Here is a 72,089-nt window from a genome sequence, read left to right as displayed (position 1 = left end):
CCTAATTATCTCATAGGGGATGAGGATTTCATAAAGCTAATGCAGGGTTGGTGGATGGAATTTGCCGAGGATAACAAGAAGCATATACAGTACAGACCAAACGTTTGGACACACCTTCTCATTCAAAGAGTTTTTTTTATTTTCATGACTATGAAGGCATCAAAACTATGAATTAACACATGTGGAATTATATACATAACAAACAAGTGTAAAACAACTGAAAATATGTCATATTCTAGGTTCTTCAAAGTAGCCACCTTTTGCTTTGATTACTGCTTTGCACACTCTTGGCATTCTCTTGATGAGCTTCAAGAGGTAGTCCCCTGAAATGGTCAGGTTTAATAAGTGGGATTTCCCGCCTTATAAATGGGGTTGGGACCATCAGTGGCGTTGAGGAGAAGTCAGGTGGATACACAGCTGATAGTCCTACTGAATAGACTGTTAGAATTTGTATTATAGCAAGAAAAAAGCAGCTAAGTAAAGAAAAACGAGTGGCCATCATTACTTTAAGAAATGAAGGTCAGTCATCCAGCCGAAAAATTGGGAAAACTTTGAAAGTAAGGGCTATTTGACCATGAAGGAGAGTGATGGGGTGCTGCGCCAGATGACCGGGCCTCCACAGTCACCGGACCTGAACCCAATCGAGATGGTTTGGGGGGAGCTGGACCGCAGAGTGAAGTCAAAAGGGCCAACAAGTGCTAAGCATCTCTGGGAACTCCTTCAAGACTGTTGGAAGACCATTTCAGGGGACTACCTCTTGAAGCTCATCAAGAGAATGCCAAGAGTGTGCAAAGCAGTAATCAAAGCAAAAGGTGGCTACTTTGAAGAACCTAGAATATGACATATTTTCAGTTGTTTCACACTTGTTTGTTATGTATATAATTCCACATGTGTTAATTCATAGTTTTGATGCCTTCATAGTCATGAAAATAAAGAAAACTCTTTGAATGAAAAAGGTGTGTCCATACTTTTGGTCTGTACTGTACAGTCACCAATACTATTCTGGGAAACGGCCAAATCTGTCATTAGAGGGCGCTTAATGGCCTATGTCTCATCTATAAAAAAAAATAACACACGTACAATATGAGAAAGTGGGTGGAGAACTAAGGACGGCCTATAGGGACTTTCTCTCGACCCCGACCCAGATAAATAGAGAGAGATGGATCTTGGCCCAGAGAGACTTTGACTCGTGGGCGGAGAAAAAAGAAAAATTGAAAAGATCTCGCTTAGAAATAGAACTACACAAATACGGTCATAAATCGGGGAAATTGCTAGCTACAATGGCCAAAGGGAGAAGACGGGTGATTCATATTGACGGGATAAAGAGGGGGGATGGGATCAGGGAGCACAGACCCAAGCTAATTAATGAGGTACTGGGTAATTACATGGCCAGGTTCTATCAAGATAGGGGAGGTAATGTCGAGGAGGGCTTTCCTAGAGAAGTTATAGATGCCAACCATTACTGAGGAGCAACTGATTTATTTAAATGCTCCCATAACGGCAACGGAGATACAAAGTATAATAAAATCCCTTCCGGCGGGTAAGGCTCTAGGACCAGATCATTATATGCGCCAGATTTTTATAAAGCAATTGACCTCCCAGGTAGGCCCCAGTACTTACGACACTTTTTTCTTCCGTTGTAAAAGGACATAAAATACCTGATCATATGAATACAGCTTTCATTACTTTAATCCACAAAGAGGGGAAAGACCCGGAAGACCCAACCTCTTATAGACCGATCTCACTAATAAACCAGGATTTAAAAATTTTCTCCAAATTACTAGCTAATAGATTGGCAGATATTCTCCCCACGTTAATATCGCCTAGACAGGTAGGATTCGCTAACCGCCTCCGGACCGCCTAACGCAGGATCGCGTTCCGGAGGCGGCAGCCCTGCGCACAGTCACGCATATATGCGTCATCTCGCGAGACGCGAGATTTCCTGTGAATGCGCGCACACAGGCGCGCGCGTTCACAGGATCGGAAGGTAAGCGAGTGGATCTCCAGCCTGCCAGCGGCGATCGTTCGCCGGCAGGCTGGAGATGCGATTTTTTTAACCCCTAACAGGTATATTAGACGCTGTTTTGATAACAGCGTCTAATATACCTGCTACCTGGTCCTCTGGTGGTCCCTTTTGTTTGGATCGACCACCAGAGGACACAGGTAGCTCAGCAATATGTAGCACCAAACACCACTACACTACACCCCCCCCTGTCACTTATTAACCCCTTATTAACCCCTGATCACCCCATATAGACTCCCTGATCACCCCCGTCATTGATCACCCCCCTGTCATTGATCACCCGCTTGTAAGGCTCCATTCAGACGTCCGTATGATTTTTACGGATCCACTGATACATGGATCGGATCCGCAAAACACATACGGACGTCTGAATGGAGCCTTACAGGGGGGTGATCAATGACGGGGGTGATCACACCATATAGACTCCCTGATCACCCCCCTGTCATTGAACACCCCCCTGTAAGGCTCCATTCAGATGTCCGTATGTTTATTACGGATCCACGGATACATGGATCGGATCCGCAAAACACATACGGACATCTGAATGGAGCCTTATAGGGGGTGATCAATGACAGGGGGGTGATCACCCCATATAGACTCCCTGATCACCCCCCTGTCATTTATCACCCCCCTGTAAGGCTGCATTCAGATGTCCGTATGTTTTTTACGAATCCACGGATACATGGATCGGATCCGCAAAACACATACAGACGTCTGAATGGAGCCTTACAGGGGGGTGATCACCCCATATAGACTCCCGGATCACCCCCCTGTCATTGATAACCCCCCATTTAAGTCTCCATTCAGATTTCCGTATGTTTTTTACGGATCCACGGATACATGGATCGGATCCGCAAAACACATACGGACATCTGAATGGAGCCTTATAGGGGGGTGATCAATGACAGGGGGGTGATCACCCCATATAGACTCCCTGATTACCCCCCTGTCATTGATCACCACCCTGTCATTGATCACCCCCCTGTAAGGCTCCATTCAGATGTCCGTATGTTTTTTACGGATCCACGGATACATGGATCGGATCCGCAAAACACATACGGACATCTGAATGAAGCCTTATAGGGGGGTGATCAATGACAGGGGGGTGATCACCCCATATAGACTCCCTGATCACCCCCCTGTCATTGATCACCCCCCTGTCATTTATCACCCCCCTGTAAGGCTGCATTCAGATGTCCGTATGTTTTTTTAAGGATCCACAGATACATGGATCGGATCCGCAAAACACATACGGACATCTGAATGGAGCCTTATAGGGGGGTGATCAATGACAGGGGGGTGATCACCCCATATAGACTCCCTGATCACCCCCCTGTCATTGATCACCCCCCTGTCATTGATCACCCCCCTGTAAGGCTGAAATCAGATGTCCGTATGTTTTTTACGGATCCACGGATACATGGATCGGATACGCAAAACACATACGGACATCTGAATGGAGCCTTATAGGGGGGTGATCAATGACACAATACCTTGGGGTGTCTTCTTTCCAAAATGAAGAAGTCTGGGATCCAAATGTCTAAAAATGCCCTCATAAAAGGAATGTGGGCCCCTTTGCGCATCTAGGCTGCAAAAAAGTGTCACACATCTGGTATCGCCGTACTCAGGAGAAGTTGGACAATGTGTTTTGGGGTGTCATTTTACATATACCCATGCTGGGTGAGATAAATATCTTGCTCAAATGCCTACTTTGTATAAAAAATGGGAAAAGTTGTCTTTTGCCGAGATATTTCTCTCACCCAGCATGAGTATATGTAAAAAGACACCCCAAAACACATTGCCCAACTTCTCCTGAATACGGCGATACCACATGTGTGACACTTTTTTGCAGCCTAGGTGGGCAAAGGGGCCCACATTCCAAAGAGCACCTTTAGGATTTCACAGGCCATTTACCTACTTACCACACATTAGGGCCCCTAGAATGCCAGGGCAGTATAACTACCCCACAAGTGACCCCATTTTGGAAAGAAGACACCCCAAGGTATTCCGTGAGGGGCATGGCGAGTTCCTCGAATTTTTTATTTTTTGTCACAACTCACAAGTTAGCGGAAAATGATGATTTTTTTTTTCTCACAAAGTCTCCCTTTCCGCTAACTTGGGACAAAAATTTCAATCTTTCATGGACTCAATATGCCCCTCACGGAATACCTTGGGGTGTCTTCTTTCCGAAATGGGGTCACATGTGGGGTATTTATACTGCCCTGGCATTCTAGGGGCCCTAAAGCGTGAGAAGAAGTCTGGAATATAAATGTCAAAAATTTTTTACGCATTTGGATTCCGTGAGGGGTATGGTGAGTTCATGTGAGATTTTATTTTTTGACACAAGTTAGTGGAATATGAGACTTTGTAAGAAAAAAAAAATAAAAAATCATAATTTTCCGCTAACTTGTGACAAAAAATAAAAAGTTCTATGAACTCACTATGCCCATCAGCGAATACCTTAGGGTATCTACTTTCCGAAATGGGGTCATTTGTGGGGTGTTTTTACTGTCTGGCCATTGTAGAACCTCAGGAAACATGACAGGTGCTCAGAAAGTCAGAGCTGCTTCAAAAAGCGGAAATTCACATTTTTGTACCATAGTTTGTAAACGCTATAACTTTTACCCAAACCATTTTTTTTTACCCAAACATTTTTTTTTTATCAAAGACATGTAGAACAATAAATTTTGAGAAAAATTTATATATGGATGTTGGTTTTTTTGCAAAATTTTACAACTGAAAGTGAAAAATGTCATTTGTTTGCAAAAAAAAATCGTTAAATTTCGATTAATAACAAAAAATTTAAAAATGTCAGCAGCAATGAAATACCACCAAATGAAAGCTCTATTAGTGAGAAGAAAAGGAGGTAAAATTCATTTGGGTGGTAAGTTGCATGACCGAGCAATAAACGGTTAAAGTAGTGTAGGTCAGAAGTGTAAAAAGTGGCCTGGTCATTAAGGGTGTTTAAGCTAGGGGGGCTGAGGTGGTTAAGGGCCGCTCCGCTGTCATCAATATACGTAAGGTGTTGTTAGCGCTGCCAATTGCACGTTCACCAGCATCCAAAAGGAAAAATCCGGCTATTGTCACTCTAGATGCCGAAAAGGCTTTTGACAGGATTAACTGGCAGTGGTTAAATCTTACCTTGGATGTCATGGGATTTAAAGGTTTGTTTCAAACCTTCCTCAGGGAACTCGAGGCACTAGACAGGGATGCCCCTTGTCCCTTCTATTGTTCAACTTAGTTATAGAACCCCAGGCTAGATTTATAGACTCGCCTGAGATATTTGAGGGTCTGGAAGTGGGACAACAGATGATGAGACTTGCCCAATTTGCGTACGATATTGTCACGGAAGGTAGGTAAGCAGGGAAATAACCAAACACAGGGAAAACAAACAGAACAATAGACTAGGCCCACAAGATAGGAAGAAAAGGATCACCTCCTAGCGATCCCTAAGGCTTTCCCTATAATGCTGTGCACATGTGAATACCCTTATGGTGGATATGCACATGCCCTCGTGCCTAAGTCTATATACCCTGGGAAAACCTTGAGCAGTAGGGAAAGGGGAAGAGGCGACCTGCTTCTTCAAACAGGAGGAAGCAAGTGTCTCCAGAACACATCCAAAGCCCACAAGAATGAACTATAACCCGCACAGGCCACTGGAACAAGGAGGAATAAATAGCCTCGCTAACAATCAACCCAGTACACCTGAGGGAAGGTGGATCCAGCTCAAACCCAAATCAAAACAAAGAGAAGAATCAGACATGTGCAGCCAGCTTGGCAGATCTCCACACATTCACAGGGCAGGGCTTGACAGATATAATCTTGTCTATGGCAGATCCGAGTAGAGACCTTACTAAAGTGAAGGTTTTTGGATCATTTTCAGGCCTCCAGATTAACCACACAAAAAGCGAAATACTATTCTTGCAGGGGGGGGGGGGGGGGGACCAAGATTAAAATAGGAGACGAATGGGGGAAATACCTGTAGCTGGCTCACATATAACTTACCTGGGCGTTAAAATAGGGAATACTCTAGAGTCAATATACAGATTAAATTATGGTCCACTGATAGCGAAGATAATGAGGGAATTACGAAGATGGCATGAACTTCCACTGTCACTGATGGGGTGTAATCATCTTCTTAAAATGATGGCTGTTTCCAAACTATTATATCCAATGCAGGTAATTCCCATACTTTTAAAACATGAAGACATATAAACAAGTTAACAAGGGCCATTTTCAAGGTTTTTGTGGCAAGGAAAGAGCCCTAGAATTCAGTTACGCTACCTAATGGGTGTAAAAGAACAGTGTGGCATAGCCTTCCCAGATATTAGAGGATATAACTTGGCGTGTTTGGCTAGATATATAAATGATTGGATAAACGGGACAAGTTATTTTTCAGCTTTGTCATTGGAACAAGATTTTTGTGCTCCCTGGTCCCTAGTGGCACAACTACATGCCAGGTTACAAAACATCCCTATATGGATTAAACAGTCTGTACTTATCAAAGATACTATAGCAACATCTAGGATATTGAGGAAAAAATACTGGTTGTCCTACAGGATATCCAAACATCTTCCACTATGGAATAATCCGGAATTCACACAGGGTAGAACTAACAGTCTTTTTGAGGAATGGAGAAATAAAGGGATCACACAGGCTAGACATCTCCTACATGATGTAGAGCCAAGATGGACGAAAAGGGAGGACCTGATAGCAAACTTCTCTTTGAACCCCTTTCAAACTATTCAATTTGCCCAGATCAAAGCTGCTATTACTTCACACTTAGTGTTGGTCCATAAAGAAATACACTTAAACATACTGGATAAAATCCTAGAATCGGGGGGTGGACGGGTATCAGTGTCATCTATTATAACATGAGATGCAAAAGGATAAGGTGAACATTTTTGAGAAATAGGCAGAACAGATAGGAGACGAAACTATAGAGCAGATCATACCAAAAGGATAAATGAAAGTAAGAAGGCATATAGTAAGCGAAATATGGAGGGATACTCAGCTAAGGATAATACATAGAGCCATTTATGGCTTCAACATACCCCCTCATACAGAGAGGCCCGACCGGATAATTAATTGTCTTAAGTGTGGTCAAGGATATACCGATCTGTATCACGGGCTAAGGACTTGCCCAATTAGTAAAACGTTTTGGGAAGAAGTGGCAGAGATGATTAGGAAGTTATGGGGACAGAGAGTGGACCTCACTCCTCAGCTCTTTCTATTTCATTATGAGGAAGAGAGGGAGGGGAGGCGGCGGACGCGTCTCTTGTTCCACACAATAAGTATGGTGGTAAAGAGGAGTATATTACAAAGATGGCTACAATCGGATGAACCAACAATACAGCATGTACTGGAGCAGTTGAAAAAAGTGTTCCACATGGAAAGATTAGACATAATGAGTTCCAAGGATAGACACACGCGAGGATTTTTTCAGAAATGGAAAGCCTTTATTGCTACGTACATGTCAGATGGGGAAATAGAATATATTACGCAACCATTTTCCTTGAAGGAGTGGTATTGCAGCCAGCCAGTACCGCAGGGGCAACACGTGAGGTACACGGTGGACCGATGAGGGGCCAAATAACAACACAGTTCATCAGTTTACTCACGGGTAGCAGAAAGCCTCCCTGGGCTGGCAGCACAGTGTTGAGGAAGACAGCACGAAATCCTCCGGCGCACGCTCTGTGGTAGGGAAGCATCAGCCAAGATGGAGGTTGAGGTGCCTTTGATGTTAGGGGTGCTTAGGGTGCTTGTTGCGGCTGAGTTCCTTGATGGTATTTTTCGTGACGCCAGTACCGTTAATGGTGGTACAACCAATTGTAAGAATGAAGTAGACAGTCGTATGATACAACTCACAGCTTTTACTGATGTTGGTTCCAGTTGCAGCATGTACATCAAACAGAATACAGTCTTTTGCAATTTAAAGGAATCCTGTTGATCCACTGTTAATAGGTTTGGCTGGGTTTAGTTTAGCTTGAAGGTTCTGGATCAATGTAATTTGATGAGGTTGCCTGTGGCTTATCTGGTATGCTTAGTTCTTTTTGTTTTTGCAACTTCCAAGCCCTTAAACAGGTAGCTGCCTGTAGCTAGATTGTCCTCCACCATGTGCAAAGGTGCCCATTAAGCCTTGAATAATGGCTGTTATCACCGATGTCTCTCTTTAGGTTGGTTAACTTCTTCCAGGGACGAAAACGCTATCCTCTGGTTTCAGGATCCAGGATCTAAGAAGGTCACAGGAGGAAAACGCTCTCCTGCGCCTCATACCTTGGTTCTACCTCATCTCTGCCTTTGGCTTCACCCACTAATGTGTGGTGTGTAGCCTCAGAGTACACTGACTCTGCTACTCCTTCTCTCACTTTCCTTCTACTACCACTGATCTAACTTCTTCTAATCTATCTCGCTAGGCCTGACCTAGGTATTTATATGACCTAAGTGCTATCCCCATCTAGTGGTGGGATGTATAAATTACACCAGACCAGCCTATGAACAGGGACACAACAGGTGTTGCAATGCAAAATAACATGCAATATAATGATGCAGTTTTAAAGCTATTTTGCAGTTCCCACGTGTTCCTGAGTGGGACGCTGCAGTATTTGGTGGAACAGATGAAGGGGCGCTTGGGTAGACTGCTACTGCAACCCTCTAGCATGTGATAATAATAACAATGTAAAAGATATGTAAGAAATACATTACTGAAATGTAACTATTACCTTTTTTTGAATTGTTGAGATGTACCCTATTTGTATCAAACTTGTTGTAGGGATCTGCATACACCAATGTTATAATATTTAAGGGTCAAAGAACCCTATTTTTGTTATACATAATTGAAAATAAAAGAAAGTTTTATATAAAAATAAAATAAAAAGAAATAAACGAAATTTTTGAGCGAATCGACTTTGGATCGATGATCCTAAGCTCGATTCGCTCAACCCTAATTATCAACATATAATGTTAAATAATACTGCCATTTAACGCCTGTATAATACCACCATGGAGCGCTAAGACTAGACCGTCATATACAGCCTCCAAAATAATACCATATAGTGCTAAAATAGACAGACAGTGATCTATAATGGGGGGTAGGGGGGGAGCACAGGAAAATAACCTGAAAAAAAGCAGATAACTTACCAACAGGGTCGTACGCCAATCGCCGATCATCAGCCATAAAAGAACCACTGCCGTCTGGAACATCAGCATCCATAATCATAATGATCAGTGACTGCAGCTTAGCTGCATTGTGTATAGGAGGTCCTGTCTCCATATAAACTTGGTCTGCTGTTCTGTATCTTCCTCATGCTTTACACTGAAGCACTGCCGGTTCAATTTTGCTGCTGTGTGTAAGTGGAAGATCAGTATGTGGAGAGATGATTAGGTTACAGTAAGGACAGAAGATTATAAACTACAGGGACCCAAACCCTCAGAGAGAAGAGGACTATCTGCATGTAGATGGCGGGGCAGTAATAAGGGGGAGGTGCTTTCATCAGCCATTGATTAGTAAACTCTTGACTCCTCCTCCTGAACTGTGCAGGACTCAATGCAGGAGGAGAGGTTTGGGGGAAGTTGCTTGGGGTGTTTCCAAATTTTGCGCCTACTTACGCCCTTGGGTACAGTAAGGCCCCATAGACTTCTTTGGGGGCCGTATTATGGCGGCGTACCACTTGCATATTACTCTGGTGTCAATCGGTGGCACAACACAAAAATACACATCTCACATACTACAGACCTTCTGATGAGAAGGACGAGGCCTTATCCAAGCAATCAACGGTGGACGGGATCTCTTCCTTACTTTTCAGAAAAGAGGTTCTGCAGCATCTGCGCCTCAAATTCTGTAATTTTATTTAAAGGATTAGAGTGTTTCATATAATATAAAGATCTATATAAAGTTTTGGAAATATACAGATTAGAAAAAAAATCAGCCACCAAATCAAACAAAAAATGTGACGCAGAAAATTTACTGTTAAGGTAAAAATCAATGTATTGAAAACTGAAAATCTGCATCCATTAAACAAACACTATCCATATATCTTAGTTCATTAACATATTAAAATAATCTGGCCTTCAACCTGCCAGAGTATTGTGATGTCACCACATTTGCATAGAATGTTCTAGAACTGGGCCTACAGCCGTGATGTCACTGGATGACATCACAATGATGGATTTGTGAAGGTGTGACTCCATGTTGGGTGCACACAACTTCAGAAAGATTGGACGCCATCATGAGGATTCATAGGCGTCTGCGGTATGTTGATCGGCGGCTGCTGGTCAACTCTCTCTCATCCTGCATGTCGATTGGCTCATTCCTTCTGACCCGATTCAGGAAACTGAATCAAAAATGGAGGACTCTGATGAGAAACTCCAGCTTCCTGGCCAAGAAATCAACCATCATGACACAGGTCAGGAGCTTCTTCAGGTCAGTTGCCTTAAGACGTAAAAACCACATCATCCGCCAAGATATAGCTGAGAAGACACCAACTATTTTTATTGCTGATCCAAAAGTTGCACATGAGGGGGCCCTAATGCCACAAGGCATGTCCCTGGGAGAAAAAACAGAAAGTGGGGAACCCCCACAAAAAAAAACTCGGGACGCTGATGCTGTGGATCCATTCCTTGTCCACAAAGCACCACCCTCTAAAAAAACACCAAAGAGCTGTAAGCGACGATGTAATAGAAAGACTCGTCAAAAACAACACACAGCAATGAAGGATGATGTCTCTTTAAATTTTGAGACCCTTAAAACATCGGACAAGAAAATGGCTGAGTCTGCTGAAGACCTTTTAAAGGCATCTCGTGAAGCTTCCAAAGCCAGTCTTAAACGGAAAGCACCAACCTCCAATGACAGTCAGTCCGGGACATTTCCACCAGCCAAAAGAGCTGCGTCAGAAAACATGTCCGCTCCATCTACCAAAGATGTAGGAAGCCCGGAGCTGGGAACATCACAAGTGGAGATGGCCTATACCCGGAAAGCACAGAACAACTTGTCTCCAAAGCACTTATCCATCCTGAAGAGCAGCGGCCAGGAAGGCATGCTGGACGATGACATCATTAATCAGGCCCAGGATCTCCTGCAGAATCAATTTGGGGACTTTGATGGCCTGCAGCCCGCCGCTGCTATTCTCTTTCCAGGGTACAGTGTGCTAAAGAAGGCCGTACAAATCCACTACGATGAGGACAGGGTGCACTGGCTGACCACCTGCTTCAAAAATGGCGGCATCCTAGTGGCCGACAGCATCAAGACCAGCAAATTGCCTCTATCTGTTTGCCAGCAGATTAATAACATCTACAGTGTAGTGGTCAATGAGCCCCTGAAAAATCTAAAATGTCTCAACGTGGATCAGCAGAGAAACACCTATGACTGTGGGGTGTTCGCCATAGCATTTGCCTTTGAGTTTCTGGCAGATGACGGTGAACCCACGGCGATCTTCCAGCAAGACTTGATGAGAGACCATCTAATATCCTGCCTACAGAATGGCAGGATCACAAGCTTTCCCAAAAAAGGTCAATTAGCGACTCCATGTCTTTCATGACATGTCGAGTCTATGATGGGCCAAGAGATCGCCCTGACCAGAAGCCTGATATTACCTAAACAGACCTGGATCCTATACTTCACCAAAGCTGCAGTCTGTACCCAATCCCAGATTACAACCGCTGGCGCATGGCACAGGTCTACAACCCACAGACTTGTTGGCATCGGTAAGTAACCAGGGACTATTCTAAGTTTCATCATGTCTTCTCATGTGATAATATATATATGTGTAGAAAGTACTTAGACAACACCAAATTCTCGGGGTAATCACACCCCACAAACATTGGCCTTTGAGCCTATGGGCCCCATAACTTTGCTGTGTCTATAGTTATACCTATTTATAAGGGGGGAAGCCTAGTTTATTATGTTAACTCGGTCCTAGAGACCCGATTATCAGGCAGTTGTGTCCCAGGAACATTTGTCAGACTATCAGATGATAGGGACCACATCCATGAGGAGACCTTGTATCTTCATTGTGTATATTGATGATTTGTGACTTTTCTGCTTCTTGATATTAATGGTGTTTTCTGTATAATCTGGACACAGCGGTATCCACTGGTCACCACTGGAAATGAAAACAGCCTGGGGTTAAGAAGGCAATTGCAGCAGATCGGATCACCAGAGGTCTGAGACAAAATGAGGTGCAGAAGAAACCATCTCCTGATCTTCCCCAGTGACCCCTGCTAGAAGGTATTGGCCTTAAGTACCAAAAAGAGCCCTAAATAAGGTAAGATCCTTGTTACAGGAGTCATAAAATGTTATGTGATTTATAACAGGAGCTCATAATAATAATAGACATGATGCCAAATTCTGGAGACACCAGAGTGATGACACAGAATAATTTAGGGTTTAGATTCTCCACTAAGATGAGCAGAGCAGTAGACATTAGTGAAAAATCATCCAAATCACCTGATACATGGCATATAAGAATGATACAATTCTAACTGCCTACAGTCACCACTAGGGGGAGCTCCCATTGACCTTGATATGTAGATTACATTGAGCAATGGCTCCCAGAATTTTAACTATGGAAGTGTGTAAGAAAGCAGGGGTTTTGGCGATTTGTATTAGGAAAACTGAGCTCCAAACCTTCCTAAGCTCCAAAAATATATGAAAATAAATCATCCCATGCTTATAAGGTGTATTCTGTTTATGTTGGATACAGCAGTGGGTGCCAGAACAAGAATAACACCTATAACAGTCAATGACATTGATAAGCGTTGGTATCGCTGTTAGAAACATGGGCCCAAGTTTAATGCAGTTAAAGGGATTATAATGACTCACAGTGACCGGGAGTAAATTGTGTGCCACTTACATGTCATTTTTCGTTGTTCCATGTTCAGTCATAATTAGTTATATTTTCTGCATCTGCAGATCACTGTACCAGAGCGGGGGTCTCACTGTGTCCCTGCAATGAATATGTGTTGACTCTACCACAAGTCAGCGACATGGTGGCCACCGTGTCAGGATCAGATGACCTGCACTTCAGCAAGAGGCAGATTCCGGGCTCGGTCTCTGCACTCACCGACTGGACTTTCCGCAGACAGACGTATTCACTAAAGAAGTGAGTTTCCTGCTGCATCAAAGGCAGATTCCAGGCTTGGTCTCTGCAATAACCACTGGACTTGACATTCACCGGACTTTCCGCAGACAGATGTATTCACCAAAGAAGTGAGTTTCCTGCTGCATCAAAAGGCAGATTCCAGGCTTGGTCTCTGCAATAACCACTGGACTTGACATTCACCGGACTTTCCGCAGACAGATGTATTCACCAAAGAAGTGAGTTTCCTGCTACATCAAAAGGCAGATTCCAGGCTTGGTCTCTGCAGAAGTCAACGTACTTGACATTCATCAGTTTTTCACCGCCTAGGGGAAGGGCAGTCCTTCAGCCAGGGCTCCCTAGAGGTTTCCTCCACTGGGGGTTTTTCCTCTCCTGAGTGCTGAAGGCCCGACTCATCATGAGTCAAAGGCCCATCATTAACAGGGCCACATTTAAGACCAGTGCCCTGACTTCTAATGAGAACATCTCCTGTACATTTGATACCTTGCAGTTAATAAAGAAGTCAGTGTATATTAAGTAGTGGTGTGAGCCTCTTTATAAATCTTCATAGTCAACTGGATGGGGGTGCAGGGTGTCCGACCCTTGCTGCTCAGATAGTGATGGCCTTTCTTGGTTTTACAGCTAGGCTTATTCTTTTTGTCCCCTTCCTACAGTGGTGGACTGATTGGTGGGGACTGCTGGGTCCCCCAGGATCATGAGAATGGGGATCCTGTGTCCCCGAAGAAATGGAATGGTAGGTCAATCATGTTTCCTTCTGCTTCATTCAGTGTCTATGAGACTTCTGGAATTAGCTGAGCTTTGTACTCGACTATCCCCAGCAGACCCATGGAGAGTAGCTATGTGCACGCTCGACCTGCCACTTCATTCATAAGTGGACACAGGATCCAGTTCTCGTGATCAGTGGTGGTCCCAAATATTTTGTGGATAGGGCAACGTTTTGTATCGACAGAAACTATCTCCGGACCACATACCCCTTGAAGTCAATAGGTGCGCAGAAATGTGGATGTAACATGGACCACATCCAGATTTTTGTTTTTGCGAATCCTCAATTTGTAGACCGCAAAACAGATATGGCTGTGTGCATGGAGGGTTATACAGATTCTACTAAAAAAATAATATTATTAGGAGGTAGAGTCAGCGGTGTACCTCCAACGGAGGCAGACCACGCAGTTGCTATGGGACCCCCTGGAGTAAGGGGCCCAGTCTTGGACAAAAGGCCCGCCTCCTAATTACACTTAATTCTCGCTCCTGTCTTGAGTCCCTTGTCTGGGGATCAGGATCTGCTTTTCAGTTCCCTGCTTCCTCTGTCCTGTCCTCGGGGCCCCCCTTTACTCAGTACATCATCAGTGGCTAGCTCTGCACCCGCTGGAGTCCCGACTAGCGCTCTACCTTGTCTCTTGTTCTGTGCCACGGGAGTTGGGATTTCATTGTAGAGCGTAGAGGATGATGAGAGTGACTTCTGCGAAAACGATGACTTTAGGTGAGAAGTGAGTGTGCTGTCAGTAATATGTGTTTTGGTGTGAAGTGAACCCCTCATTTCCAGTGCTGAACCCCCAGTTCTGCTCTGCAGACCGACATAGTGTAATGCCGCCATGTCCTGCTCTGTGCACTCAGGTACAGTAAGTGTATCTGTGTCAGCTTCATGCACTGATGTAGAGACACATTGTTTGTCCTGTTTTACACTGCAGCTTAGCTCCATAAGGGCATTACTATGACCACAGGAAGCATGCTGTCACATTGCAGACGTGGGGCTGCACGCAGCTACCTGAGACACCATAAGGGGGCACTCCAAAATAAAATACTGGAACATGTATGAAAGAAATTAACTTGGTGGTATGGAAATCTATCCAGATGTGTAGATGAAACCATAAGGGTAATGTAGAAGAGACAGCGCCACAAGGAAGTATATGACGGTAGAATATAAGAGAAATACATGATCGGCATGCATATAAAGTTATAACGGTGTCTTCTCCTATGGGCTGAGTTTCCACAAGGAACAATACATTGAGCAGGTTGAAACCCAGTATGCCCTGTCCCTTCCCATTCACAATACATTTTGAGCCTCATGCCCGTACAGAAATGCCCACTTTGGGCACATTGGTACAAGTGCTGCCCCTTTATGGTCCGTTTTGCAGGATGATCAGGAGCCAGGATCTCAGAGCAGATGGGGTATAATACTGCATCCCTATCTGGACTCCCAGGAAGAAATGAGGAAAGTTACACATTCATACCCTAGAAATCTAGTTGTGCTTTTATTCCATTCACATTATATATAGAATCGCCATCATCATATAAAGCATCAGCGCGTCAGCTCCTCACTGCTGATATCACTGTAATCTACAGGGCAAATATACAGAAGGAAAGGCACACACCGCCTCCCGTAGAAATTACACAGGTTGTTACCTTTAAAAACCATATTAAAGTCTAGAGATGGCTATAATATACTAAAAAGATCAGCAACTGTGAACATACATTACATCACTTATCCAGAATTATAGACTGTATTATACCCCAGAGCTGCACTCACTATTCTGCTGGTGCAGTCACTGTGTACATACATTACTTATCCTGTACTGATCCAGAATTATAAAATGTATTATACCCCAGAGCTGCACTCACTATTCTGCTGGCGCAGTCACTGTGTACATACATTACATTACTTATCCTGTACTGATCCTGAGATACATCCTGTATTATACTCCAGAGCTGCACTTACTATTCTGCTGGTGCAATCACTGTGTACATACATTACATTAATTATCCTGTACCGATTCAGAATTATATCCTGTATTATACTCCAGAGCTGCACTTACTATTCTGCTAGTGCAGTCACTGTGTACATACATTACATTACTTATCCTGTACTGATCCTGAGATACATCCTGTATTATACTCCAGAGCTGCACTTACTATTCTGCTGGTGCAGTCACTCTGTACATACATTACTTATACTGCACTGATCCTGAGTTACATCCTGTATTATACTCCAGAGCTGCACTCACTATTCTGCTGGTGGAATCACTGTGTACATACATTACTTATCCTGTACTGATCCAGAATTATAAAATGTATTATACCCCAGAGCTGCACTCACTATTCTGCTGGTGCAGTCACTGTGTATATACATTACTTATCCTGTACTGATTCTGAGTTACATCTTGTGTTATACTCCATAGCTGCACTTACTATTCTGCTGGTGCAGTCACTGTATACATACATTACTTATCCTGTACTGATCCTGAGTTACATCCTGAATTATACTCTAGAGCTGCACTCACTATTCTGCTGGTGCAGTCACTGTGTACAAATATTACATTAATTATCCTGTACTGATCCTGAGATACATCCTGTATTATACTCCAGAGCTGCGCTCACTATTCTGCTGGTGGAGTCACAGTGAACATACATTTGTTATGCAAGTGGGTGTGGACCCACTGCGCCACTGACTGGCTATACTCTGGAGGGGCGTGACTAAGCAACTAGCCTCTGATGGTGAGGATATACTTGAACCGTTAGGGTAGTTGCTAGGTGCCACTCCAGAGCAGTCCCCAAGTTAGTGGCATCTGACCAGGGGGTGAGAGATAACAGTGCAAGCACCGATGGGAAGTATGTGGTCAGGGAGTCCGGGGTCAGGGCAGGCAGCGATCAAGCAAGATCTGTAAACGAAGTCCGAGGTCAGAGGCAGGCGGCAAACAGGCGAAATCCGATAATTCTAAAAGCAGGGTCCGGTACACAGGAAAGCAGAACTTGAAAAATACCTTTACACTTGGAACTAGACAAGCTAGTGACCATGAGTTGCTCAGGCATCTTCCTGTGGTAGGAAGCACCTTTAAATACCTCCTGCAATCCAGCCATAGGCTGATGAGACAGAGGGCGTGTACGTGCTGCCTCACAAGTGAGGAGAGACACACCCATACAAGTCCTAACTGTCACGAGGGTATCAAGAGCCACGTCTGACTCCGTTATACCCGGGGTCAGGAGGTCGCAGCGGGTGGCTGCGCGCTCTATATCTAAAGATCACGTTGTTTCTTAGTGATTGTTTTCTGTGTTTGCCTTGCTATCCTTTTTGTCTCAATCAGGGATCCGTAGCTTCTCCTCCTCAGCTGTTTCTTGTCTGCCACTCCCAACCTCCTTATATTCTCCCCTCACACTCCTCTAGTTGCCAGTTATAGAGCTTCCTGCCTGGACATCTATACTGACCCACTGGAGTTGTGAATCCTGGTTGTCGTTCCAGAGTGCTACCCTCCGGATCCCTGTTGGGCTTCTTGTTGTCTCCTGTTGTCGCCCACCTGGGATTATATGTTGAGTTTGTATTGTCTGTCCTTCCCTTGGTGTTTTCCTTTAGAGCTAGTGGTGCGGACTAGTGTTCCCACCGCCCTGTTCACTATCTAGGGCTCAGCTTAGGGAAAGCCAGGGCTTTAGGCACGTGATCGGCGTACCGGTGAGGAACCCGTCTAGGGACGTCAGGGCAGCCAGGTGCCAGCCGCTAGGTGAGTCAGGGGTCACCACCTTCCCTCTCACTTGGTCAGGGCCTTCCTTGTTCCCTCCCTCTGTGTCACGTATGTGATAGTCACGCCGACCGTGATACTAACAAACAGTACAGGTCTCCAGCAGGAAGTAAACTCTGGCATGGAGCACAGATGCAACAGTTAAGCTACCTGCTGCCCGCGCTTGTCAGCACGGCGCATTGCAGCAGGAGGGAAAGAGGGAGCCCAGCGCCCGTGGGTAGGGGCAGCAGTGCCGGCACGGACTGCTGGGCAAACACATTACATCACTTATCCCATACTGATCCAAAATTGTAGACTGTATTATACCCCAGAGCTGCACTCACTATTCTGCTGGTGAAAACGCGGTAAAGTTTTATCGTTTTGCAAGTTAAGAGGGTTTGGATTTATTAGAGACCTTGACACAGGTCACGATTATTACGTCGAGCTATGAAATGCCGCGACCTGCCCAGCCACCTCCACAGCCTCTATGTGGATTAGGTTGTCGAGTTTACCCCAGAAGAGAGCACTCGCGGACCATACGCCCAGAGTCCTGGGAGCCCGAGGAGATGTGCCTTGACTGACCCATAGTCAGAACCAATATGCCACTGGCAATATCCTGTGGCAGCCCACAATCGCCACTAGGGATCCAGAGGTGCGCTCAAAGAAACATAGATCATCCAAGTTTAGGTCAATGTCCCTATCTGCACCTGACCCAGTGCAGGAATGTACCCAGCTATTGCGGCAACTGGTGGTTCTCCACAGCCAGACCATCCCAGTCCAACCTCAGGAAATGAGGACTTCTACATCCCTTGCTACAGAGGTTGTCTCTGTTGCTATTACTAAACATACTGCCACAGTTGTGCCATCTATGATGGAAGAGGAGCCTATTGATAAGAAACCCATAGTTGGGCCGGAGCCCATCTCTATTAAAGATCTAGAAAAACCCTCTATCTTTGATGAAGTCAGGAGACAACTAAAACTGCCTATTGTGCCCCTGAAATGTGTTGCTGGAGGAACCCCAGAATGTTCATCTCCTGATTCTTGGGATTCTGGAAGCCGCTAATCTACAGATGTTCCGTCTAGCCCGATCCTTTACAATAAACCTGTCCCGGACACATGAATTACTGGTACGGCAAGATGTCCCGGTACTTAAGGACAAATGACGTACCGGTACGTCATGTGTAGTTCTGATCACCACCGCGCGGCGGGTGGTGATCGGAACTGGGTGCCTGTTCAAATCATTGAGCAGGCCCTCTGGGACAATGCGCCGGGGGGTCGTGTCGGCGATCGCAGCAAAGCGCAGGTCAATTCAGACCTGCGGTTTGCTGCATTTCCGGGTTTTTCGGGTCTTTGGGGACCCGATAACCCGGAATAGGATGGTGAACGGTGGTGTGATAATACACCACCAATCACCATCCTGCGATCCTGAGAGGTGATGGTGACATCACCTCTCAGGATCGGCTCTGATTGGTTGCAGGGGCGGGCGGGCCATTCAAATTACTGCAGCGCTCCTCTCCTCCTCCTTTTGTGTCCGGGAGCCGAGGAGAGAGGAGCGCTGCACAGATCATCAGAGCCAGCACCCAGCACCCACATCTGTGCCCAGCACCCCCTTAACCTTCACCAAGGTATTTAGGGAAAGGTTAGGGACAGGTTAGGTTAGGGCAGGGATATTCAGGGAAAGTTAGTGGGAAAAAAAATAAGTTTTTGATTGCATCACCCTAAATCGGGTGTCTGGGGTCCACAGCACAGCTGTGTGACCCTAGACCCCCCCAGGGGTGCTGCAGCTTGCCCCCCCACCACAATTTTTTTTGGGGTGCAAGCAGTTTATTTAATTTTTTTCCTGCGTACGCTGACTGTGGCCGACACTCTTAGCGTCCGGTCGTTGTTAGCGCATCGCACACCCCACTGCTGATCAACTTCGGACGGTTGATCAGTAAGTTTGAAATTGTAATTTTATTTTTTTTCACATTTTTTGGCCTTTTTTTAAAAATTTTTATTTTTTATTGTCTGTTAGGTTTAGGGTAAGTCCGCGAACACCCGTGCCCCTACACACAAATAAAGTTCAACACGCACGCACACACACACGCACACACACACTCCCCTATGGCCCGCCGGATGTTCTCGGCTGAGGAGGCATACGCCCTGCTTGCCTCCGAATCCGAGAGCCCCAGTGAGGACGAGGATGACCCCACTTTCCTTTTGTCATCCGCGTCCTCCTCATCATCTAGCGATGAGGATGAGCCCCCAAGGCGGCGGAGACGCCGCCAGGCGGAGCAAGGGGAACGTCATGCTAGGGACCCTGTGGCCCACACTAGTACGAGCAGCTCTGGGGCTCGTACTAGTTTTCCGGCCCACCAGTTAAGTCCACTGGAGCCCCCTGCCGGTGAACTTGCATGGTGTACCCCAGAGCATTTTGAGCCTTTGATTCCATCCTAATTTCTTAGGCCAACTAGGAATCCAGATTTCCACAGTGGGCTTCACTGAATACGACTACTTTAGTATTTTCTTCAGTGACCACTTTGTAAATCTGATGGGGGAGCAAACAAACCTGTACGCCCTGCAGTTCGTTGCTCAACACCCGGGCACCTTTTTGGCTAGGGCCGGTGGCTGGACTCCAGTCAGTGCAGCCGAGATGAGGACGTTTTGGGGCCTCGTGCTGCACATGGGCCTAGTCAAGAAACCTAGTGTCAGGCATTACTGGAGTGGGGACGTCCTCTACCAGACCCCACTTTACAGTATAGCCATGACACTCTCCCGGTTTGAGGCCATCTGGAAATGCCTGCATGTTCAGGCCTATGTACTTGGAAGGGAGGTCGCGGTTGATGAGTCTCTTATTGCTTTCAAGGGGAGACTCCTTTTCCACCAGTATGTTCCCTCTAAGCGGGCGAGGTATGGCGTGAAGCTGTACAAACTTTGTGAGAGTACCTCAGGGTACACGAACAAGTTTCGTGTGTACGTGGGGCGAGATTCCCGTATTCAACCCCCAGAATGTCCCCCCACTCTGGGTGTTAGCAGGAAACTTGTGTGGGACCTTATGCACCCACTGCTAGATAAGGCTTACCACCTGTACGTGGATAACTTTATACTAGTATCCCCTTGTTCCAGTCCCTCGCCGCCAGATCTACGTCCGCTTGTGGGACCGTGCGGAAAAATCAATGCGGCCTCCCTACCCACCCCCTCCAGGTACCTATCCCCAGGGGTGAGACCCGTGCCCTTACCAGTGGAAACCTGTTGCTGGTCAGATATAAGGACAAAAGGGATGTCCTTGTACTGTCCACAATTCACGGTAACGGCATCACCCCTGTCCCTGTGCGAGGTACCGCGGCAACGGTCCTCAAGCCCGATTGTATCGTCGACTACAATTGGTATATGGGAGGAGTTGATCTCTCTGATCAAGTCCTCAAGCCATATAATGCCACGTGCAAAACCCGGGCATGGTACAAAAAAGTTGCGGTCTACTTGGTGCAGGTTGCCTTGTACAACTCTTTTGTGCTGTCCCAGAGCGCTGGCAACACAGGGACATTCCTTCAGTTCTATGAGGCAGTCCTCAAGGACCTGATCTTTTCTGACCGGGAAAGAGCAGGCTGGAGTACCTCGGGAACTGGAGGCGCCCGGATCGTCCCTGGTCAACACTTTCCAGGTGTGGTCCCCCATACTGGAAAGAAGAGACGGACCCAAAAAAAAGTGCAGAGTGTGTCACAGGAGGGGGATACAGAAGGACACTACTACTCAGTGTGACACGTGACCCGATCATCCGGGCCTCTGCATTATTGGTTGCTTCAGGGAGTACCCATGGAGTACTAAATTTATATTCCCCTTCCCCAATTAAGCCACTGACAATCGGAAAAAAAAAAAATATGGTTCTCAGACTTGAGACACTAAAACCAAAAATTTTATTTTTTCAAAAATATTATTTTGTAAAACTAAAATAAATAAAAAAACTTAGACATATTTTTTTTAAAGGATAATATAGTGTAAAACATAAATATTTTTTTTTTAAAAGTAGACATTGGGGAGTAACAGTGTTTATTCATAAAGCAATTGAATTTCTTTGCGAGGCGTCCTCTGTTGATAACCAGGGAAGATTTGTCTTTCTATACTGCAAGTTGGCCCAAAGGATGTGCATTCTGGCATTTGTTTATATTCCACCTCCATTCTCGTTTTCAGTGCTGAATTATCTGTTAACATTTATTGACAAATGGCCAGAATGCCCTACATTGATTATTGGGAATTTCAATTGTGTTATGAATCCGGTAGTAGACAGGGTCGCTCTGGGCGTGGGGGGAGATGCCCCGGTTCAGAGATCCCCCCTGGCTCGCTTCTGTTCTGAGGCCGGGTTTGAGGATGTTTGGGGCGGTCTGGGCCAAGGGAGAAGAGTCTTTTCATGTATTAGTAAATCAGGGAGATCTATGTCTAGAATAGACCATGCACTGATTAATAAAAAATATGTACGACACGTAACACGAATGAAGTACGAGACTAGGTCACTCTCGGATCATCTACCGATACTCCTTGAATTCTGCCTGGCCCAGGATAAACAAATAGGGAGGTCTCTCTTTAGACTAAATCCCTATTGGCTTTCACTAATAAAGGACCATGAAATAATACAAAAGGAAATAAACCAATTTTGGTTATCTAATTACGGGTCAGCTAGAATCCAGGTGGTATGGGACACTTTTAAGGCCTATATAAGGGGAATAATGGTCAGTCATTTTGCAAATTTAAGAAAGGAGTACTGGAAAAACGAGAAAAATTTCAAAGAACAAGCGTCCTCAGCTACACAATTTTTTTATATAAATAGGACAGAGGAAAATAGGGAAAATATGCAGAAGAGTGTACAAGCATACTCCGACCTCTTGTTGGATAAGGCACAACAGAGCCTATTCTTTAAAGGGCAAAAATACTTTACTGAATCAGGCCGCCCAGGGAAACTTTTATCTAGGGTGATCTCCAGTCAGGAATCCAAAAAAAATATAGATAATATACGACTGCCCCATGGGAGGATGGTTAGGGGACACGACTCCATAGAGAGGGCCTTCCTTGATTACTTCTCAGACCTCTATAGAGCCGATTGTAAGATCACGGATGAATTGATGTACTCCTATCTTGATGGTATAGCTTTTCCCACTATTACTTTGGCGCAAAGGAAGGTACTTGAGGCCGATCTCTCTATCCAGGAGCTGGAGGGCGCAATTAAACTATGTGCGGGTAACTCCACCCCCGGCTCGGACGGACTTCCATACGAATTCTATGTTAGATATAAACAGGATGTTTTTCCTAGATTGTTGGAGGTCCTTGCTGAGTCAGTGGAGGAGGGGAACCTGCCGGGTTCAATGATGGAAACGGTAATAATATTAATTTAAAAAAAAGGTAAGGACCCCGTAGATATGGGATCCTATAGACCGATCTTGCTGTTGAACGCCGATGTAAAGCTCCTGGCGAGGATTTTGGCCACAAGACTTTCTGGGGTAATCGCCTCTGTTATCCACCCGGACCAGAACGGTTTTATTCAAAACAAAGGTACCCATCACAATCTCCACCGGCTTTTTGCCAATATACAGGCCCCTGGTGGGTCTGCTCGCTCCATCCTGTCTCTAGATGCCTCAAAGGCCTTCAACAGGGTGGAGAACCCGGCAGGGTTGCCCACTATCTCCACTCTTGTTCGATATCTACATTGAGCCCTTGGCTCTGGCTGTTAGGCAGGATCCTCAAATTAAAGGTTTTGGAATACTAGGAGAGGAAGATCGTATTTCTTTATATGTGGACGATGTTCTTTTTTTTGTAGATAACACAGAGATAACTGTCCCAAGAATTATTCATAATGTTAAACTATTTGGTGGGGTATCAGGCCTAGATATAAACTGGTCAAAGACTATTCTGATGCCAATAGACTTAGTGTCTCAAGAGGAACCCTTGATAACCCAGCTAGATCTGGTTGATACCTTTCAATACATGGGTATGACGATATCTCCCAAGGTTGAAGACTTGGTACATCTTAACCTGACCCCATTGATAACCAAAATAGGAGCAAAAATAGGGACTTGGGGCTAAGACTTCCCTTATCTAGAGCGGATCGAGTTTCACTGGTTAAAATGGTAATTCTACCCCAATTTCTCTATGTTTTTAGGAATTTACCTATCTGGATAGAGGATAAATATTTCAAATTAATGGAAAGAGTAATCAACTATTTGATTTGGGGAAGAAAGCGAGTGAGACTTAAATTGGAATACCTTTATAAGCCTTTGGACCATGGGGGTCTAAACCTCCCATGTTTCAAAGGCTATTTCATTGCCGCCCAGTTATGGACGTGCAGTGAATGGCCAAATAGCACCTTCTTAAGTAGCCTAGTAAGATGCTCTCCACATAATAATATATTTACACTTTTGTAATCAGGGTTATTGACTAATAGGGACCGGGGGCATAAAGGGACTATAAAACTACTAATAAAAATATGGGCTGCTACTAGAGAATGGTTGGGAGTAAAATGATCACTCACATTCACGCCTCTTTGGTACAACACTCACTTACAGATATTAGATGGTATAGCACAGGATCAATTCTGGCAAAAGAATGGGATTCTTTACCTGGCACAGGTTGTTAATAACTGAGAAATTATGCAGTTTGTGGAACTATCACATAGTGTAGAGAATTTGTCATGGTTTAGGTACTTTCAGCTTTGTTCGGCACTTTTTAGTTTGGATGATAAATCACTATTAGAAATAGATAATTCCTCCCCACTAAATGAGCGGTTTGGGAAGGCACCAGAAAGAATGAAGATTTCAAATCTATATAAATTATTAATTAATTCACAGTTTTCCGAAACACAATCACCAGGACAAAAGGCTTGGGTGAGGGATTGCCCAAATATACAAAGTGTAGGGTGGGGGAGTATTTTTACTAACCCAGATGTACTATCCCACAACTTCAATCATGTCCTAATACAGTTCAATATTTATCATAGATTATATGTTACCCCTACTTGGCTCAACAAGTGTGGAATAAGAGATTCCTCCAACTGTCCTCGATGTGATACTGTCGGTGCAGATTACATACATATGATCTGGGCATGCCCAGAACTCGTGGCATATTGGAGTGGCATTAATAAGTTTCTTACTGACAAACTAAAAACACGGATTCCTCTTGAACCACAATTGTTTTTATTGAACGATCTCTAACTAGTCATAAACCCCAAAAGATCCTAATAGGCAGAATATTACTACTGGCCAGGGTCCTGATCAGTCGGAGCTGATTTGCGCGTCAGGCCCCAGAAGTAAATAAATGGATAAATCTGGTGAATAAGGTGAAAAATTACGAGCGGATTCTCTATAAGCAGAGGGGTGGAATTGAGAAATGGGCTAAGATATGGGACGGCTGGTAACTCTGATAGGACTGTACAACTGTAATCTATCCTAATTATTATTTTATATTATATATAATTTTCTTTTCTTTTTTTCCCCCCTCTTCTCTCCTCCCTTCTCTTTATCTTTTCAAGGGGGGCTGTGGGGGGAGGCGGTGGTGCACGCATCATATGCTGGGGGGGGAAGAGGTGGGGGGAAAAATATAAGGGGGTTTGAAAAACATATACTAATTTCTAATTATGTTTTTGTGTACTGTTTGTATAGTAATAAAAATGTTAAATAAAAATAAAAAAAGTAGACATATTAGGTATCGCCGCCTCCGTAAGAATCTGCTCCATAAAAATACCCCATGACCTAACCCCTCGGATGGGCACGGTAAAAAAAAAAAAAAAACGGTGCAAAAACAGGTATTTTCTTTGTCACCTTACCTCACAAATAGTGTAATAGCAAGCGATCAAAAAGTCATATGCCCCCCAAAATAGTACCAATAAAACAGTCCTCTCATCCCGCAAAAAATTAGCCCCTACCTAAGGTAATCAGCTAAAAACTTTAAAGAAACTGACTCTTAGACTACGGAGATACTAAAATGTTTTTTGTTTTTTTTTAAAGGATAATATAGTGTAAAACATAAATACTTTTTTAAAAAAGTAGACATATTAGGTATCGCCCTGTCCGTAAGAATCTGCTCTATAAAATACCCCATGACCTAACCCCTCAGATGGGCACGGTAAAAAAAAAAAAAAAAAAACGGGCAAAAAAGGTATTTTTTTGGTCACTTACATCACAAATAGTGTAATAGCAAGTGATCAAAAAGTCATATGCCCCCCAAAGGTTTCTTCAATGGGGTCACTTTTATGGAGTTTCTACTCTAGGGGTGCATCGGGGGGCTTCAAATTGGACATGGTGTAAATAAACCAGTCCAGCAAAATCTGCCTTCCAAAAACCACACGGCATACCTTTCCCTCTATGCCATACCGTGTGCCCGTACAGTAGTTTACGGCCACATATGGGGTGTTTCTGCAAACTACAGAATCAGAGCAATAAATATAGCGTAAAATCTGTTTTAAATACCTTGAGGGATGTAGTTTCTAGAATGAAGTCATTTTTGGGTGGTTTCTATTATGTAAGCCTCACAAAGTGACTTCAGTCCTGAACTGGTCCTTAAAAAGACGTTTTTTGAAAATTTAGGAAAAATTTCAAGATTTGCTTCTAATCTTCTAAGCCTTCTAACATCCCCAAAAAATGTAATGTAATTCCCAAAATGATCCAAACATAAAGTAGACATATGGGGAATGTAACTTAATAACTATTTTTGGAGGTATTACTATGTATTATAGAAGTAGAGAAATTGAAACTTTAAATTTTTTCCCAATTTTTGGTAAATTTGGTATTTTTTATAAATAAAAATGGGTTTTTTTTACTCCATTTTACCAGTGTCATGAAGTACAATATGTGCCGAAAAAAAAACAATCTCAGAATGGCCTGGATAAGTCAAAGCGTTTTAAAGTTATCACCACATAAAGTGACACTGGTCAGATTTGCAAAAAATGGCCTGGTCCTTAAGGTGAAAATGAGCCCGGTCCTTAAGGAGTTAAAGTAGGCCGGCTACTCATTTAAAGGAAACAAGAAGGAGCAAGAGCACTTTTGAGGGCAGAGTTTTTTGTTTGGCTTTTCCAGTTTGGAACTCCCTCTCCCTTTTATAAATTGACTCTATTAAAGACTCCATCATTCAGCAAAACCCAAGTTGTACCACTGTTTGCACCAATTTTATTCCCATTTGACCCCCTTTTCAGGTTGTCCGGAACTTTAAAACAACCACATGTTCTGCAACGTTTAAGAAAAATTTACCCAGAAAGACTTTTCTGTGCCTAATTCTATGCAGAGCACAGCCTTTTACAAATCAAGAAACTTTGCACTTTAATTCCATGTGGATTACAAATTATGTATACCCCAAATCAGGGATGGACTTTGTCTCAGGACTTTTGTCATGGACTACCTTGCCCCAATGTGAGATCAACGCCCATTTTGTCACCGTCAAGTAAAGAAAATGTGATATATATTTATAAATGCGATATACCCGTATTTTTCGCCCTATAAGACACACCTTCCCATAAGACTCACCTAGGTTCTTGAGGAGAAAAATAAGAAAACATTTTTTTGAACCAAAAGGTGTGCTTTTGGTAGGGTTTGAACTAATGGTGGTCTGTGGATGACACTATTATGGGGGATCTGTGGATGACGCACTGTTATGGATCTGTGGAGGACACACTGTTATGGGGGATCTGTGGATGGCACTGTTATGGGTGGGATCTGTAGATGGCACTGTTATGGGGGGATCTGTGGATGGCATTGTTATGAGGGGGATCTGTGGATGGCATTTATGGGGGATCTGTGGATGGCACTGTTATGGGAGATCTGTGGATGGCACTATTATGGGGGATCTGTGGATGGCACTGTTACAGGGGAATCTGTGGATGACACTGTTATGGGGGCATCTGTGGATGACACATATATAGCATCTTATGCTATATATGTGTCATCCACAGATATCCCCCAGAACAGTGTCCCTGTGTACAGTAAATAGTGACCCTAATACAAGTGGGGTCCGGCAACTGGTGTTAAAATCGCTGTGAGGCCCGATGCAGTCACTGTACTCTAATACACCAGGCCCCGCACACACCAGTATTCAGATGTAAACTGTAGGCAATTGATATGTTAACTGTAGGCAAAACATATTTAAACTACAAAGTAGCGCAATCCGTGTACCTTAGTACTCACTATTGAATGCCCGAACTTGCAGCAGGCTGGCCAGTCACTCACATCCTCATGGCGCATGCTCCGCCCACTTTATTAAAGAAGCAGGCGGAGCTTGCGCCGTGAGGAAGTGTGTGACCGGCCAGCCTGCCTGCAAGTACAGGCGTTCAATAGTGAGTACTAATGTACGCGGATCGCGCTACCTTGTAGTTTAAATATGGATTGCCTACAGTTAACATATCAATTGCCTACAGTTTACATCTGAATACGTGTGTGCGCGGGGCCCGGTGTAAGAGTACAGTGACTGCACCGGGCCCCGCCGCGAGTTGCCTCCAGCCCCTCCTCCCTCCCCGCTGATACATCACAGCCTGCGATGTAAAAATAGCAGCATTCGCCCCATAAGACGCAATGTCATTTCCTAGGTATTTGCCTAGAATGTGTTGTTGTGCATAACCCTTCATTTGCAGGAGGTAACGAAGTGTCATGACAGTAAATTGCAATATTTATGTGAAGTCCATAGGCTTGAATCAGCTCCTACCCTCACTAGGCTTACTTCATGTTTAGACATAAACTTGATGTCTGGTGACGGCGTAGAGATCCACAGCTTCTATCAGTACAAACGTCGAGAGCGACTTATATTTTAGCAGTGGGGTATGCAGTGTCCGACATTTGTGTGAAAGGGACACTTTAAATACATCTGTGTATTTATTATATGTATTACTAAATGTATGGTATTTCCTATTTATCAGGCTGATATTGTCATTACACTCATTCGCCTCGAGGTGGTGCTGGCACCACTTATTTATATAGCTTGGGGTGTGTCTAGTCAGTGCAGAGTCTGATTTGAAGAGTGTTAGAAGAAGTTTGAGGAAGGAAGCAAGTATATGGAGGAAGAGAAACAGGCCTCCTCCAACATGTAGTCTGCTATTTATACCTTGGTGATGAACTGTAACAACTGTGCAGAGACTATTGATTCAGTAAATGTTTAACTGGTTTAGAACAAATGACTCTTCATCATTTACTACTTCTACTCTCAACATTTGCACCTTACGGTGCTGGCGTCACGAACCAGGGGCCCAGCCATACAAGCACCCTAAACATCACCATCAAGGGCACCTCATCCCACATCTGGCTGGTGTTCCCTGTAACCAGAGTGCCCCGGAGGATTTCGTGCTGTCTTCCCATCATCTGTACGCCAGCCCAAAGAGGCTCTACTAACCGTGAGTCAATGAACTATTACACCCACCGGCTCACCACCACTACACTCACGATCCCCTGTGGCTTAGTATGCTACACCAGTGCTCAACAGCAGCAGCAGCACGATGTCCTCACACTTGGTCCTGCTGATCTGTGTAGGAGGAGGAGCAGGGCAGGCTGGGAATCAGCCTCTGCTCCTCCTACACAGCAGCGCGATGTGGCACACTATCCTGCTACTGCTGATTGGGAGCGCAGATAATGGGAGGAGCCAGATGACTGAGGGGAGGAGTATTGTTTGTTTGTTTTCACTTTCTGTAAAGGGGCACACCTGGGCATAACCACTGTGAATGGGACACTGGGCACATATTTTGGCATATCCACCGTAAGATGGCACACATCTTGGCATATCTTCTGTGAGGGGGGCACATATCTTGGCATAACTACTGTGATATGCGCTTCAGTAGCTCGAGCAGTGAGGAGGACCTGGACATCCTTCTCTAAATGCTCCTTTTCAAAAAATAAAGGACTAATGGGAGCCACGTCATGGACTGTTCTTTTACAGGTTGCCCTATTTTGTTCTCACCCTGATGGTCATGTGCTGTAAGGACTCCATCTTCATCATCATTTAACCCCTCATGTGCAAGTTCACATTGTTTTATCCCCTTTTTCAGGTTACTTGATAATCTTATGGAACTGCGGTTCTAAATTAGGCTATTTTATGTGCTTTTATATGACATTTTATATCTCCCATTGGATTACAATTAACTCTTTATTATTCCTGTGGATTACAATTGACTTTTGACCGTTTCCAGAGGATTCTACTTCAAGCAGAAGGACTCAAGTCATATTTGAGCATACTATTGCACTAATAAATTTGCACTATTTTCCAAAAATGGTTTAATTCAACGTAAAAAGCTTGCACCCAAAGAAAAGACTCAAACGCATACCTGAGCTCTTTGTGATAATTTTGCCTAATGTTTACATGTTATGTAACATTCAAGTATTATATGCCCATTGTGTGTATTCTCTTCTAGGTGCCGCAATGTGATCTCATGCACTTATTGTGACATTGCACTTAACCATTACACTTAACCAGAAATGTAGCAACTTACTCCAGTGTGCCTTACGACAGCTCTTGTTCTCTCATTCCTTTATACGGACTGCCTATGTGGACGTTTACACCAATGGCCTACTCTTTGTGCGCAGGTAGGACCAAGTGGTAAGTCCTGGCAGGTCTAGTAACTACACGGGTAACCCAGCTGCTTTGGGAATGGTTAGAGGAGTTTTTGACCCCTACTTCCCGTTTGTTATATGTTCAGAATTGCTCCCATCCTGAGGTGTTTCTTCCAGGAGTTCCATGGGATTATAATACCCTCCTCCTGAGACAATGCCAGAAGTGCATAAAGACGCTAATACCTCCCCTTCTGTGCCTTTGCCTAAGGTATGGTACCTCAAGCCTTAGTGCCATTTTAGCTACCCATAGTCACCATAGTGATTGTGCTATAAGCCATATATTTCGACTTGGGTGCAGGGAAGGGAATACAGGATAAAGCCACCCTTTCATTTGCGGGCATTCCATTACACATCAAAGACACCCCATGCTTTCTTTGATGTTCACCGAGCTCAGAACACTTCAAAGTTAGTCAGTAGTGATTGCTTACTGCAGACCTTGGTTCACTGGTTATACCGAGAGGGAAACTGTTACTTAGGACACCCTACAGGCAGGAACCTAGGGTAGCCATTTAATGTTTTGTCTATGTATGTCATATATGTAATACATGCAGCACTTTGTATTAATTTGGGTACCCCAGAGGTGGTTCCTCTCCCCTCCTAAGCATAAGCCGAGGGCGGCGTAAGGGGGAATGTAACACCCCAGAGTTGTGTTACGAAACTTTTTTACCCCGCTACAACCTGTTAAGAGTATTTACATTGTCATCACATGTGATTTCACATAACATCCTTACAAATGTGCATTGGAAGCCTTGTTACATGTATATTGCTGTAATTTCTATGTTCACCAGCAGGTGGCAGCTATGTGTCAGCAAGGAGTTAGAGTCAGTTTAGTGTCTCTAGACTGGAATAGTTAATTCCAGTTTAGCCCCCCCTATAAGCAAAGTGGGCTGCGCCCATTTCCTGCCTCATGGGGAGGGAAGGAAATTAAGTTAGTGTGCCAGCTACCCCTGCTAGGGGAAGGCTGTGCGTGTAGGAGCTCCCAGATATAGGGATCCAAAGCCAGGATCTTGTCTCGGCTGAGACAATTGATCATCATCCCCAGCCTAAGCCTTGCAGCCTCAGCTGGAAGAAGCAAGCAGACACCTCCAGTTACAGGAGAAACCATACCCTGTGAAGATAACTGTGAGTACCGTCCAGAGACCCAGGAGAAGCTATATTCCTCCTCAGCTAGTCAGTTCCCACACAGCAGAAGATAGAAAGCGCAGAAGCCAAATTCCTGCCACAGTTTAGAGCTACTAAGCAGACGTCCTTACCTGCAAAGCTCCAGGTACATGATAGAGCAGAAGATATATTCCTGCCACACATTTCCAATACCTGCTGGGACTAAAGACTAATGCTGTATCTTGCTTGGATGAAAGTTACTACTAGTAAAGACAAGTTTGAACTTTACCCAAGGTCTGGATCTCAATTACTGCTGTAAAATCCCCCTATTACTCCTACTAGCACCACACTCAATTTATTGCAAGTGAGCCAGGATCCCGGAGTCCAGCCGTACCCAGGTAGGAGATACCATTGACACAATTACTACTAACATACAGAGACATTACACCAATCTGGCATTCCTAACCTGGTACGTGAGTTACAACACCTTAAAAGGCCCTGCAACAGTACCCCGCGCACGCTGCAATTGGCGTCACAAACAAACTATAGACTTTTGTACCCATATCCTGACCCACTGCATAATTTGGCGTCCGTGTAACCGTACCACGGTCTGGCTCATTGCATATCTACTGTGAGGGGACACATATATTGGCATATCAACTGTGAGGGGGCACATATTTTGGGATATCTACTGTGAAGGGAGCACATAACTTGGCATACCTAATGTGAGAGGGGCACATATCTTGGCATATCTACTGTGAGGGGGGCACATATCTTGGCATATATACTATGAGGAGGCACATATCTTGGCATATCTACTGTGAGAGGGCACATATCTTGGCATACCTACTGTGAGGAGACACATATCTTGGCATACCTACTGTTAGGGGACACATATCTTGGCATACCTACTGTGAGGGGGCACCTATCTGTGAGTACACCTGAGGGACTAAAACACTGGGTGGAAAATAAAAGTAGGCACATAAGGACTGATTGACATATATCCGCTCTGTAGTATGTTCTGTGTAAGGTATTTAATCTATAATACATACAGTTTCATTGCTGTAAGCGCCGTGCAAAATGTCATAAAGGCCCACTGAGACTTTATCGCCCAAGGGCCCACATGAACCTGGAGCTGGCCCTGCCTCCTGATATCTATCATAATGTGACAAGTGTAGAAGAAACACCACGGGTGCTAATCCACATGTTGTACCGCCATCTACTGCTGCTATAACCATGGACAGGAGGTTCTTAGTATACATTGTTATCAAAATGTATAAGCCCACTTGCCACGTCACGGCGACCTCCTTCAAGTGGGTCCCTACACTAACACTAATGACTATTATTATTTATTATAAGACTACAGTATTAGAACTATTACTATTATTCCTATTATTATACTACTGCAATCCTATTATTGTTAATTATGTCCCTATACCTAAACCTGTTGATCCAGAAGAAGGCGAAAACCCCTGGACACATTCAGCCAATTCATGTCACAGGGGAAAAATTCCTTCTCGACCCCGGGAAAAGGCGATCAGTCCAAGAACCCTGGATCAAGCCCCCTTATCCCTATCCCTAAATTAGGTCCCTATCCCTAAACATGTTGATCCAGAAGAAGGCGAAAACCCCTGGACACATTCAGCCAATTCATGTCACAGGGGAAAAATTCCTTCTCGACCCCGGGAAAAGGCGATCAGTCCTAGAACCCTGGATCAAGCCCCCTGATCCCTATCCCTAAATTAGGTCCCTATCCCTAAACATGTTGATCCAGAAGAAGGCGAAAACCCCTGGACACATTCAGCCAATTCATGTCACAGGGGAAAAATTCCTTCTTGATCCCGGGAAAAGGCGATCAGTCCAAGAACCCTGGATCAAGCCCCCTGATCCCTATCCCTAAATTAGGTCCCTATCCCTAAACATGTTGATCCAGAAGAAGGCAAAAACCCCTGGACACATTCAGCCAATTCATGTCACAGGGGAAAAATTCCTTCTCGACCCCGGGAAAAGGCGATCAGTCCTAGAACCCTGGATCAAGCCCCCTGATCCCTATCTCTAAATTAGGTCTCAATACCTAAATCTGTTGATCCAGAAGAAGGCGAAAACCCCTGGACACATTCAGCCAATTCATATCACAGGGGAAAAATTCCTTCTCGACCCCGGGAAAAGGCGATCAGTCCAAGAACCCTGGATCAAGCCCCCTGATCCCTATCCCTAAATTAGGTCTCAATTCCTAAATCTGTTGATCCAGAAGAAGGCGAAAACCCCTGGACACATTCAGCCAATTCCTGTCACAGGGGAAAAATTCCTTCTTGACCCCCGAAAAAGGCGATCAGTCCTAGAACCCTGGATCAAGCCCCCTGATCCCTATCCCTAAATTAGGTCCCTATCCCTAAACCTTTTGATCCAGAAGAAGGCGAAAACCACTGGACACATTTAGCCAATTCGTGTCACAGGGGAAAAATTCCTTCTCGACCCCGGGAAAAGGCGATCAATCCTAAAACCCTGGATCAAAACTCCTGATTTCTATATCTAAGTTTTCTAAAAATCATGTTGTTATATTTTTATTTTTACTATTGTTATAGATTTATTACTATATTACTACCCTTTTAACTAAATATTAATATTTAACAACTATAATATTTTTTTTTTAGATTTGGTTGCTGCTGGTGGTCTTACAGCTCCTTACCATCCTTCACCGGCAGAATGGTTTGAAGAGGATGGTCCTGAGGATGTTCTTCTTTCCTCTCAGGTTGGTGTTGACATACTGGAAGGTGGTTGGCTGGCGGATCTTCTGTCTTTTACCAGGCTGATGCTGAACTCTTCTCAGGTTCTTGCTCTTCACATCCATCTTCTCAGTAGTCTCATCCTGAAGCTCCTGGGATGTCTCTGCCTCTTCTTGCTCTCTTTGGGCCTCCTTCACCTTCATATCTTCACACAGGTGGCTTGCCATCATCAATGCCGACTCTGGATCTTCTTCCTCCAATGGGAAAGGCAGGTATTTTCTCTGAGCTTCTGGGTTGGTCGGCATGAGGCGCTGAGAACATATTCAGTCACTCGTCTATGAGACGTTCCTATTAAACCTTCACATCTATAGACAGAACATGGAGGAATCTGGAGGACAATATGACATGCAGTAGAATCACTCACCTCCATCTTGAATATTGGAGACGGGAGGAATTTCATGGAGTAGATGAGACGTTGTTAGTCTCTCTCCTCCACGGTGCGGGGATAAGCTGCAGGGAGAAGACAACCAGCTCATGAGTTTACTTCAGATCAGTCTAAACCTCGAGCCCAGATGAAGTTTTCATAGTCGAGTCTTATTACCAAAAATACTCACTTGAGAAGGGTCCCAGGCCATAGATGCAGTGCTGGAGGCAGTAGATGTCCTAAAGAGAAGAGAATACAGTAAGTGACCAATTACCACTCCTCATGGATGATAGGATGAGGGGTCAGATTACAATGAAGCTACTTACCTCCAGAGAAGTGCGGCCTGCTCTAATCCTGTATTCGTCCAGAATTGGAGAAATCATAGCGCGATCTGTTAACCCATAAAAGAGACATAGTCACAGATCTGATAAAGGCAGTGAATGTTCTCCCAGGTGTAGGACCCTCGTGATCACACACTGATGGTTGGTCCTAAGGGTGGTAATATGGAAGTCCTGAAGAACCATTTATAACTTCTTCATATATCTTTATAGCAGTCAGTCAGAGATCAGCTTTCCTCATACAGAGCTCCAAATCCCCTGCAAAACCTTAGAATAAAATGATAAATTGTAGCTGCCTGCAGCCACCACTAGGGGGAGCAGAGGAGCGTACTGTGCAGACAGTAATCAGTCCTGAGCTCCCTCTAGTGGTGTCTGCGGCCAGATCTAATGTTACCATTTATATCAGTGCAGAGGATTTGGAGCTTTGTATCAGTAAAACAGAGCTCTGATCACTATAAAAATATATCAAGAAATGAATCAACATAAAAAATGTCCTGATGATAAAAGGCAGACATTCACGTTACATATAAGAGGATAGTAATCACATATGATCATGCAGTATATATATAGATAGATATATAGTGCCGTCTTTACTGGGTATTTGTAGTGACCCTTATAGCAGAAGGGCCCATATACGTAATACCGCACATAACACAGAGGGGAGATTTATCTCAACTGATATGAAGGAAAACTGGCTCAGTTACCCATAGCAACCAATCAGATTGTTCCTTTGATTTTTTAAAAACTCATTTGGAAAATGAAAGGTAGAATCTGATTGGTTGTTATGGGCGACTGAGACAGTTTTCCTTTGCACCAGTTCTGATCTATCTCCCCCATAATGCAGACTGGGTTGTACTGGACCCTATACAGATACATGACATGTTTATTTCTAAATTCATCCAATTTTCAGAGCCAGCATATTGTCCCCATTTACAATACTGAAAACAGAAAGCCCCCAATTCTTAGCACAGGACCCTCAATAAACAATACTGGCAGCACGGGGCCTTAACTGACAGAATTTGGGAATCCTGCACCAGCCACTAGGGGGAGCTCACTACACCCAGATGTATAACTCCATATACAGTTAGCTCCCCCTAGTGGTGTCTGGGACAGGTAGGATTTAGGATAAATGTGAAGCATCATGGGAGATGTCAGATGAGGGGTGTGAGATCTCACCGGCGTCCATCTTCACCTCTCGTCGTCCTGTAACGGTCTGAGCACCACTGACCGTTGGTTTCCTTTCAAGTTCAAATCCAGCGATCCCATTGGCTGCTGAGCAGTGACATCTGGAAGAGGAAATTTATAGGGACAGGACGCTGTTATCTCACCGCAGTTCATGTCCTATATGTGAGATATCATGAAGCTGTGGAGATAATATTCGGGGACCGGCTGCTATCACTCCTCATATCTCCACCAGGGGGCGTAATATCTGATCAGTGTTATATCCTACATATTATTATACTATTATGTGCCAAGAAGCATCGAAATCTACAATTACAGTTTTTATAAATATTTTTAACCCCTTCCTGACCAGGTTATTTTGCATCTCTGATTATATAACTGATTTTGATAGAGGAATATTCCCCAAAAATTCTGCAGTTGGTAAAAGATATCAATTATGTCTTCACCATTGGCTCCGATCTGTGGCAGTGATCAGGAAGCTGAAAGATCTTCCGGCCGCACACCCTGTGATATATCATCATCATCACCCAGATCTCAGGAATAGATGTGACACGTACTGATATAGTATAGACTTACTTCTAGGCCTCCATGACTTATCCACAAGCTGGTTTTAGAAAACTTGGGTGACAACCAATATGGCCGCCAGTGCAGATCCCCCCCCCCCCCCCCAAGGGTTGTCACATGTGGTTTACAGGATTGTGGATGGCTACAATGACTAATAAGAAGAAAACCACCATATACTGCTAAAGTAATACTGGCATACACAGCCTGTATAATATCACCATATACTGCTAAAGTAATACTGCCATATACAGCCAGTATATAACCACCATATACTGCTAAAGTAATACTGTCATAGACAGCCTGTATAATATAACCATATATTGCCAAGATAAGAGTGTCATATACAGCCTATATAATACCACTATATACTGCTAACATAATATCACCATATACAGCCGGTATCATACCACCATATACTGCTAACATAATATTGCCATATACAGCCTATATAATATCACCATATAGTGATAACATATTACTGTCATATATAGGCTACAAAAAATATCCATATGGTGCTAAGCTAATACTGCCACATACTGCCAGCATAATACCACCATATAGCGCTAACATAATAATGCCATAATCAAACTGTATAATACCACCATATACTGCCATGATAATACTATACTGCCATGATAATACTATACATGATAATACTATAATACTATACAGCCACTATTGGTACTGGCTGATACCTTGGTATCGAACCTGACTTTGGATGAAGTCTTTCATTGAAGTCTTGTGCGACTTTTGTGCGAATTTTGTCTACGTAGAACCAATACATTGTAAATTCTGTATTGAAACTACATTAAAAACAAATACCTTTTATTTTTTTTTATACTTCCGGTTCCGGCGCTGGTATATAGAGACGCAGGGACAGGAGCTCCGTACCGCCCGCTTCGCTACACCCCCTCGCAGGGACGGGGGATAATATTCCATCTGCCAGCTCCTACAAGCATATGGAGCGATATCTGCTAAGAAGCGGGCAGAAGACTACCACCTCCTCGGCTCCAGAGACTGACACCGAGGACGACTTGTGTCCCAAGATGGCGCCGCCTCCACCTTCCTCCCCGACACGCAGCGCAGCAGACCAGCAGGAGACCCCCATAGTGGACTCCCAAATCGATCTGTTTGAGACAGCAGGGAGACAGGTGGATTTAAAATTACTGGCCATAGAAGTGGCAAAACAACTGGCACCAGACATAATTGCTTCATTATCCTCTACAGTGCAGGAAGAGGTAGAGCTACAAGATCACAGAATATCTGAAGTGGAACTACGAGTAGCTTGTATGGAGGAAGACTCTGTTGAGACTGTAAATAAACTACAGGATTTATACCAGATCGCCAACAAACTCAATGACTGAGTAGATGACCTGGAAAATAGAACCAGACGGAGTAATTTACCCTTAGTAGGGATCCCTGAATCGGTCCCCGAAAAAATGAACGGAGAAACATATTTGAAAGTGAACTGCCTCAAGCGCTAAGTTTTCAGGGCAAGAAGAAGGTGGAAAGGGTGCATAGGGTGGAACCCCTGAAAGAATATCCTTCAACAGCCCCTTCAAATGCATACTGGACATACTGAGGGCATACCGTATGAGATGTGAACCCCTACTTTTCGCTGATTATTCTGCCGAGGTGGCCAGGAAACGAAGAGCATTCAGCACTATATGCTAAAATTTACATAAATGGGGATCAGGTTCCAACTAGCTTATCCGGCTATACTCAGAGTCCGACAACATGATGGCTCGACCAAACAGTTTAAAGATCCAAAGATGGCGGAAGAGCAGCTACAATTCCTAACAGACAGGAGAAATGAAGATACCCCATATGGAGCGAGAAAGCCGACTACTGATAAACCATCTAGAGGCCGGGAATGGAATCAAGTACCCCACGGTTCATCATCCAAGTCCCAGGAACCACCAAAAACACAACGATCCTTTATTGGGAAACAAGTCAAGAATGCTGGAGGACATGGATAAAATGCCATATCTCACAACTCTATCATGATCGTGGATAGGAGAAGAATAAGATCGTCTGAAAACAGGACTCCACGTTCATGTATAGGTGATATAGATGGGGAGCGGTAATGAATTAGGATTATTCAGGTGCGGTCAGGTACTGCGTTCATTACCAGAATTAAACGGCATATGGGTCTGTTTGCAACACCAAAGATATGAGAATTGTCTCATGGAATGTCAAAGGGTTGCGCTCCCCTAATAAGCGCATGAAGATCTTAAGACATTTAAAGAGGTTGAAAGCGGATGTAGCGCTGTTGCAGGAGACCCATCTGCCGAAAGATTTCCATAGAATGGATAAACTGTGGGTTACATAGTAACATAGTAACATAGTACATAGGGGCTGAAAAAAGACATTTGTCCATCCAGTTCGGCCTGTTATCCTGCAAGTTGATCCAGAGAAAGGCAAAAAAACCCTGTGAGGTAGAAGCCAATTTTCCTCACTTTAGGGGAATAAAAAATTCCTTCCCGACTCCAATCAGGCAATCAGAATATCTCCCTGGATCAACGACCCCTCTCTAGTAGCTATAGCCTGTAATATTATTACACTCCAGAAATACATCTAGGCCCCTCTTGAATTTCTTTATTGTACTCACCATCCCCACCTCCTCAGGCAGAGAGTTCCATAGTCTCACTGCTCTTACCCTAAAGAATCCTCTTCTATGTTTGTGTACAAACCTTCTTTCCTCCAAACGCAGAGGATGTCCCCTCGTCACAGTCACAGTCCTGGGGATAAATAGATGATGGGATAGATCTCTGTACTGCCCCCTGATATATTTATACATAGTAATTAGATCTCCCCTCAGTCGTCTTTTTTCTAACGTGAATAACCCTAATTTTGATAATCTTTCCGGGTACTGTATATGGCTCAGCAGCAGTTGATAGAAAAGCGGGAGTATTGATACTCATAGGGTGCTATCTTTCCCATGTTGTACATTCAGTGAAAGAAGTTGATAGAGGCAGGATGGAATGAAATCATATATTGGGGCCATTTGGGGACTATAGTTTGTATAACATATATGTCCCAAATCAGGGACAAGGGAGAATTTTTGATTCATTATGCCCCATTATACTCCAAGATAGTCATCTGACCGAAATAATTGGGGGAGATTTTAATTTAGTCATGAACGTACAGGAAGATAGGACGTATGACGATAACAAAAAGAATCAGGAGACCCTGATGGAATTTGCCAACACTCTTTCTTTGAGAGACAGCTGGAGGATACATAACCCTCAGGGAAGAGAATTTACACATTATTCACATGCACATAATACCTGGTCCAGAATTTAATATATATTTATGTCTCCATCGGCTCTCCAGAAAGTAATAGATATTGCTATTGGGGATATGGTCATTTCAGACCACTCCCCGCTGCTCTTAGATCTGGGAGATGCTTATCCCAAAGGAAGAGAATATATGTGGACGTTTCCTAATTATCTCATAGGGGATGAGGATTTCATAAAGCTAATGCAGGGTTGGTGGATGGAATTTGCCGAGGATAACAAGGAGCATATACAGTCACCAATACTATTCTGGGAAACGGGGAAATCTGTCATTAGAGGGCGCTTAATGGACTATGTCTCATCTATAAAAAAAATAACACACGTACAATATGAGAAAGTGGGTGGAGAACTAAGGACGGCCTATAGGGACTTTCTCTCGACCCCGACCCAGATAAATAGAGAGAGATGGATCTTGGCCCAGAGAGACTTTGACTCGTGGGCGGAGAAAAAAGAAAAATTGAAAAGATCTCGCTTAGAAATAGAACTACACAAATACGGTCATAAATCGGGGAAATTGCTAGCTACAATGGCCAAAGGGAGAAGACGGGTGACTCATATTGACGGGATAAAGAGGGGGGATGGGATCAGAGAGCACAGACCCAAGCAAATTAATGAGCAACTGGGTAATTACATGGCCAGGTTCTATCAAGATAGGGGAGGTAATGTCGAGGAGGGCTTTCCTAGAGAAGTTATCTATGCCAACCATTACTGAGGAGCAACTGATTTATTTAAATGATCCGATAACGGCAACGGAGATACACAGTATAATAAAATCCCTTCCGGCGGGTAAGGCTCTAGGACCAGATCATTATATGTGCCAGATTTTTATAAAGCAATGACCTCCCAGGTAGCCCCAGTACTTACGACACTTTTTTCTTCCGTTGTAGAAGGACATAAAATACCTGATCATATGAATACAGCTTTCATTACTTTAATCCACAAAGATGGGAAAGACCCGGAAGACCCAACCTCTTATAGACCGATCTCACTAATAAACCAGGATTTAAAAATTTTCTCCAAATTACTAGCTAATAGATGGGCAGATATTCTCCCCACGTTAATATCGCCTAGACAGGTAGGATTCGTTAAGGGCCGCTCCGCTGTCATCAATATACGTAAAGTGTTGTTAGCGCTGCCAATTGCACGTTCAGCAGCATCCAAAAGGAAAAATCCGGCTATTGTCACTCTAGATGCCGAAAAGGCTTTTGACAGGATTAACTGGCAGGGGTTAAATCTTACCTTGGATGTCATGGGATTTAAAGGTTTGTTTCAAACCTTCCTCAGGGAACTCTATTCCAACTTGAAAGCTAGAATATGCACATCTGGGTGTTTGTCTGACCCATTTCCCTTACAAAGAGGCACTAGACAGGGATGCCCCTTGTCCCTTCTATTGTTCAACTTAGTGATAGAACCCCTGGCTAGATTTATAGACTCACCTGAGATATTTGAGGGTTTGGAAGTGGGACAACAGATGATGAGACTTTCCCAATTTGCGGACGACATTGTTACGGAAGGTAGGTAAGCAGGGAAATAACCAAACACAGGGAAAACAAACAGAACAATAGACTAGGCCCACAAGATAGGGAGAAAAGGGTCACCTCCTAGCGATCCCTAAGGCTTTCCCTATAATGCTGTGCACATGTGAATACCCTTATGGTGGATATGCACATGCCCTCTTGCCTAAGTCTATATACCCTGGGAAAACCCTGAGCAGTAGGGAAAGGGGAAGAGGCGACCTGCTTCTTCAAACAGGAGAAAGCAAGTGTCTCCCTAGAGGCTTAGATAAAAGAAACAGAGAGGACTTATCTTGAGCTGAGCTGGAGCAGACGATCCACAACACATCCAAAGCCCACAGGAATGAACTATAACCCGCACAGGCCACTGGAACAAGGAGGAATAAATAGTTTAGCTAACAATCAACCCAGTACTTCTGAGGGAAGGTGGATCCAGCTCAAACCCAAATCAAAACAAAGAGAAGAATCAGACATGTGCAGCCAGCCTGGCAGATCTCCACACATATACAGGGCAAGGCGTGACAGATATAATCTTGTTTATGGCAGATCCGAGTAGAGACCTTACTAAAGTACTGCAAACATTGAAGGTTTTTGGATCATTTTCAGGCCTCCAGATTAACCAACAAAAAGTGAAATACTATTCTTGCAGGAGGGGGGGGGGGGGACCAAGATTAAAATAGGAGATGAATGGGGGAAATACTTGTAGCTGGCTCACATATGTTGTGGAAAAATTATTGTTTGCTGTATGGTCGCCATCTATCCTATGGAGATGCGCAGATTCGTTTGCATCTGCGTAGAGACTTTCGCACGATGGTCTGGTCGTCCCGACCTGTAGCTGATTTGTGCCCAGCCTGGTATTACTGCAGGATACCAGTGTCATGGCGCCGGCTGAGGAGGGAGGGATGGGGACCGTTGAGCGGGGGTTTCTTCATCCACGAGGATAAGCACGGCAATGGAAAGGGCGCGAATATGTGTGTGAACACGCAAACATAAGTTTGCGCGATCATTCACATCTTTGCCAGCCAAACAATTCATACCATAACCTGTCTCCTCATTGGTCATGATTGTAAGACCGCCTTCCAGCCAATCACTTCATACCATAACCTGTCTCCTCATTGGTCATGATTGTAAGACCGCCTTCCAGCCAATCACTTCATACCATAACCTGTCTCCTCATTGGTCATGATTGTAAGACCACCTCCTATCTTCTGGTATAAATAAACCACGCCTAGCCGCTGGGAGACAGGCACATTATTGGAACCTACTTGAGAACGTCTCTGTGATGTTATTTTGGAGGAATTGCGCACACATCGACGCACACTACACCAGGGATTTCCCGATTGTACTTCTGGCGGTCGTTTTCGGTTGTGAGAACGAGACAAAGGAGCACACGGCGACATCACATATAACTTACCTGGGTGTTAAAATAGGGAATACTCTAGAGTCAATATACAGATTAAATTATGGCCCACTGATAGCGAAGATAATGAGGGAATTCCGAAGATGGCATGAGTCCAGCAATATATGCCTTTCAAAAACCACACGGCGCACTTTTCCCTCTACGCCATACCGTGTGCCCATAGAGTAGTTTACGGCCACATATGGGGCGTTTCTGCAAACTACAGAATTGGGGCAATAAATATAGCATTTTATTTGGCTGTTAACCCTTGCTTTGTTACTGGAATAAATTGATTAAAATGAAATTTGTGAATTAAAATTTTTTGGCAAATTTTCCATCTCCATTTGCCAATAACTCTTGTGCAACACCTAAAGGGTTAACAAAATTTGTAAAATCAGTTTTGAATAACTTGAGGGGTGTAGTTTCTTAGGTGGAGTCACTTTTATGGAGTTTCTACTCTAGGTGTGCATCAGGGGGGCTTCAAATGGGACAAGGTTTAAATAAACCAGTCCAGCAAAACCTGCCTTCCAAAAACCACATGGCGCACCTTTCCCTCTACGTCCTACTGTGTGCCCGTACAGTAGTTTACGGCGACATATGGGGTGTTTCTGCAAACTACAGAATCGGGGCAATAAATATAGCATTTTGTTTGGCTGTTAACCAGGGGTCGAGTCGAGGGGGAACGGGTGGGAACGGTGTTCCTGCACTTTTTTCACAGCAGGAACGCCGTTCCCATTCTGGGCCGGCGCTTCCATAAGGCAGACCAAGCTTTATCACTTACTTGCCAGCAGCACTGCCGGGCGCCCTCCCCTCCCCTCCCCAGCCAGTGTTCACTCTGTCTAAGCCGCAGATAGGAGCAGGAGGCTGCTGATTGGCCAGTATCAGCTAGCTGCCCTGCCATTGGTCCATCCTTTCACACCCCCTTCTCCCTGGAGCTGAACACAGCAGGAGGCAGGCGTTCTCACAGTGGATCATGTGACCATGAAGGAGCATGTGACCAGTGACGTCACAGACCTCCTTCTACCAAATCCATTCTAGCATCTACCCAGCATGTATGGCAGGACTCTGCTGAGCAAAGACCATGTGCCCAGGGGAGGTGACCACAGAAGTGCCCTGGCATCTGTCTGCTGCTGGAAGCTCAATGTGGAGCTTTATGAATGTAAAAACTAATAGCCAAGAGGCTAAAGAAACCCTGCTTGTCTGCTTCTGACCCTAATCTTAGCACATAACGTTAATTTGATTGCAATCTACCCTAACACCTAAAGGGATTTTTTAAAGCCTGCTGTTTCTCTAGATGACCTTATGCTGATAGTAGTGTTAATAGAGTCTCAAAGGTCTGAAAAAATAGGGTAACTGCTTTTATAGACCCTTGAGACTCTATTAACACTACTATAAACATAAGGTCACCTAGAGAAAGAGCAAGTTTAAAAAAAAAAAAAATTCCCTTTAGGTGTTAAAACATAACTTATTTGATTGCTTGAACACCTAAAGGAAAACAAATTAAAAACCTGCTGTTTCTCAAGATGACCTTATGTCGATAGCAGTGGTAATAGAGTCTGAAAGGTCTATAGAAGCAGTTACCCTATTTTTACAGACCTTTGAGGCTCTATTAACACTACTGTCAACATAAGGTCATCTAGAGACACAGCAGGCTTTTAAAATGATTTTTCCTTTAGGTGTTACAGCAATCAAATGAAAGTTATGTTATAACACCTAAAGGAAAAACATAATTAAAAAAATATGCTGTTTCTCTAAATGACCTGATGTTGATAGTAGTGTTAATAGAGTCTCAAAGGTTTGTAAAAACAGTGTACCTGCTTCTATAGACCTTTGAGACTCTATTACCACTACTTTTAGCATAAGATCATCTGGAGAAACATCAGGTTTTTTAAATTATTATTTTTTCTTTAGGTGTTAGAGCAATCAAATAGAGGGGGGGAATGTGACATGGGTGAGGATGGGGCTACATGATGGGCCGGAGACAATGTCTGTAGTCTGTCTGTGCCATGGACGGGGAGAAATATGACATGGAGGGCTGATGGCTGACATGGGGGTCTGATCTGAGGCATTGGGGCTGTGCCTGTGAGCTGGGGTCTGATGGCTGGTCTGACCTGAGGTGGAATGAAAAATATTGTTTCCTATTATCCTCCTCTAAAACCTAGGTGCGTCTTATGGGCCGGTGCATCTTATAGGGCGAAAAATACGGTACTTGCTTGCTCCTCCTCCCAACCTCCCCTGCCCTTTGTGTACGCCGCGCGCAGTGACGTCACGCAGAGGCATTTGGGTGAGTTCCCACACTTTTTTTCCCAGGACTTGACCCCTGCTGTTAACCCTTGCTTTGTTACTGGAAAAAATGGATTAAAATGGAAAATTTGCCAAAAATTCTAAATTCTGAAATTTGATCTCCATTTGCCATTAACTCTTGTTGAACACCTAAAGGGTTAACGACGTTTGTAAAAATCAGTTTTGAATACCTTGAGGGTGTAGTTTCTAGAATGGGGTCATTTTTGGGTGGTTTCTATTATGTAAGCCTCACAACGTGACTTCAGACCTAAACTGGTCCCTAAAAATTAGATTTCTGAAAAATAAGATTTGCTTCTAAACTTCTAAGCCTTGTAACGTCCCCAAAAACTAAAATGTAATTCCCAAAATGATCCAAACATGAAGTAGACATATGGGGAATGTAAAGTAATAACTATTTTTGGAGGTATTACTATGTATTATAAAAGTAGAGAAATTGAAACTTGGAAATTTGCCATTTTTTAAAAAATTTGGGTAAATTTGGTATTTTTTTTATAAATAAAAATGAATGTTTTTTACTTCATTTTACCAGTGTCATGAAGTACAATATATGACGAAAAAACAGTCTCAGAATGGCCTGGATAAGTCAAAGCATTTTAAAGTTATCACCACTTAAAGTGACACTGGTTAAATTTGCAAAAAATGGCCTGATCCTTAAGGTGAAATATGGCTGTGTCCTTAAGGAATTAAAAGGACTTTTGTGGCCCTATTAGCTAGCGTTTGGTGTCCCTAACAGTGGTGTTGCACTTGACACAGTGCTCCTACATGGATACGCTGGAATCCCAGGTGCGGTCGTGCGGAGCAAATCAAGGGGAAGTTGGTGAAAGAGATGGAGAAAAAAATGGAGTCCAGACTTGGTATAACATTGAACAACAGCTTTTCTTGAATAGACTTTCATCAGGAACAATCTTCCAGCTTTGACATGGTCACCAGCAGGCTTTGGCATCAATTCTGGCAGGCAAACACACTCAGCTCTGCTACATCTGTTGCTCTCTTTGGCTCTGCGAGGATGAAATAGGAATCTTTCCTCTTCTTTCTGCTGTATGCTGCAAATTAACTTTGTAATCTGGTCTGTCTCCCACTTTATCCAGGGAACTTTCTTCCTGGTTTCTGAGGCGTAAGGCTTATGCCTTTATGTCCAGCAGAGATAAAGGTGCTCTAGCTGGCCTAGGCATGGCTGGCTCCACAGGGACAACTCCTGCTGCCCACCCTTACTTGGCAGGGGGTACTTCTCAACTTCCCCTAAGTAAACTCCTCCCTCTAACTAAAGAGAGCTAGAATGGAAAGAAGGTTCCATTTTATGTAAAATAGCTCTGCTATTATTGCCGCCATCTGCTGGTGAACCAGGCACATTACACATAAACAGTTACAAAATCAGAAATACCAATATGCAATGTGCAGGACCTGGAAATAAGTGCATATATGACATGGAATCAACCATAGGAGATAGTGGAGAGGGGTAAAAGGTGGTAATGCACCTCTGGGGCGTTACAGAATCAGCTGACAACAGTGTAAAAGGAGTGCGCTCTTTAAATCTATAGTACAATCTTGGGCCACTGCACAGTTCTTTATACCTGATGCTTACATTGACCTATAAGGTTAAATTCACACTTGAGTTATTTGGTCAGTTTTGGCCCTGTAACTGACCAAATAAGTGAAGTGTGAATTGATTCTAAGAGTGACGCCTGTTAACTGCCTGTCATACAGACGCAAAGTGCCGTATTTTTCGCAAAAAAAAGTGGGGGGAAAATGCCCCTGCATCCTATGGGACGAATGCTGCCATTTTTTAACACTGATACATCGCCGGCCGCGATGCTGCACAGCGCGGCCTGCAATGTATCAGTGGGGAGGGAGAAGGGGCTGGAGGCCGGCAACTGATGTTGGAATCGCGGCAGGGCCCGGTGCAGTCACTGTACTCTATTACACCAGGCCCCGCTCACAGCAGTATTCATATGTAAAGTGTAGGCATGGGAGCTTTGTTAAAGTATTGCAATCCTCTGTAGCAGTATCGCAATCCACTGTAGTACTCACTATGAAACTACCGTAGCAGGCAGGCTGGTCAGTCACTCACTTCATCACGCACATGCTCCTCCCACTTTATTAATGAAGCTGGCGCATGACAAAGTGAGTGACGTTACGCTGCCGACCAGCCTGCCTGCTACGATAGTTTCATAGTAAGTACTACAGTGGATTGCGATACTGCTGCTGAGGATTGCAATACTTTAAAAAAAGCTCCCATGCCTACACTTTATATATGAATACTGCTGTGAGCAGGGCCCGGTGTAATAGAGTACAATGACTGCATCGGGCCCTACCGCAATTCCAAAACCAGTTGCCGACCTCCACCCTCTGTATTGGTGGTCACTATTTACACAGGGACACTGTTATGGGGGAATCTGTGGATGACACATATATAGCATAAGATGCTATATATGTGTCATCCACAGATCCCCTCATAGCAGTGTCAACCACAAATCCCTCCCATAACAGTGTCATCCACAGATCCCCCCCCCCCATAACAGTGTCATCACAGATCCCCTATAACAGTGTCATCCACAGATCCCCCTGTGAGAGATAGAAGGCCATCTTGTCTGTGAACCAGAGTTCACTAAGAGGTTAGTGAATGTCAGCTTTTTTGCAGATGCGAGGGAGCAGTTGACCCCCCTTCCCTCGCCCCACCTTCCCTATTCTCAGAAATGGAACTTAGAAATGGAAATTCTTACAGGTTACTTTCACATCTTCTTTTCTGATAAGATGTTTAGTTTCTTCTGTCTTTCTGGTTTCTGCTCAAGTTATGTAACGCCCAAAACTGCTGGATGACTGTCAGTAAAATCCTAATATAAGATTTGTATGTAACCTAATAAATTCAGATTACTGATTACAACCATTGTGTCTGTATCAGCCTTCTCTGTGCACATACGCTATTTGAAATCGGAACCCATAATCATAGACGCAGGGGTAATTGCCCCAACACCCCCATAACAGTGCGTCATCCACAGATCCCCCATAATATTGTCATCCAAGACCACCATTAGTTCAAAACCCCCCAAAAGCACACCTTTTGGTTCAATTTTCTTTTCTTATTTTCCTCCTCAAAATCCTAGGTGCGTCTTATGGGCATGTGCGTCTTATAGGGCGAAAAATACGGTAACAGTGTCACTACCACAGCAGACTACCTTTGCATGTTTCTTCAATTCAGTGTTCTTCACCAATATACAGGCTCTCTGCATCCGCGAAACAGCTGATTTTTAATATGATTCTTCACAAATAAATTCGGATCTAATCAAATCTTTTTGGAAAATTCAGCAAACCACCCTAATCAAATTTTTTAAAAATGTGCTCATCTCTAGTTGTGGCAATTAATCACGTAGTGAGTGCGGTGATGTCACGACAGGTCCTTCTATCTTCATTCAGCAGGACCTGCGGTGAAGTCACTGCGCTTACCACATGGTGAGCGTGGTGACATCACCGCAGGTCCTGAAGAAAGAACAGGATACCAGCTGCGCGATCAAGTGGATGAGGTGAGATTTTTTTTTCTTATTTTTAACCCCTCAATTGACATTTTATTTAGCATTCTGTCTTAAAAATGCTATAATTTTCCGTTATAACCATGTTATAACAGAAAATAATAAAGTGAAGTTCGGGTCCCTATTGACTTTAATGGGGTACGGGTTTAGGGTCAAGTTTGGGTCCCAAACCCAAACTTTGACCTAAAGTTCGGCCGAACCCGGTGAACCCGAACTTCCACGGGTTTGCTCATCCCTACAGGGTACACATGTACTATGCCAGCATTTACTGAACCTCCATGAGGCACGGCAGGAGCAGCAATGTGCGTTCCTGCCCGTACTCCATGCGCTGTGGCCAGATTCATATACTGTAGAGCAAGTAATCCGTACACCGCTGACAAGTCAGAGGTGTACAGAAAAGTGGATTTTAAGCGCACAGGGAAAGTTGCGCTTTAGTTACTCTTTAAATCTACGCCAGCAAGGGAGCTGATGTAGATTTAAGCAAGTCGTACAGACGGCGCCTCTACATAACTTAGGTGCATCAAGCACCAGCGCAGGGTTATTAAAACCAGCATCTAAAACACCAATCTTAATAAATGACCCCAATGTTTTATTAAGGGATAATAAATGAGGCGCAAATTTAAGACAAGTCTTGTTAATACGCCTGTTTTCTTTTACGCTAAAAAGGCCGCTTTCACACGAGCATACTGAAACCTGTCCGCATTCTGGCTCTGAATTAATCCACTTTCACACAAGCGTATTTGCAATCCGTATATATGGCCTGGATTTTATGTACCAGAAGCTGCTGTTATATTAATGAATACGGCTATTCATGTGGGAGTATGATTTCTGTCAGTATGTGAAATCTGCAGCATTTCAGAGTTTTTTGCGTATTTGTTTCCAAGTACGGCCATTGCAGGCTATGGGAGTGCATCAAAAATGTAGGGAGGAAGGAATACGCATATATATCCTCATGAAATACTGAAGCAATACTGGAGACAATACTGATGCTATATCATCTGGAATCCGTGCGTAAGGTCTGGGCTACACTGCGACTTTTTGTAGCACGGCTGATTGATTTGAACTATTGAATGACAGCTGCAGTCCTAGTGAATGCGTTTAGTTGAATGCAATCTTGTGGACTGCAGCTGTCATTTAACGGTTAAAATCAATCAGTTGCGCTACAAAAATTCGTATTGTAGCCCTGGATACAGCTACACTGTGACATTTACAGTATCTCGCAGCACCGTCCTGCAACATTTTTTGGAATGATAGTCATGCTGCGACGCAACCAAGTTTGTGTGTGAGTTGCACGCAGTCTCAGCATGTCGCAGTGACACTGCTGACTATAAAAAATGTCATGTAACAAATGTTGTTGTGTAGCCAAGCCCTTAAGCTACAGCTACACGGCGACATGTGTCGTGCGACATTCATGTTGCATGACATTTATTGTAATGATAATCTGTGGTGTCGTACTGTGATATGCGACATACTGCAACATGACAGTCGCCAAAAATCCATCCAAGTTGCACTGCGACACTGAAGACTATCCTTACAATACATGTCACAATGTTGTTATACCCATATTGTCGTGTAACAAATGTCGCCATGTAGTCCTAACCTTACTTTAACTTGCTGATTGGGAAAGTTAAACAAGTTCTCTGCTCCACCCATATCCACCTCCTATATCAGCAGCTGAGCTCCTCCACAGACACATCCAGCCATGGAGATGAGGAGAAGACTTCTGCTGGGGCTGCTCTCTGTACTGGTGATTGCAGTGCAGGCGTCTGATGTCTCCAGTCAGAATAAGTTGCCTCCATTTTGTGGCCATTATGATTGTCCAAAGTACCAGCTGGTGAAACAATATCATGTAAGTATGGGGAAGGGGCTGTGGGTGTAGTGGGGCAGATCTTATGATTTAGTCTTTGTTCAGAGCTGGAGCAATCATGTCTAATGATTTATTGTTGTCCATTCACTTATTAATGTTTCCACCTAATGTTGAAAAATGACCAGTTCTTTTCCATCAACTGGTAAAATATCTTGTTCTGTCCTAGTCTATATATCTAACTGGGAAAGTGGGCTCGGTGGAAGTGACTTATCAGACCTGGTGTGAAGGGAAACTGCATTAGTTGCCCATAGCAACCAATCAGAATCCACCTTAATTTTCCAAAGTAGCTCTGAAAAATAGAAAGTTGGAATCTGACTGGTTGCTATGGGCAACTAAGCCAGTCTTGGTAAATCTCCCCCAGTATGGTTGCTACTACATGTCTTGGTGGCAAATCTCTCTAGAACAGAGAATCTGCCTGTTAATGCAGTGGTGCTTGTTCTGTGGCAGAAGGTCTAGGCAGATCTGCTATCCTGGAGTCTGTGGAACCTCAATAATGCTGATTATGTGATGTCTGATGATGAACACTTTTGGCTCATTAACTTCAGAGTAATAGAAATCAGTTTAGTTTGTTGGAATAATTATTTTTCCTGATTCAAAATATCACTTGATCTAGAAAATCCCTATAACTTAATGCCACTGTGAGATGAGCATGTTTATTCCAGGAAGTGTGTGTTTTTTGTTTGTTTTTTTCACTGTCTCATTTTCTAAATTTTTTTTTTTTTTTTTTTTTTTTTAGAGGCTAGAGTCCCGACCAAGTTTTTACCCCCAGTAAAAGAGGGGATGATCCCAACTGGGCCCCCTCTTGCCCTGGGCTCCATAGTGGTCACATGATCTGCTACTATGGTAGTTAAGCACTTGCTATAATGCCTGGTGTCTGTCCTAAAAGCGGTGTTGAGACCAGGGAATGATGCTCACATGGAGTGTTTTCTGCACCCACTTCAAGATAGTGGGAAAGTTGTGTGCGTGCCTGGTGGTACATCCAAGAAGCAGGATTTTTCTCCTAAGCGGTGTCTGAGCAGTGTGGCGCAAGTGTATAAAACAAGCAAGTATCCATACTGTTTTAATAGTCCAGAACAGCCAACAATAGTGGATCCACTTTCTCAACCATGGCCAAAAGTCCTGCTTTATGTCCTGATCCAAAGGACCCTCATGAAGGTGGTTGAAGAGAAGGCTTAAGTAATATTCATGGCCGAGATCTTACTTTTTCAGATGGTTTCTTCTGCTCAAGCTGTTTTGGACGCTTCCAACAGTCCCAAACCTTCATCAAGGTCCTGTATTCCATCCCAGACTAGTAAAACTCCACCTGACATCCTGGAGGTTGAAGACCTTGCCTTAAGACAGAAGGGGTTGTCAGACGCAGTAATATCCACAATGTTGCTAAGCGAAAAATCAATAGCCTCTAGGATTTATTTAAGAACCTGGAAAAACTTCTTCCTTTTCAGACAATTGACTTCAACCAGATTCCATTAATTCAACATTTTTCTTTTAGTTTTTATTTTTTCTTTATCACCCCCCCCCCCCCCCCCTACTACCCTCAAAGTTCAGGGTTTCTGCCCTTGGTGCCTTTCAGACACAAGTTGGCTGATTCTCTGCTAATCAAACTATTTTTTGAAGGGAGCTATAAGGCATTTTCCTACCTCACATTCCATAATTCCACCTTGGGACCAGGGGCGTACATAGAAATCATTGGGCCCCCTAATTCCACCCACTACCCATCCCACCACCTGCCCTTTTTTGTTTCTTTTTTTTAACAGTGCAGACCTGTTCAGCCACGGCAATACCTAATACGATTATTTTTATTGTTTATATATTTTTATATGTAAAATTGGGGTGATTTAAACGTTTAATGTTTTTTTTTTAATTTTATTTTCACTTTTTTTTTTTACTATTAATTGATCGTGGGACCTGAGGGGTTAAATTACTAGGGGGCGGTGCACTGTCCTGAGTCCTCTGAATAATAATGAGCCTTATAGAATAGTGTCCCCCAACCCTGCTGCCCTCTTCCCCCACTAACCATCCCCCCATGACACAGTCCTCTAAATTAGCAATTCAACTGCAGAGTTCATTGGGGGAGGGGGGCTGGAGCACACTGTCCTCCTGAGTCCTCTATATAATAACCCTTATAGAACAGTGCACCCCCCCCCCCAACCCTGCAGGAACTCTTCTTGCTGTTGCCCTTTTCCCACAATACCCATCCCCCACCACACCTCATTAACTTTTTTTAAACGTAGAGTCTGTGTGTACAACTTACTTTGTCCTTGGTGGCACACAACAGGCCAGGGGCATGCCAGCGATGCTGGTGGGACTTGGGTCTCAGTGGAACTGGTGACCGTGGCAGCTGCAGCTCGTGACGTAAGCACAAGACTGCCGTCCTGCCCTTCCGCCCGCCTGCACAGTTCTGCTCCGATCTGCTGCTGTCTTCTGAGCCTGCGACTCGCACACTGGCCAATCAGCAGCAGGAGCTTTGCACCACTAAATGCTGATTGGCCTGTGCAGTGCGAGTGCCCAGCAAACAGAGTAAAATGAGCGGCATTGCGGTATGTCACTAGCTGGGTCGGGGGGGGGGGGGGCGGAGCGGAGCAGAGGGAAAGCAGGTCCTGCCCAAGCTTCAGATAGGGACTCAGGACGGAAGACTGTGGCAATGATGAATACAATACTACAGACATAGGGGCGGAGCCTTCCATGCACTCCAGGCCCCATAGCAGCCGCGTGGGCTGCCTATATTGGCGGTACGCCACTGCTTGGGACGTAAGGTAAATAATTTTGGTGGCATTTAACATCTCCATTCTCCTGGCAATCACAACCGCCAGAAGACTTTATTTAAAGGATTCAAGCCTTTATGTAAGGCTACTTTCACACCTGCGTTCGGGTGTCCGCTCGTGAGCTCCGTTTGAAGGGGCTCACAAGCGGCCCCGAACGCATCCGTCCAGCCCTAATGCATTCTGAGTGGACGCGGATCCGCTCAGAATGCATCAGTCTGGCGGCGTTCAGCCTCCGCTCAGCAAGCGGACACCTGAACGCTGCTTGCAGCTTTCGGGTGTCCGCCTGGCCGTGCGGAGGCAAGCGGATGCGTCCAGACTTGCAATGTAAGTCAATGGGAAGGATCCGTTTGAAGATTGAGCCATATTGTGTCCTCTTCAAACGGATCCGTCCCCCATTGACTTTCAATGTAAAGTCTGGACGGATCCGTTCAGGCTACTTTCACACTTAGGATTTTTTCTAAGTTATAATGCAGACGGATCCGTTCTGAACAGATACAAACGTCTGCATTATGAGTGGATCCGTCTGGGCAGACCCCAGACGGATCCGCTCTGAACGCAAGTGTGAAAGTAGCCTAAATCTCCCTATCTCAGGACTGTGGAAGATCACATCCACAGACATTGTCATTTTCCTCCGTAAAGTAATTTCTCATTTTCATTGAGTATCTTTACTGTCCTTCTGCCCATTTCCTTCTACAGATAGAGAAGAAATTTAACCATCTGCATGTAAGGAGATGTGTTGACATGCCTAAAAATCAGTTTCAGAAAATCATTTTTCTCCAGTACCAAGGACCTAATGGTCTAGCTGCCAGCAAATCAACTATTGCCAGAAGGATCAGAGATGACTTATTTTTCCTATATCCAGAAAGATCTGCAACCTCCAACTGGGATAAAACCCCACTCTACCCATGCTGTCTCTACATCCTAGACAGACTACAACTGTTTCCTTAGACCAGATTTGCAGAGTGGCTATGTGGGCAAACCCAATAACATTCTTTAACCATTATAAGCTGGATGTTCTCCATAATCAGGACTTGTCTTTTGGTTGTAGAATTCTATTGGCTGTTCCACCCTACAGTCCTTCCTCTGACTCTTTTTTGAGTGTCATTGTGGAAGCACCAGGGAAAATGGTTAATTACCTTTACTGGTTTTTATTTGTTCTCTTGCATCACTTCCGTGTCCTTTCTCATTGACTGACTGAACCAGTAAAGGGGAGGAGGCCTTTTAAAATCCTATACTTCTATGTGGTTTCATGTCCTGGAGGTGGGGACACCCTCCTGTGAGTTCTGCTGTGGAGGCTATTTTTGGGAGAACAATTAGCAGTAATTAATGCTTTCTTATATCTGCCTGTATTAATTTATGCAAAATGAAAAGTAGTTGCTTGCCTTTTAATTGGTCAACCTATTTGCTTCCTTGTATTTTATCTGAGCTCCCACATTTTCAGGACTTTGAACTTCGTCGGTATGAAGAAACTCATTGGGTGACTACTCCTCTAGATATGTACATTTTTGACATGGGGATGGTGACCAGCTTCAACCGTCTCTTTAAATACATCTCTGGAGGCAATGCTGAAGGTACGTTGCCCCCTAACTTTCTTATTATAGGCTCTGTTTTGTGACACTATTCTTGCCATCCAAATGATTGACACAATGTTAGAACAAATTAGTTGACTGCTCTGATTTGCACAAAACTAGTAGTTAAAAACCATTCTAAGAAAAGGCACCCAGTTCTGTAAGGTGACAACAGGGTATACTAGTCTCTGGCATATCAAACTACTGTAATACATTATATAGATCCTGTATTTTCATGCTTAATCTATGTGCACCTTTTTGGGGACTTTCTATTGCATTTTACTCACTTTGATTAAAATCACATTCAATTGATCTTTAGTTAAACTTGAGCCATTTTCTATGTACAGCATTAAAGGGGTTCTACAGAAATTAAGAAAATAAATTTAAGTATTCCCAAATACCTTTCATTAGATATGATGGCTTTTTTTTTTTTTCTTTTGTCTAGGGAGCAATCATTAGGGAAAAACAAAATGGCCACCATCCTGTTAGTACTCTCAAAACCTGTAATCAGAGGACTAGTTACTTCAGAACACTGTGGTAAAGAGCTGCCTCATCCTCACCTAATTGTTCTGTAGTAACAAGTCCTCCTGCGATTAGGACAGGTTTTGTGTATGCTAAAGGGACAGCAGCCATTTTGTTAATCCTGATTGATCCCCAGACAAAACGAGCCATTATATCGAAAGGTATTTAGGAATATATTTATAACTAAGTAGTGTATTTTAATGTTAATTCCTGGAGAACCTCTAAGATTCTCTAATAGCCAACTCTGAATTTTCACTCTGTTCCATCAGGCAGCTCAGCTGATGGCATCCTTATCTCTGAACTTAAACACACTATAGCTCAATTAAGTGTTTGACCTTTTAGTAACTTAGAGATGAGGGTTATTAGATGCAAGTAGGATTCACACAGCTAGACAGTTAAAGCTTTGACAGCAGCTAAATATTTTTAATAAAGACAAATTGGAAATGTGTTTAGACTATGTATCTTCAGGGGCATTTTAGGTCATTAAATTTGACTCATTTTAGGCTAAAGTGCTGGAATTTGCCTATTTAAAGATATGCATATAACTTACTATATGAAAACCTCCAAACCCGTGCTGTGCTTTCTAACACTGGTCATCATATTAATGAAGTCTGGCCTTGTGCTTACTTGAGGCAATCATTTTGTGCAACAAGCAAAAGCATGAGAACTGTATTGCCAACCCTAATTCTGAAAGTGAACTACTGGTTGGCAATGGGTACTGTACATAAAATGCCTCCTTCATACAAGAGGTATTGAGATTTAGCTGTCCAGTGAAGGGTTTTGCCGACTGTTAATGCATGTTCTATTCAGTGTCTGTGAAATGTCTCACTTTTGAATCTGCTTCCTTTCCATAGGGCTGAAGATGAGTATGACTGTACCTGTGGTAATGTATTTGCCACTGGAGCTACCACCAACTAAGAATGCCACAATGTCCTTCTTTGTGCTACATGCTGTCGAGAATCCTCCAAGACCTACAGACCCTGAAGTTTACCTGGATACATATCCTGCAGCTTCTGTATATGTCAAGTAAGTCACTACTGGTTCAGATCATGGTCCGTTTGTTCTGTTGTAACAAGTAATGTTTAAAAAAAACTCCCAATCATGCCTCTGATGCAATTGCAAGGTCCTGATGGTTGCCATGACGGCCGGGGAACCTGCCATAGGCAGGTTCTAATCAGGTCAAATGTTAGTAAGGCCTGTCTCACACTTGTGTTGGACACATCTGGCTGGGAACAGCCTGCTGGATCCAAGGCTGTCGGCATGCTGTCTGGCCGAATTAACTATTTTGGTGACTGGCAGAGATTTGGTCATGACCTAGAAAATATGCTGGGAATAGACGCTGTTTCGGCATGTTTGCTAGGTATCTGTTAGTATCCGGCAATGCAAGATCCAGATATCTCTGGCAGGATGTTCTCTGCCAGGAATGTCTGACTTAAATGTGAAACAAGCCTAAAACTGACAGTACAATCCACTGTAATAGGTGATTGGCTTGTTGTATGTTAGTCCTCCACGTTGAATTTAAAGCATTTTTTACTTTGTCTTAAGTTTAAATTGGCCCAAATTTTTCACATATCCACTCTGCCACAATTGTTTAAAAAATAAATTAAATATAACTTGTATTGCCACATCTGTAATCTCTTCTATGAAAAGATCACATTAATAAAATCTACAGCCCATCCCACAAAATGCATAACCTTTATATTAATACAAAATAGAAATGTAGGATGTTAGTATAAGGGGTGCTAGGGACACGGGACCAAAAATTAAATGGTAAATTCCACTGTGGTTTTTGGTGTTTCTGCCACATGTACTGTCGGCAGTTTTTGTGGTGGAAAAGCTAGAAAATGCCCTTAACCACTACAGGACCGCCGTACGCAGGATTGCGTCTTTGCGGCGGCTCTGTTATTCTGGGTGGACGCGCCGGCGCGTCCTCTCGCGAGATTTCCTGTGAAGGTGTGCGCGTTCACAGGAACCGGAGGTAAACTAGCTGATCTACAGCCTGCCAGCAGCGATCGTTAGCTGGCAGGCTGTAGATGCGATTTATTTTTTTCCAGGATGTCCTCCATGACAGCACCCATGGAGGATGTTCTTATTGGCTTCTGTTGGGACAGGAAGAGAGACAGTTTAAAGGGCCCCTCCCCACCCCCTTGCTCCAGTGTTCTTCCTGTCCCTACTGGGATAGGAGGAGTTAGACAGCTCTCTCCTAGCAAGATTAGGTAGGGAATGGGGCGAGTCTGGTCGGGGGGTGCTTCTCTCCTCTTCAGACTCCTGCAGGCCCCGAACCAGCACCACTCTGGGAAGCGGTCCCCTGGTTAGGTCCCTGATTCCCTTCTCTGGCCAGCCGCATGAATCGGACGCTGCAGCCGCTTCTCCCCATCGGAGCTCTGGGTTCGGCTGCGGCTCCTGCGCTCCTCTGTTCTCACTACATCCAGGATCCTGGCTGCGCCCACAGACCATGGCTATTGAGGAGGAGGAACAGACTCGCTCTGAAGACGAGATGTTCGGCGGTCTTAAAGTCAGGAGAAGGAAGGTCTTCCCAGTAAATGAAAATCTTAAAGATCTCATCACAGAGGAATGGGCTGACGGTGAAAAGAAGCTCTTCATTCCCAGGGATTTTAAAAATCGACTGCGATTTGACCCAAAGGACACTAACCTCTGGGATGAAGTTCCCAAGTAGATGTCCAGGTGGCCAAGGTCGTGAAAAAGACCTCAATTCCATTTGAGGATTCATCGCAGCTGAGGGACCCCATGGATAGGAAGTTGGATGGTCTGTTGAAAAAAATCCTGGGAGTCAGGGGCGGCTGCAATTAATACCAACATTGCAGCCACTTCAGTTTCCAGAGCCTTAATCTTGTGGATTAATCAACTGGAGAATCACCTCAGGGCTAAAACATCCAGGGAAGAAATCCTAGAGTCTCTCCCGCTTCTAAAAATGGCCTCAAGTTTCCTGGCGGATGCCTCAGCGGAAACCATTAGATTCGCAGCCAAGTCCTAGTCCCAGACTAATGCTGCTAGACGGGCCCTCTGGCTCAAGTCCTGGTCTGGGGACGTAGCGTCAAAGAACAGACTCTGCTCCATTCCGTTCTCTGGCTCTTATGTTCGGCCCAGTCTTGGACTCTATCCTCCAGAATGCGGCAGATAACAAGAAAGGGTTCCCTGAAGAGAAGCCTAAAATGCCCCAGCCCTTTCGTAGACCCTCGGGCCAAAGTCAGGCCAAGGCCTATAGAGGGAAAGGTAAATCGGGCTGTTGGAGCTACCCCAAAGGTAGAGGTAGGGGTTTCCTCTTCAACCCCAATACCAATACAGGGAAACCATGACGCCAGACCAGTTGGAGGGAGACTTCGTCACTTTTGGGAAAGATGGAAGAGTTACTCACAACCAATGGATCCTGGACTCCATCAGGGATGGCTTCAGGATAGATTTCAGAACTCCTCCTCCACAGACCTTCCAGGTGACTGACTTATTTCGAATCTCCTCTCCTTCAGCAGCAACTACGGTCACATATTCAAAGCCTTCTGGTTATGGGAGCTATCACCCAGGTTCCTCCTCCCCAGCAGTTCACAGGTCATTACTCGAGACTTTTCTTTGTGAAGAAGCCAGACGGGTCGGTGAGGACAATCATCAATTTAAAATTTCTGAACAGGTGGGTGACGTACTACAGGTTCAAGATGGAGTCAATAAGATCCTCTACTCCTCTGATCCCTCCAGGTGCTCATCTTTGCACACTGGACCTCAAGGATGCGTACTACCACATCCCCATACATCTTCAACATCAACAGTATCTAAGGTTTGCGGTCAAGTACAGGGAGGAGACCTTTCACTACCAGTTTCAGTGCCTGCCGTTCGGGATCTCATCTGCCCCTGTCTATTCACAAAAGTAGTATCAGAAATGATGGCCTACCTTCGCCAGAATTCAATTACAATCGTGCCCTACCTGGACAACTTCTTACTGATGGCAGACTCAGTTCAAAAGTTGCTGGGGGACATCTATCAGACTTTAGCCCTATTTAAGGACTTGGGGTGGATCCTGAACTACCCAAAATCGGACCTGGTACCAGACACGAGGAAGGAATTCCTGGGCACTCTCCTAGATACAAGGATACAACACCTTTCTTCCAGAGAGGAAACAGATCAATCTAAGACAAAAGATGGAGTTGTTCAAAAAGAAGAGAACCCACTCAATCAGAGAAGCCATGCAGATCCTGGGACTGATGACCTCCTGCATCTCAATAGTACCTTAGGCCCAATTCCACTCCAGGACCCTCCAGGAAGCAGTTTTGACAGCCTGGAACAGAGACCACCACTCTCTGAACTCCAGGATGAAAATATCAGAAAAAGTGGTAAAATCCCTGTCCTGGTGGATAGAACCAGGGAACCTGGAGAAAGGAGTTTCGTGGAATTTGACTCCAGCCATAACCGTCACCACGGACGCAAGTCTGAATGGCTGGGGGGGGGGGGGGGGATGTGGACCAGCATCTCTTCCTGGGTGCTTCAGGACAAAATAAAATCCTCAAACTACCGAGAACTGAAGGCAGTGCTGAAGACTCTGAGAGCAGCCAAACATCTCCTCAAAGATCAGCACATCAGGATCCTATCCGACAACATAACTACGGTATGTTATCTAAAAAGACAGGGCGGTACCAGATGCCCGCTCCTTCAGGATCTAGCAGATCAGATCTTCATATGGGCAGAGAGGGAAGTTCGGTCTATTTCAGCAACCCATTTAAAGGGGTCTCAGAACTTGAGAGCCGACTTCCTAAGCAGTCACAGGATCGACGCAGGAGAATGGAATCTGAGCAAACAGGTTTTCAGACAGATCTGCCAGCTATGGGGTCAACCAGAGATAGACCTCTTCGCGTCCAGGGGAAATTCTCAGCTGGACTGTTTCTACTCGCGAAAACCCAGTGGCAGACGCCTTAGCCCAGAGTTGGGACATGAAACTGGCCTACGCCTTTCCTCATTTTCCCCTAATCCCGGCAGTCCTAAAGAAGATGAGGACCAGTGCCACCACTCTGATCCTTGTTGCGCCAGACTGGCCCAAGAGAGCCTGGTACCCCATCTTGAAAGATGTCGGTCAAAGACCCGTACCCCCTTCCAGACAGGAAAGATCTGTTGACGCAGGGACCTCTGGAGCATCCCAATCTCAACAAGTTGAGACTGACTGCTTGGATCCTGAGAGGCAAACACTGAGGAAGAAGGGTCTCTCCGATCAGGTAATATCAACACTGCAACAAGGCCGTAAACCTGTGACTTCGGCCATATATCTTAAAATATGGAAGAAATTCTCATCTTGGCTAGTTCAAAATTATCCAGGGTCCAGAAATCCATCCATAGGCAATATACTAGATTTCCTCCAGAAAGGGTTTGATATAGGTCTAAAACCAAGCACTCTCAAGGTACAGATCTCTGCCTTAAGTTGCTGCTTAGACGTCCCATTAGCAGAACACAGGTGGGTCAAGAGATTTGTCAGAGCAGTCTCCAGAATGCGCCCCACCCTGAGACAAACAGTTCCCACATAGGACCTAAATATAGTTCTAAACAGCTTATGTGATGCTCCCTTCGAACCTATTGAGGATATTTCCGACAAACTTCTATCCCTCAAGGCGGTGTTTTTACTAGCCATCACTACTGCTCGTAGGATAGGCGAGATTCAGGCCCTGTCGGTTAAGGAACCCTTTCTGAAGGTCCTAGACGATAGGATAGTTCTTAAGTTGGATCATTCCTTTTTTTTTTTTCCCAAGGTTGTCTCAACGTTTCACAGAGAACAGGAGATAATTCTCCCTTCGTTTTGTACCTCCCCCAAAAACATACAGGAGGAGCGGTTCCACTGTCTAGATGTGAGAAGAACAGTCCTCGCCTACATCAAGCGGACAAAACCTTGGAGAAAGTCAGCGAATCTCTTCATCCAATTCATCCAATTCGGTGGTAGAAACAAGGGATGCAAAGCCTCTAAGACCTCTTTAGCCCGCTGGATCAAAAAGACCATCAGGGAATGTTATAGACTGCAGAATTCATCCTGCCCCATAACATTGAGGGCTCATTCTACCAGAGCCATGTCTACAACCTGGGCGGAGAAAGCCGGAGTTCCATCGATCAGATCAGGACTTGGCTTTTGGTTGTAAGGTCCTACAAGCAGTGGTCCCCCCCCCCCCCCCTAATATTACGTTCTAAGTTGTTAGTTCTCCATGGGTGCTGTCATGGAGGACGTTCTGGAAACATATGTTTAGTTTACCGGTAAACTGCTTTCCAGGAGTCCGGAATGACAGCACCCAATACTACCCCCCCCCCCCCACCATTTTTTTGTTCTTTTAAACTGTCTCTCTTCCTGTCCCAACAGAAGCCAATAAGGACATCCTCCATGGGTGCTGTCATTCGGACTCCTGGAAAGCAGTTTACCGGTAAACTAAACATATATTTTTAACCCCTAAAAGGTATATTAGACGCTGTTTTGATAACAGCGTCTAATATACCTGGTCCTCTGGTAGTCCCTTTTGCTTGGATCGACAACCAGAGGACACGGGCAGCTCTGTAATAAGTAGCACCAAACACCACTCCACTACACCACCCCCTGTCACTTATTAACCCCTGATCACCCCATATTAGACTCCCTGATCACCCCCCTGTAAGGCTCCATTCAGACATTTTTTTGGGCACAAGTTAGCGGAAATTATTATTATTAATTTTTTCTTACAAAGTCTCATTCCACTAACTTGTGACAAAAAATTAAATCTCACATGAACTCACCATACCCCTCACGGAATCCAAATGCGTAAAAATTTTTAGACATTTATATTCCAGACTTCTTCTCACGCTTTAGGGCCCCTAAAATGCCAGGGCAGTATAACTACCCCACAAGTGACCCCATTTTGGAAAGAAGACACCCCCAAGGTATTTCGTGATGGGCATAGTGAGTTCATGGAAGTTTTTATTTTTTGTCACAAGTTAGTGGAATATGAGACTTTGTAAGGAGAAAAAGTGAAATGATTTTTTTTTTTCTCCTTACAAAGTCTCATTCCACTAACTTGTGACAAAAAATGAAGTTCTATGAACTCACAATGCCCATCAGTGAATACCTTTAGGGTGTCTACTTTCCGAAATGGGGTCATTTGTGGGGTGTTTGTACTGTCTGGCCATTGTAGAACCTCAGGAAACATGACAGGTGCTCAGAGTCAGAGTTGCTTCAAAATGTATAAATTTACAAACTATGGTACAAAAATGTGAACGCTATAACTTTTACCCAAACATTTTTTTTTTTATCAGACATGTAGAACAATACATTTAGAGACATTTATATAGAAATGTGTTTTTTTTTTTTTTTTTTGCAAAAGTTTCGATTAACAAAAAAATTAAAAATGTCAGCAGCATTGAAATGCCACCAAATGAAAGCTCTATTAGTGAAAAGAAAAGGAGGTAAAATTCATTTGGGTGGTAAATTGTATGACCGAGCAATAAACCGTGAAAGTAGTGTAGTGCAGAATTGTAAAAAGTGGTCTGGTCATTAAAGGGACACTGACAGGCCCAAAAAGCATATTTAGGTATATATATGCCAGTACAGGTCTTATAAAGTGTATTAGAATCATCTAAGTATCCCCCCTGTCCACCTTTATAAATACAGTAAAATGAACTTTTATAACCTGGTTGAATCGTGTTCAATCTGCCCAAGGGGCAGTGTTTCATCTCAACTTGCGCCCAGCCAGCCTCGCCACAACTGCCGTTTGAAGCGCCGCCCAGCTCATCAATATTCACTTCGCTGGGCGGCTACTCTGAAGCGCTGCTGTGCCCGGCGCATAAAGCAGAGGCTGCATCGGCCTCTGGGAATCAGACTGTGCGTGATCCCGGCCAGTGAGGGTGCCAGGCGCATGCGCTGAAGATGGCCGGGGACACTAGTAGCCGCCCAGCGAAGTGAATATTGATGAGCTGGGCAGCGCTTCAAACGGCAGTTGTGGCAAGGCTGGCTGGGCGCAAGCTGAGGTGAAACACCGCCCCTTGGGCAGAGAACGAGACAAGGCTCTGAGGGTCAAGCAGTGGACAGCCAGAGCTGTTTATTGTTCTTATATACACATTAGTACCACCCACAGGGTTTTGTAAAACCAGTAACCCTGTACAATACACTCAGACACTCCCATGGAAAATCCTCCCCTCTGCCTGTGATACAATTACCTTACACAATGGGTTAATGTAATTATCACAGGCAGGAGAATACAGTTTTACACTGTCTTCTTTCCTGGAGACAATTGGGAAGTAATCCAATTTATCTCCAAGGGCAGAGGCAAAACTTCATTAGCCACATGGTAGCAAAAGACATAAGAATATTTAACTGTAGCTATTGTATAAAGCAGACATTTAACATATCCCCAGAGAGCTCGGGTCTGAGTGCATTTAATTATTAGGTGAATGGCATTCGGACTACACAAATACAGTTCAATTGCCATGGGGCCAAATTATTTCACATAGTCTTTGCAGAAGAAAATCAAGCGTTTCAACATGGGGCCATTGTCTAAAGGAAGCAGGTGGGCAACCAGGCTTCTCCCATGCAATGTGGCGAGATTGGTCTTGTCACAATGGATATCATGTACTGTATGGGGAACCGCAGAAACTGATTGCCCAGTTCATCTCCCAACAATAGAGGGCTGTCCAAAAAAACGAATGTACCAAACTACACTTTGCCCTAGAAAACAAACAAAAAACCATTACACAGCTCAGTCAAGTTGTGGCCCGTATACCATTACAACAAATTCCATGTTACAAAGTTAATATGCTTCTTCCCTTCTGAGCACTGCAGTTTCCTCAAACAGCCGTTTATGACCACATATGGTCATATGAAAAATGTGTTGCTTTTAGACGTATACCAACACACCTACAGGATGGCTTAGTTGTACTCCATAAAATGTACTGATATATTCAGATTAAAGCTACACCCTCATTTTTCTAATCTCTCTTAAGTTATGTGACTCGAAACATGCAAAGCATGTATACCGGATTTTAGCACAACTGCACTAAATGGTATTTTCAATGCTGAATCTTTTCTCACTGGTTTCCACCTTTCAAATGAATGGCTAACCATGTAATTGCCCCTGGACGTGGGTGTAGATCTGTCTTATTGAGGTGGAGATATGTCCTGAGCAAGGATACAGCAGTAACTCTGAAGAGCTAAGTTTAAGGGGAGACTTATCAAACTGGTAAAGTAGATTTGGCTTGGTTGCCCATAGCAACAATCATTCCTCTTTTCCAGAGTAGCTGAAAGATGGAATCTGGTTGCTATGGGCTATTGCAACATTTCTACTTCACACCAGTTTGATAATTATCCCCCCATGATATATGTAGATTTTCTTTCTGTTGAATGTTCATGTGAACTTTCTATTCTTAGGTCTTTTGGAGGATATGCCCTAAACGAAGCCTATGCTGAGCAAGCTAAAGCCCTAGCAGAGAACCTGAGGATCCTTGGTCTGCAGTTTGATGATACATACTTTATACGTGCTGGCTACAATTCTCCTTTTGACTTTTTCAACCGCCACAATGAAGTGTGGTACATGGCAAAGTAAACTCCTCTCAGCAGGGGGATGCCATCATCCTTCTGCTGCTCTTCCCTGAATGTGATCCTCATACCTTCTTGTAATATCAGAAGGACATGGCGCTTGGATGTTAACCTGCAAAAAATGTAACAAATGGCTGTAATTCCAACATTGCCTTGTACGTAGCATATTATCATGGATGTTCTCTTTGGTAACGGACTTTTTCAGCATTAAAGTGTTATTTGCATGTTGTGGCTCTTGATTGATCTACCGGTTTGGATTTGTCTATCGATAAAAGCACCGATTTGAGGGGGTGTTATTTACAACATCACATCAAGGTGTGGAATATGTTAAGTAGCAAATGTGCAGTTTTTTCAGAAATCTACACATGTGGCAGCTCTGAGGAAACACTTCAAATCCCTGAGTAAGATCTTGCACATCTGTGATGTCCATGGCATGGTGGGATTTTATTATTTTTTTCACTGTGGACAATCTTGCGGATGAAGCAGCATATGACAATGTCCACAGAGGTGTAGGCTGTTTCTGGGGCTACAGGCTCCGCCACCTGATATACCTCCAAACCATATGTCTGGATCCTTCTTACCATGAGTGATCCAGGCTGGAATTGCCACAGGCAGAGGCTCCCTATCCTGTACCCTCAAGTCCAGAGGTTCCCAGATAGCAGACATGCTGGCAAATAGTGATAAGAAGCATAGCCAATATTTGAATTTGCGATATTTCACACTTTTGGTTAAATATTTGCCATAAATTTGAAAATTCATGCTCTCCAGTCCTTGTTTGTTTTTTTTTTTGCGATAAATTCACGATTAGAATATTCAACACTATTCATGAATATATAGAACTATATTCTAAATATTAGTGAATTCTCAAAGTGGCGGTATTCGCAATTCGAATATTCGTGCTCAACACTACTGGAGAAGGGGGCTAAACAAACCCGTTTTTTCCCTCTGGGTACTTGGGCCCTGATCGATGCTCGAATATCAGAACAGAAAGGGGGAGAGGATACTTAAGAGGGTGAACCTTTTATCCCCATCAGCTAGACAGACTAATGACATTTGTGAATTATGGTGTATGGGGAGGGGGCTCATCTGCACTGGGTTCATGCAGTGAGCGGGTGGACACAAGGCGCAATTCACAACCCAGTTGAGGATACGAAGTATTTTTTATTTTTTGATTAGCAAAGATGACGCGTTTCGGGGTATGCAGACCCCTTTATCAAGTCTGTATCCTTGTCACCGTAGGCTAATTGGAGGTCACTCTTGTTGGAGATCCCTTATTTGGGGGGTGTACGGCGGTCCGCACTGCTTGGTGATGCGGCCGGTGAGTGTCCTCCAGTGGTAGCGCTTCTGCACGTGTAGCCAGTGGCTACACGTGCAGAAGCGCTACCACTGGAGGACACTCACCGGCCCCATCACCAAGCAGTGCGGACCGCCGTACACCCCCCAAATAAGGGATCTCCAAGAGTGACCTCCAATTAGCCTACGGTGACAAGGATACAGACTTGATAAAGGGGTCTGCGTACCCCGAAACGCGTAGTCTTTGCTAATCAAAAAAAATATATACTTCGTATCCTCAACTGGGTTGTGAATTGCGCCTTGTGTCCACCCGCTCCCTGCATGAACCCAGTGCAGACGAGCCCCCTCCCCATACACCACAATTCGCACCAAAGTGGCGGCTTGGCTCCCGCCCATGGTCAACTTGGACGTTAATCGGCTGCACCAACCCACATCACTCCACGATTTTACCTCCACCAGAACTGCACTACCAAAAGTACAACCTAACCAAGGTGAGTAACAACCACTCACCCTGGCTAGGAACAAATAACAACATATCTTGTCAACCACCACCTATGAGCGCCTTCTCCCCTTTTCTCTTTGGCCATTTAATCATTTGTGAATTATGTCCTCCGTCCCTAAAATCCTGGCTTCTCCACATGATCCCATTGATTTGGTCCTTACAGTTGACCAGATAAAATATAGGTCCATATGTCCACAACTTGCATACCACTTTAACCATCCAAGATGAGGACTGTGTCACCACACTTCTATTCCCAGAACAGAGAATTTTATGGCTGCATCACATACTGGGCCATCGGGGGGGGGGGGGGGGGGGGTAGGAAGGAGTAGGACACTTGTCTTAAGGACCTGGGACATTCACCAGGGAATTATTTTAAATGTGAATGCTGTATTTACTGGCTCTATGTATCACAATCTACCCTAATGGATAAACTCCACAAACAAAACTATGCCAAAAAATCAATTTTCACAAAGTGTAATACCCAGTGATCAAAGTCATGCACCCCAAAATGGTACCAAATATCACCATCAAAAAAATGAGACCCTACCTATGACAATAACCCAAAAAAATAAAACTATGGCTCTGAGACCCTTAAACGTTTTCTGTTTCAAAAATACTTTTGCCATTTCATCCGCACCAAGGATCTTCACGAAACTGGTAGTGGAAATGTTACTCTCCCTCAGGAAAGAAGGACTAGTAATTTTTTCCATACCTAGATTTCCTCCTACTGGGAAGTTTGGAAATAGCCACACAAACCTTCCTACAGAAAATTTCCAACTTGGGTTGGCTGATAAATATAAAAAAATCTTCCCTAATTTCGTCATCCAACATAACATTCCTCGGTGTGATGCTAGACTCGGTAGCCCAGAAGTCCTCACTACCTCTGGAAAAAATATGACATTGTAGGGAGAATAGAGAAATGCCAAACTCAGGACAGCACCTCGATGAGGAATGCCATGAGCATCTTGGGTCTCATGACCTGCATAACAGAAGTTGCCTGAGCCAAGCCCACACCAGGACCATATGATCCTGGATATTAACTCCTTAAGGACACAGCCTTATTTCACCTTAAAGACTAGGCCATTTTTTTGCAAATCTGACCAGTGTCACTAAGTGGTGATAACTTTAAAACGCTTTGATTTATCCAGGCCATTCTGAGATTGTTTTTTAATCACATATTGTACTTCATGACACTGGTAAAATTAAGTAAAAAAAAATTTAGCAAAAAATTCCAGATTTCTCTACTTCTATAATACATAGTAATACCTCCAAAAATAGTTATTACTTTACATTCCCCATATGTCTACTTCATGTTTGGATTATTTTGGGAATAATATTTTATTTTTTGGGGATGTTACAAGGCTTAGAAGTAAATCTTGAAATTTTCAAAAACCGAAATTTTAGGGACCAGTTCAGGTCTGAAGTCACTTTGAGAGGCTTACATGACAGAAACCACCCAAAAATGACCGCATTCTATAAACTACACCCCTCAAGGTATTTAAAACTGATTTTACAAACTTTGTTAACCCTTTAGGTCTTCCACAAGAATTAATGGAAAATAGAGATACAATTTCAAAATTTCACTTTTTTGGCAGATTTTCCATTTTAATAATTTTTTTCCAGTTACAAAGCAAAGGTTAACAGCCAAACCAAACTCAATATTTATGGCTGTTATTCTGTAGTTTACAGAAACACCCCATATGTGGTCGTAAACTGCTGTACGGGCACACGGCAGGGCGCAGAAGGAAAGGAATGCCATACGGTTTTTGGAAGGCAGATTTTGCTGGACTGTTTTTTTTTACACCATGTCCCATTTGAAGTACCTCTACAGTAGAAACTCCATAAAAGTGACCCCATCTAAGAAACTACACCCCTCAAGGTATTCAAAACTGATTTTACAAACGTAGTTAACCCTTTAGGTGTTCCACAAGAGTTATTGGCAAATGGAGATGAACTTTCCGAATTTAAATTTTTTGGCAAATTTTCCATTTTTTTCCAATAACAAAGCAAGGATTAACAGCCAAACAAAACTCAATATTTATGGCCCTTATTCTGTAGTTTACAGAAACACCCCATATGTGGTCGTAAACTGCTGTACGGGCACACGGCAGGGCGCAGAAGGAAAGGAATACCATACTGTTTTTGGAAGGCAGATTTTGCTGGACTGGATTTTTTTTTTTTTTTTACACCATGTCCCATTTGAAGCCCCCCTGATGCACCCCTAGAGTAGAAACTCCAAAAAAGTGACCCCATTTTAGAAACTACGGGATAGGGTGGAAGTTTTGTTGGTACTAGTTTAGGGTACATATGATTTTTGGTTGCTCTATATTACACTTTTTGTGAGGCAAGATAACAAGAAATAGCTGTTTTGGCACCATTTTTATTTTTTGTTATTTACAACATTCATCTGACAGGTTAGATCATGTGGTATTTTTATAGACCAGGTTGTCACGGATGCGGCGATACCTAATATGTATACTTTTTTTTTATTTATGTATGTTTTACACAATGATTTCATTTTTGAAGCAAAGAAAATCATGTTTTAGTGTTTCCATAGTCTGAGAGCCATAATTTTTTCAGTTTTTGGGCGATTACTTTGGTTAGGGTATGATTTTTGCGGGATGAGATGACTGTTTTATTGGCACTATTTTGGGGTGCGTGTGACTTTTTGATCGCTTGCTATTACACTTTTTGTGATGTAAGGTGACAAAAAATTGTTTATTTAGCACCGTATTTATTTTACATTTTTTACGGTGTTCATCTGAGGGGTTAGGTCACGTGATATTTTTATAGAGCCGGTCGATACGGATGCGTCGATACCTAATATGTATACTTTTTTTTTATTTATGTAAGTTTTACACAATACCATTTAAAAAAAAAATAATAAATCATGTTTTAGTGTCTCCATAGTCTGAGAGCCATAGTTTTTTAAGTTTTTGGGCGATTATCTTTGGTAGGGTCTCATTTTTTTGCGGGATAAGATTACAGTTAGATTGGTACTATTTTGGTGGGCAAACGCCTTTTTGATCGCTTGCTATTGTACTTTTTGTGATGTAAGGTGACAAAAAAATGGTTTATTTAGCACAGTTTTTATTTTTTACGGTGTTCATCTGAGGGGTTAGGTCATGTGATATGTTTATAGAGCCGGTCGATACGGACGAGGCGATACCTAATATGTATACTTTTTTTTTTCCCTCCTATTTTTTACCATTTTTTTAACTTTATTTGGGGAAAATGACGTTTTTGTTATTTTTACTTGAAACTTTAAATTTTTTGGGGGGAAAACTTTATTTTTTCAACTTTTTTTTTCGCTTAATTTTTTGTCCCACTTTGGGACTTTTGGGGGTCACCGGAAGGCAGCGCGATGCCTTCCTTAGACATCGCACAGCCTTCCATGCCATCGGGTCCCCCATACAGCCGCATGGGGACCCGATGGCACCACCCGCCGCCGCAATAGTAAAAGCCGCAAACCGCAGGTCTGAATTGACCTGCGGTTTGCGGCGATCGCCGACATGGGGGGGTCACGGGACCCCCCCGGGCATTTTGCCGAGGTGCCTGCTCAATGATTTGAGCAGGCATCGGCTTCCGGTGATCAGAAATACACAGGGCGTACAGTGTAAAATTAAATCCGTTTATTAAACAAAAAGCACCTAAAAATATTCTCGGACAATACAACAGCAGTCGCTTACCTGAAGCATCAAGGAGGCACAAGGTCCCAAAAATTTAGATCCCTCACGGAAGCAATATTTTCTTGGGCAGAAAAATATGTTCTATCTAATACAGCCATTCATCTGAAGGGATCAGAAAATACTGAGGCAGATTTTCTAAGCAGACAGACTCTAAACCCAGTGGAATGGTCCACATATATTTCAGAAATTAATAACCAGATGGGGCCAACCACAAATAGACCTATTTGCCTCAAAAAGAAATACAAAGTTCAACCGGTTTTGCTCCCTGAACCCCAGGGAAAATCCGTGGGAGGTTGACGCCTTCTCAGTTAAATGGAACTGGAACATTGCATATGCGTTCCCTCCATGGGCATTAATCCCCAGAGTTCTACAGAAAATCCTCACATACCCAGTGACAGTAATATTGATTACTCCCTATTGGCCCAAGAGAACTTGGTTCCCCATCCTGAAAAACTTATCTCTGGAAGATCCATGGCAGATACCTTTTCAGAAGGATATTCTCTCACAGGGGCCAATCCTACATCAGAACCCAGGTCTCTTCAAACTATCAGCCTGGATCCTGAAAGCGAAATCCTAAGGAGTAAGGCTCCATTCACACGTCCGCAAATGGGTCCGCCTTCGTTCCGCAATTTCGCGGAACGGGTGCGGACCCATTCATTTTCTATGGGGGTGGAATGGATGCGGACAGCACACAGTGTGCTGTCAGCATCCGCATTTGCGGAGCCCGGCCCCGATCTTCAGCTCCGCAAAAGATAGAACATGTCCTATTCTTGTCCGCAGCTTTCTATAGGGGTGCCGGGCGGGTGTGTTGCGGATCCGCAACACACCACGGACGTGTGAATGGAGCCTAAGGTTATCAATACCTTAAAAGCCAGCAGGAAAAAAGTCACTGCGGCCATTTATCTAAAAATCTGGAAAAGGTACTGCTCATGGCTGGGAGAAGTCTCTCCCAATATATCATCTCCTTCCATACAAAAGATCTTGGAATTCCTACAAAGGGGCCTAGACTTAAACCTTAGGCCTAGTACTTTGAAAGTGCAAATATCCGCCCTGGGGGCTTTCTACGACACTAACCTATCGAACCATAGATGGATTAGAAGGTTTATTAAAGACGCTTCTAGACTTAGACCTTCACTAAAACATAACATTCCGCTATGGGACTTAAATCTAGTCTTTAATGGGTTGACAAGCTCTCCATTTGCCCCAGTAACAGATATCTCCTTAAAACATCTCTCTTTTATGACGGCCTTTTTAATAGCAATTACATCCACTAGACACGTAGGAGAAATCCCGGCCTTGTCATGTAGAGAACCATATCTATCAGTTTTTCCTGACAGAATTGTATTGAGACTAGATCCGGGTTTTCTCCCGAAGGTAGTTTCAAATTTCCACAGGGACCAGGAAATTATTTTACCTTCCTTCTGCAGTGAACCAAAGGATCCCATGGAAGAAAAATGGCATCTTCTGGATGTGAAGGAGACAATTATTCAGTACCTTAAGGCTACAGAACCTTTCAGAAAGGATGATAATTTGTTAATTCAATTTGCGGGAAAAAATAAAGGGAAAAAGCTTTCCAAAGCATCCATGGGGCGTTGGATAAAAACAACAATTTTTTTCTGTTATTCCCTTTTGGGTCAGACATGTCTTGCAGGAATAAAGGCCCATTCTACTAGGGCTATGGCCTCCTCTTGGGCAGAAAAAGCTGAGGTATCTCTCGATCAGATATGCAGGGCTGCAACTTGGTCTAGCATTAATACTTTTATTAGACACTATAGGCTAAACTTTTCACCTTCAGCAGATTTGGCCTTTGGCCAAAAGAGTGTTGCAA

At 43.9% G+C, this 72,089-nt stretch overlaps 1 protein-coding gene and 1 long non-coding RNA gene across 2 annotated transcripts; one reads left to right on the top strand and one right to left on the bottom strand.

The window, feature by feature from the left end:
- Positions 1-30,819: 30,819 nt before the first annotated feature.
- Positions 30,820-50,167, bottom strand: LOC120997359. Its single transcript, XR_005778155.1, has 3 exons — positions 50,157-50,167; positions 47,343-47,345; positions 30,820-31,019 (listed from the first exon to the last, which is right to left on the bottom strand). It is a non-coding gene; the product is annotated as an uncharacterized LOC120997359 (long non-coding RNA).
- Positions 50,168-50,169: 2 nt separating this feature from the next.
- Positions 50,170-64,784, top strand: LOC120997358 (heme-binding protein 2-like). The gene is made up of 4 exons (XM_040427405.1): positions 50,170-50,372; positions 54,594-54,723; positions 56,097-56,268; positions 64,610-64,784. Exons 1-4 carry the CDS (start codon positions 50,226-50,228, stop codon positions 64,782-64,784), a joined length of 624 nt encoding a protein of 207 aa, XP_040283339.1. The 5' UTR covers positions 50,170-50,225.
- Positions 64,785-72,089: the final 7,305 nt, after the last annotated feature.

Source organism: Bufo bufo, chromosome 4 (assembly GCF_905171765.1).
Source record: "Bufo bufo chromosome 4, aBufBuf1.1, whole genome shotgun sequence".
NCBI classification, from domain to species: Eukaryota; Metazoa; Chordata; class Amphibia; order Anura; family Bufonidae; genus Bufo; species Bufo bufo.
The sequence above is the reverse complement of the archived record's forward strand: the minus strand, read 5'-3'. Positions and strand labels throughout refer to the sequence as shown.

Excerpts from the sequence above, each read along its gene's own strand:
- LOC120997358 (XM_040427405.1), top strand. The coding sequence starts at position 50,226 with ATGGAGATGAGGAGAAGACTTCTGCTGGGGCTGCTCTCTGTACTGGTG. Across the intron at positions 50,373-54,593 it reads AGCTGGTGAAACAATATCAT|GACTTTGAACTTCGTCGGTA; the intron begins GTAAGTATGGGG and ends CCACATTTTCAG. Across the intron at positions 54,724-56,096 it reads CTCTGGAGGCAATGCTGAAG|GGCTGAAGATGAGTATGACT; the intron begins GTACGTTGCCCC and ends TCCTTTCCATAG.